The sequence below is a fragment of the Scomber scombrus genome, chromosome 8, assembly GCF_963691925.1.
Source record: "Scomber scombrus chromosome 8, fScoSco1.1, whole genome shotgun sequence".
NCBI lineage: Eukaryota > Metazoa > Chordata > Actinopteri > Scombriformes > Scombridae > Scomber > Scomber scombrus.
In genome coordinates this window covers 28,324,886-28,396,974 of record NC_084977.1, presented here as the reverse complement: position 1 = coordinate 28,396,974, position 72,089 = coordinate 28,324,886, and the positions used below count along the sequence as shown (strand labels likewise).

The 72,089-nt window shown below is 38.5% G+C and overlaps 1 protein-coding gene across 1 annotated transcript; it reads right to left on the bottom strand.

The window, feature by feature from the left end:
• Positions 1-27,464: 27,464 nt before the first annotated feature.
• On the bottom strand, positions 27,465-58,461 carry brinp3a.2 (bone morphogenetic protein/retinoic acid inducible neural-specific 3a, tandem duplicate 2). The gene is made up of 8 exons (XM_062424302.1): positions 58,214-58,461; positions 46,541-46,731; positions 43,570-43,760; positions 38,231-38,336; positions 37,761-37,997; positions 34,076-34,298; positions 28,883-29,225; positions 27,465-28,235 (listed from the first exon to the last, which is right to left on the bottom strand). Exons 1-8 carry the CDS (start codon positions 58,432-58,434, stop codon positions 27,465-27,467), a joined length of 2,283 nt encoding a protein of 760 aa, XP_062280286.1. The 5' UTR covers positions 58,435-58,461.
• Positions 58,462-72,089: the final 13,628 nt, after the last annotated feature.

Sequence of the window (72,089 nt, the reverse complement as noted above, 5' to 3'; positions counted from 1 at the left end):
CGATGACCTGACATTCAGTGAGACACTTCAGTTCTGCCTTGAGTGCAAGTCTAATAATCCATATACAGTATATATTTCAGGTTATCTTATAAAAGCCCTATATGGATTTGAGTAGGAGTTAGTATATTAATCTGCATTGTGTTGAAGCCCTTTTTCATTATGTTAGGCCTCAGCTGTTTTAAATACACGTGTACATAGCAGCCAGTCAGCTAAAAATTATTGGAGACAACCCTGATTTGTTTAAATTGATTTAAAGAGCATTCATTATTTTAATGTGATTCCTGCACAATCTGTTTCTACAGTCACTGTTTTTATTTTTATTTTTTCCATTTTGTAAAGTGAAATAAAACACTCGTAAGACAGGTTGGAAAGAACATCAACTAATGATTTATCTAGCCTGTTAATTGTACTCAGCAGTGCACTTTTTGCTATTGAAAAGGCTTTGTTTGGTGTCTCGTTCAACAAGCTAAGGTGCAGGACAAGACGTGTGTTCACATGTGTAAGTTGGATAAGAAGGTGACAGGAAAAGCTCATGTGGGTTCTTGTTAGGAGTGTGCAGCTCTTGTGTTGACAGGATGCAATCAGGCTCAGTGTGACCGTCCACTCTGCCTAAGAACACCATGTTACCGCTTTGTGTGAGTTGTGATTTGCTGTATTGAAATACGATTTCAAACTTAGCAGGCAGATAATGGAAGGGGTACTGTCATGAAACCAAAAGAAATATTAAACACACATTTCTTCTCCTTTTTTTTTGCGGTCTGATTTTTTAATTTTTTTTTCCTCAAAGGAAAAGTAATCTACAGAGCAAATACGTATGCTGTCGCCACAGAAAATGCAATTTCATTTTAGTTAGACATTAAATGGAAATGCAGTTGAAAATGTGGGCTTTTGGGTTGGGGAAGGTGTAAACTTTCATTCCAGTCATATTTAATAAATGAGAATCTTCCTTGAGATTAGTGCTCTACTAATCACAGTATCAGTGACTTATCAGTCAAAGCTCCTGATATAAAGATCAAAGACATGTAAGGGGGAAAAAAAAATCTTTTTAGGGACAGTGATGTAAATGAGGAAAGAGTAATAATTAAAAAAAACTAAACAAACAAACAAAGAAAACCCTGAGCAGCTTAGGAGCAACGCAGAAGTATTGTTCTTCATTATCTTTTAAAGCCAGGAAAGTGCCGCAGTAGCTGGGTTTGTTCCCCTCGAGGAACTACAGTATTTACCTCTGACAATATTTCTTTGTTTTTTATAATTCTTTTGCAAGTTGGAGAATATGTTGTCTTTGTTGTTTTTTGAATGCTACATCAGAGGGAGGTATTTAATTTACACATGTAATAGTATTCACCTCCAAGAAATGAAACAAAAACAAAGTAAATTGATGGAATAAAATAATTTAAAAGGTAAATTCACAGGCTCATCTTGTAATTTCCCTCCTATTCTCTTTTGACAGTTTTCATGTAAATATTTTAAATATATTTACTTAAGGAGCTACTGATGAGGTAGTGTTCTCCAAATTATACTGATTTCAGCTGTGTTTTATCAGCCCTGTAGATGTTATTACAGAATATGCAGACTATTCTTAACAAGAATAGAAAAAAAGTAACATCATCGTACATAGTCGGATTTAATTGAGTGGATATTATGATAGGAGACATAACGCTCTGTTGAAAATGTGCAGTTGTTTTTATTCACACAGTTTATGCATAATGCACTTCTGTTATGCAAGTGACAGTGTTTACTGTAGATTTGTTTGGATCCTCAGAGCCGAGCTCAGAATGTTTTGAGTCAACTAAAAAGGCACTGGATCGTTGTGTGTGAGAGATGTAGGTTAAAATAAGAAAAAAAAGTATTTAGTTTGATCGGTATCGTGTATTTTTAGGTCATTACTTTTAAACATTAATCTCTTCTATCAAGGAAGGTACTGCAATGCTTTCAGGCTCAGGGAGAGATTATGTGGGTTTTCAACAGTTTATCATCAGTTCCCACCAAGTAGCTCTCAAGAATATAGTGATCAAAAAATGATGGATAGCTTTCATATTAGCCCTCATCTGCTATCCCTCCTGGCAGAACCCATAGAGGTATTCATTTACACTCAGCTATGTAGGCATGAATGTGAATGTACATAGCCATGCAATCTGTCTTGCTTGGTCATAGCGCGCTGGGGAGCAATTAACTTCAATCAGGCTGCAACTGGGTCAGTAATTCCAAAAGCAATCACAATGCTCGAGACATTTTGACATTAAATGTTGACTTGGCAGCGTGGTAGCTCAATTCCTCAAGAACTGATTCATGTTTGTATCCATAATAATCATCGCTTGAAGTGGATGTCTAGAGATTCTTTATTTGCAAACGCTCATTTGACATTGAAATTGTTTTAAATGACAGTTTAAGGCAGAGTGAACGAGTGTTGAAATGCTAATTCAATTAATTAACCTAGTCTAGTATTTTTACAATTTATCAATCAAATGTGCAAGGCATCTATTAAAAATGCACTTCAGGGGTTTAGTATTGCACAACAAAATTTTGGGGAGATTAAATTAAAAAAATATGCGGCAGGGGCTGTGAGATCTTGACTTATATTTCCCAGTGTGTGTCAAGCTCCAAAAAACCTTGCATCTACTTAACTTCAACTTGGTAATGTAAACCTACAGTATTCTGCACACCAATTATACAAAACCCCAGATTAAATGAAACAACAAAGCAGACTTATAGCCAATGCCTATGTCTTTAAATTATTGCAGTATATGCATATGGTCACGGTTTTAGAAAATGAACTATGTTTAAGGGGATAGTTGGCATTTGGTAACTATGAGGGAATTTTAAAACTGTTCTTTACTCTGGCCTAAATAAGTGAACAAGTCGGTAAACTTCATTGTATTTCTCTCTTTGTCCAGTTTACTTTAAACCATGTGAGAATGTTCAACTCTTCAATGTGTTGGTCTAGGTCAAATCTCAATTCATTCTCTGGCTAGCTATGACAAAACTGCAGTTTTCACCTATCTGTATCCCTGCATGCAAAGTGAACCTGGCTACAAGGGCCGTTCAGCTCATATTTGCAGAATATGTTTCGTAGTTTGTTAGGATCACACTCTAAGCAAAAACAAACCACTCCATGATTCCTTCGGGACTGGACCAAGTCCATTTCCTCAAAGGGTCTTGGTGCTGTTCTTTTGGATCACAGATCCTTCCAAACAAATCCCACCAAAGGGGGAAAAAAATTTAAGTCCTAATCAACCACATTACACAAGGTAGGTTTGTATCACACCTGAACTCAAAAACACCCTACTTCATGCATTGGCACTGAGAATTGGAAGTGAGTTGAGTTAATCCTCTGTAGAGGGCCTTAGACCCTCAATGCCTGGAAAATGCCCATGTCTTTCACACTATATGTCCCCAGCTTGTAACTGTGTTTTTTCTCTAGTATTATAAAAAACATAACGGCTTTTTTCTGAAGCTGAGTAGTACTCCAAAAGAAAAATTAAAGATAATATTCAATTTTTCACTGTGAAAGTGGGAAGGGGTGTTTTTGGAATTGAGGGTGTCTTATGATTGGAAAGCAGATATGTGATACAAGGCAATGTACATAAAACTTTATGCACGCATGTGTAAAATTGTTTTAATTCCAAATGACAAACTTTTGCCACTTTCAGCTTTTCAAATGGAAAGTTTTAGATTGAAAAAAAAAAACAGGCAATGTGAGGCACTATATGTCAGGATCTTAGTGTTTTTCCTTGTTTTCCCTTCCCTTTTGTGGGCGTGTGTCTTGTCTTGTTTTCCCTGTCTTGTGTGTGTGTGTGTGTGTTTGTCTGGAGCTGGGCGGAGCTGGTGTTAACCACTTACCTGCACACCTGCACACCGTCAGCCATCTTCAATCAAGCCACCTGTCAACAATCAGCCACTTCCACTCTCCCCTGGATATAAGCCTGGTTCAGTTCACCACTCATCGTCAGATTGTCAGTTTACCTCTGTAGTAGTTTGATGTACATTGGCGCTGTAGTTTGGACTTGCTGCTTATTTTTTCCTGCTAATCCTGACTGCTTTCTATGTTTCCAGTTCCTGCCTTTGCCTGCTTCCCCCCGGACTCAAACGGCCACCTCTGCTCCAGCTCCAGCTTAAACTCTGCCAATCCACAATTATTAAAGTTTTTTTTTTTTTTTTGTCACTTTATCAGTGCCAGACAGTAACGGAGTACATTTACTTGAGTACAGTACTTAAGTACAATTTTGAGGGATCTGTACTTTACTCGAGTATCATTTTTGGGGAGTACTCATGACTTTACTCAAGTACATTTGAGAGGCAATTGTACTCTTTACTCCGCTACATTTCTATCCTTAACCGTGAGTACCCGTTAATACTTCTAAAAAAAAAAGGAAAAATCTCAGAAACCCTCAATTTTTTGTTTCCCTCTCAAATGTGATTGGATTTTGCAGGCACCACTGATTGGGACAGCCTATCAGCAATCACCTTCAGCTTTCCGCCAAAGTCAACTGGTCAGATTTAGATGAGAGACGAAACAATGGATGAAGACGCAGCAGGTCCATCCCGGGAATGTGCCAACCCGTGGCTCCAGCTCGCCAGACTATTTCAATTTTCAAGTTAACGATAGTTTTCGCTTCAAGTGTTTGCTGTGTTTACCAAAACAGAACTTCATCACCGCCTGCAAAAATTCAAATCCTCCAACTTGCGGAAGCATGTCAAGGTACGTACACTGAAATAAACTTCCTTACATTTCTAAGCTAGATTCTAGCTACATAAACGTGCACTGTATGATTGGCTAGCTGCGATAATGCAGCTTTTTACATTCTCGGTTACGTTTGAGTAGTCGAAGCCACATGCACCCGCCAATTTGTCAGCTGTAGCTAGCCATTCAGATGGCTAACTTTGGCCTGACAATAGTTAGCATGAGCCGAGGCAAGCTAATCGTGTAACGTAGATAATCAACTGAAGTCCTTTCAGATTAATGTTTTGACATGCCCCTGACAAATAGAGAGAGCATACAATGTATCTTTTCTAGTCTGAGCTTGAGTACGAAATGTCTTTTTTACCATACAAAAAATGTAAAAACCTAATTAGTTCAGTCGTAGGCTACGCTAGTTGCAAGCAGGGCATTTCAGCTCACTTATTTCACCAGAGCGAATAACTAGAGCTAGCCCTACAGTTTAGTCTAAGGGGCTAGTTGGCTTTTTTTTTTTTTTTTTAAATAACAGTTCAGCTGTCCTAGACAGGATTACAACAGTGCTGGTTGAACTGTAAGGCTTAAATGCCTATTCAAATGGGGGAACGCTCGAGTGTACTTATACCTCTCTTGTTATACCATTAAAAAATTGTTGTAGCCTACAATTGTATTTAAATACATGAGAGATATGCTACCCAAAGTCTTGTATTTCCCTGACCTAATATTGCAGCACTTGTTAGAATGTCAGAAGCACCTAAATACTTTGCTGGTCCACGTAAATTAAAGTTAGTTGCACCGGTAAAACCAATTTTAAAAACTTAGTCTGGAGCCATTGGAAAATTATGAACAACCAGCACTTCATTATTAATAATACTGCTATGTAGACTACATGATGGGTATCTTTTCTAATATTTATTAGTTTATTATAGTGTAAACTGAAATATTATACTGTTTTACAGAGAAGGCATAAGACACATCTGGAGGAATACTGTCAACTGACTTTCAACAGCCTGCAAAAGGCCATCAGAAGGTGGAACAGGCTTCAAGGCGAAGCTGCTGGAGACCAAGCAGGTGTCTCAGAAGACGGTTGATCGGGCTATCCTCCGCTTCATCGTTCAAGGTCTACAGTCCTTCTCCCTGGTTGAGAAACCATCCTTCCAAGACCTTATTGTAGAATTACAACCGAGTAGTGCTGTCATGTCCCGAACAACTGTGCGGCGCAAGATTGATTCAGCTACATTTAAAATGAAAGAACGTCTCAAGAACGAAATGAAAAAGGTACCATACATTGCCACAACTACTGATTGTTGGACGGCCAGGAGAAGGAGCTTTATAGGTGTAACAGCCCGCTGGCTCGATCCTTGCAGTTTTGAATGCCGTTCAGCTGTCCTTGCTTGCCGTCAACTAAGGGTCTCCCACACATTCGATGCCTTGGCAGCTGTTTTGACCCACATTCATGCAGAGTATGAAATAAGTCTAAAAGTTGTTAGAATTACAACAGACAACGGGAAGAATTTCATTAAAGCGTTCTGTGTCTTTGGTCAGCAGGATGAAAATAACCATGAAGAGTTTGTTGCAGAAGGCACAATCGAAGAAGTAGAAGATTGTGATGGAGGTGGAATTCATGGATGTGGAAGCCATTCTGCAGGAAGATGATGGGCTTCAGTATCAGCTGATGAAACATCATCGGTGTGCATGCCACTTACTAAATTTTGTTTCCACAGTCGATGTTGATCGGGCTAATAAGACAGAAGCTTACAAGAAATTGTCCAGATCAGCCTTTTCTAAGTGTCAGGCACTCTGGAATAAAGCATCAAGGTCTCCTCAAAATGCAGAGCTTATAGATGGAACTCATTTCTTTCATGGCCGTGGAACGTGTGGTCAGAATCATTAGAGACCAAGGAGAGGGGTCTGTGAGAATGGTATGTGCTGCACTCAATGTTCCAATGTAAGTAGCTTATGTTAATGTATAATCGTGTTCTTATTTTGTTAGTAATGCTTACCACATTATCTGCTGTAAGTACATAAACAAACAAATAAATAAATGTCCAGCATTTCACAGTGGTTCTGTATACATTTTGTTGAAATATGTGTTTATTTTCTTCTGTTTCTATTAGGTACAGTCCGGCTGACATAGCCTTTTTAGGGGAATATGTCACCACCATGAGTCCAGTTGCGAAGTCCTTGAACATACTACAAGGAGAAGTCAACGTTCAGATGGGCTGGTTGCTCCCGACAATCACCACCCTCACAACCAAGCTTGAAAAGTCCAGACCGTCACTCAGATTTTGCAAGCCACTTGTGGATGCTCTTCTTGTAGGTTTGAGAGCATGATGTCAGAGCCAGAGCTAATTGCAGCAGCCATTCTCGTTCCACGGTTCAAAACCTCCTGGACCAGCAATGATACAGTCCTACAGCTTGGTAAGGAAAATGTTTTTTTGTTTGCTTGTTTTTTCAAAAACCACATGCACCCGCCAATTTGTCAGCTGTAGCTAGCCATTCAGATGGCTAACTTTGGCCTGACAATAGTTAGTATGAGCCGAGGCAAGCTAATCGTGTAACGTAGATAATCAACTGAAGTCCTTTCAGATTAATGTTTTGACATGCCCCTGACAAATAGAGAGAGCATACAATGTATCTTTTCTAGTCTGAGCTTGAGTACGAAATGTCTTTTTTACCATACAAAAAATGTAAAAACCTAATTAGTTCAGTCGTAGGCTACGCTAGTTGCAAGCAGGGCATTTCAGCTCACTTATTTCACCAGAGCGAATAACTAAAGCTAGCCCTACAGTTTAGTCTAAGGGGCTAGTTGGCTTTTTTATTTATTTTTTTAAATAACAGTTCAGCTGTCCTAGACATGATTACAATAGTGTTTGTTGAACTGTAAGGCTTAAATGCCTATTCAAATTGGGGAACGCTCTTGAGTGTACTTGTTATACCATAAAAAAATTGTTGTAGCCTACAATTGTATTTAAATACATGAGAGATATGCTACCCAAAGTCTTGTATTTCCCTGACCTAATATTGCAGCACTTGTTAGAATGTCAGAAGCACCTAAATACTTTGCTGGTCCATGTAAATTAAAGTTACTTGCACCGGTAAAACCAATTTCAAAAGTTAGTCTGGAGCCATTGGAAAATTATGAACAACCAGCACTTCATTATTAATAATACTGCTATGTAGACTACATGATGGGTATCTTTTCTAATATTTGTTAGTTTATTTTAGCGTAAACTGAAATATTATACTGTTTTACAGAGAAGGCATGAGACACAGCTGGAGGAATACTGTCAACAGCCTGCAAGAGGCCATCAGAAGGTGGAACAGGCTTCAAGGCGAAGCTGCTGGAGACCAAGCAGGTGTCTCAGAAGACGGTTGATCGGGCTATCCTCCGCTTCATCGTTCAAGGTCTACAGTCCTTCTCCCTGGTTGAGAAACCATCCTTCCAAGACCTTATTGTAGAATTACAACCGAGTAGTGCTGTCATGTCCCGAACAACTGTGCGGCGCAAGATTGATTCAGCTACATTTAAAATGAAAGAACGTCTCAAGAACGAAATGAAAAAGGTACCATACATTGCAACAACTACTGATTGTTGGACGGCCAGGAGAAGGAGCTTTATAGGTGTAACAGCCCACTGGCTCGATCCTTGCAGTTTTGAACGCCGTTCAGCTGCCCTTGCTTGCCGTCAACTAAGGGGCTCCCACACATTCGATGCCTTGGCAGCTGTTTTGACCGACATTCATGCAGAGTATGCAATAAGTCTAAAAGTTGTTAGAATTACAACAGACAACGGGAAGAATTTCATTAAAGCGTTCCGTGTCTTTGGTCAGCAGGATGAAAATAACAATGAAGAGTTGGTTACAGAAGGCACAATCGAAGAAGTAGAAGATTGTGATGGAGGTGGAATTCATGGATGTGGAAGCCATTCTGCAGGAAGATGATGGGCTTCAGTATCAGCTGATGAAACATCATCGGTGTGCATGCCACTTACTAAATTTTGTTTCCACAGTCGATGTTGATCGGGCTAATAAGACAGAAGCTTACAAGAAATTGTCCAGATCAGCCTTTTCTAAGTGTCAGGCACTCTGGAATAAAGCATCAAGGTCTCCTCAAAATGCAGAGCTTATAGATGGAACTCTTTCATGGCCGTGGAACGTGTGGTCAGAATCATTAGAGACCAAGGAGAAGGGTCTGTGAGAACGGTATGTGCTGCACTCAATGTTCCAATGTAAGTAGCTTATGTTAATGTATAATCGTGTTCTTATTTTGTTAGTAATGCTTACCACATTATCTGCTGTAAGAACATAAACAAACAAATAAATAAATGTCCAGCATTTCACAGTGGTTCTGTATACATTTTGTTGAAATGTTTATTTTCTTCTGTTTCTATTAGGTACAGTCCGGCTGACATAGCCTTTTTAGGGGAATATGTCACCACCATGAGTCCAGTTGCGAAGTCCTTGAACATACTACAAGGAGAAGTCAACGTTCAGATGGGCTGGTTGCTCCCGACAATCACCACCCTCACAACCAAGCTTGAAAAGTCCAGACGTCACTCAGATTTTGCAAGCCACTTGTGGATGCTCTTCTTGTAGGTTTGAGAGCATGATGTCAGAGCCAGAGCTAATTGCAGCAGCCATTCTCGTTCCAAGGTTCAAAACATCCTGGACCAGCAATGATACAGTCCTACAGCTTGGTAAGGAAAATGTTCTTTTGTTTGCTTGTTTTTTCAAAAACCACATGCACCCGCCAATTTGTCAGCTGTAGCTAGCCATTCAGATGGCTAACTTTGGCCTGACAATAGTTAGCATGAGCCGAGACAAGCTAATCGTGTAACGTAGATAATCAACTGAAGTCCTTTCAGATTAATGTTTTGACATGCCCCTGACAAATAGAGAGAGCATACAATGTATCTTTTCTAGTCTGAGCTTGAGTACGAAATGTCTTTTTTACCATACAAAAAATGTAAAAACCTAATTAGTTCAGTCGTAGGCTACGCTAGTTGCAAGCAGGGCTTATTTCACCAGAGCGAATAACTAGAGCTAGCCCTACAGTTTAGTCTAAGGGGCTAGTTGGCTTTTTTTTTTTTTTTTAAATAACAGTTCAGCTGTCCTAGACATGATTACAATAGTGTTTGTTGAACTGTAAGGCTTAAATGCCTATTCAAATGGGGGAACGCTCTTGAGTGTACTTGTTATACCATAAAAAAATTGTTGTAGCCTACAATTGTATTTAAATACATGAGAGATATGCTACCCAAAGTCTTGTATTTCCCTGACCTAATATTGCAGCACTTGTTAGAATGTCAGAAGCACCTAAATACTTTGCTGGTCCACGTAAATTAAAGTTACTTGCACCGGTAAAACCAATTTCAAAAGTTAGTCTGGAGCCATTGGAAAATTATGAACAACCAGCACTTCATTATTAATAATACTGCTATGTAGACTACATGATGGGTATCTTTTCTAATATGTGTTAGTTTATTTTAGTGTAAACTGAAATATTATACTGTTTTACAGAGAAGGCATGAGACACAGCTGGAGGAATACTGTCAACCGACTTTCAACAGCCTGCAAGAGGCCATCAGAAGGTGGAACAGGCTTCAAGGTGAAGCTGCTGGAGACCAAGCAGGTGTCTCAGAAGACGGTTGATTGGGCTATCCTCCGCTTTATCGTTCAAGGTCTCCAGTCCTTCTCCCAGGTTGAGAAACCATCCTTCCAAGACCTTATTGTAGAATTACAACCGAGTAGTGCCGTCATTTCCCGAACAACTGTGCAGCGCAAGATTGATTCAACTACATCTAAGATGAAAGAACGTCTCAAGAACGAAATGAAAAAGGTACCATAAATTGCCACCACTACTGATTGTTGGACGGCCAGGAGAAGGAGCTTTATAGGTGTAACAGCCCACTGGCTCGATCCTTGCAGTTTTGAACGCCATTCAGCTGCCCTTGCTTGCTGTCAACTAAGGGTCTCCCACACATTCGATGCCTTGGCAGCTGTTTTGACCCACATTCATGCAGAGTACGAAATAAGTCTAAAAGTTGTTAGAATTACAACAGACAACGGGAAGAATTTCATTAAAGCGTTCCGTGTCTTTGGTCAGCAGGATGAAAATAACAATGAAGAGTTTGTTGCAGAAGGCACAATCGAAGAAGTAGAAGATTGTGATGGAGGTGGAATTCATGGATGTGGAAGCCATTCTGCAGGAAGATGATGGGCTTCAGTATCAGCTGATGAAACATCATCGGTGTGCATGCCACTTACTAAATTTTGTTTCCACAGTCGATGTTGATCGGGCTAATAAGACAGAAGTTTACAAGAAAATTGCCAGATCAGCCTTTTCTAAGTGTCAGGCACTCTGGAATAAAGCATCAAGGTCTCCTCAAAATGCAGAGCTTATAGATGGAACTCCTCTTTCATGGCCGTGGAACGTGTGGTCAGAATCATTAGAGACCAAGGAGAGGAGTCTGTGAGAACGGTATGTGCTGCACTCAATGTTCCAATGTAAGTAGCTTATGTTAATGTATAATTGTGTTCTTATTTTGTTAGTAATGCTTACCACATTATCTGCTGTAGGTACATAAACAAATACATACATGTCCAGCATTGCACAGTGGTTCTGTATACATTTTGTTGAAATATGTTTGTTTATTTTCATCTGTTTCTATTAGGTACAGTCCGGCTGACATAGCCTTTTTAGGGGAATATGTCACCACCATGAGTCCAGTTGCGAAGTCCTTGAACATACTACAAGGAGAAGTCAACGTTCAGATGGGCTGGCTGCTCCCGACAATCACCACCCTCACAACCAAGCTTGAAAAGTCCAGACCGTCACTCAGATTTTGCAAGCCACTTGTGGATGCTCTTCTTGTAGGTTTGAGAGCATGATGTCAGAGCCAGAGCTAATTGCAGCAGCCATTCTCGTTCCAAGGTTCAAAACATCCTGGACCAGCAATGACACAGTCCTACAGCTTGGTAAGGAAAATGTTTTTTTGTTTTGTTTGTTTGCTTGTTTTTTCAAAAACCTTTACATCCAACAATGATTCTATGCAGTTGTTTACTTACAGAGTAATAATAACAAAAATGTGTTTGTTGGTCTCCTGATACCACATCAACCTCCGATGATGAAGATGACTTCTTCTCCAATGTCAAGGAGACGCATTCCCATGAGATAAGTAAGCAACTTGATGGATACCTAGCCGCTACAACTGAAGGAGTGAATACACTGGCCCCCTATCCAGCTGTGCGTAACCTCTCACTAAAGCTCAACACAGCCCTGCCAGCTTCAGCAGCGTGTGAAAGGCTTTTTAGCATAGCAGGTTTGCTTTTCACCCCAAGAAAGGGATCAATTCATTCACAGAATTTTGAGAACCAACTTCTCCTCAAGTTGAGCAAGGACTTCATGACATTTGATTGAATTGAAGTACAGTACACACACAAACACACACACACAGTTGTCACACATATATATGTGTGTGAGAATGGTGTTCTTCAGCGGAAAGTATTTTCTCCTGCCTTTGCCTGTATGTCAATGTGAGAGGAAGGGGCTTAATACTGTCACTCAAATGAGCTTTTTCCTTATTTGAACGCTAACCTAAACACAGCTGATTAGCTGATTTTCTTTAATCATTATTATTTTCTCTTCTTTGCTCTATGCTGCGTGTATAACACGGTCAGGTTCAGAGGTGTGTCAGAACATTGCTATATTGCCTTCTTTGCTGGTTTAGGTTTATTGATTTGATTGATGAAAAAACAAACTCACACGTACACACAATTAACATTTTTCATAACTCCATGTAGGACGTTTCTATACATAAATGTAAGCACTGTGGCAGTAGTAATGCACTATTTAAAACTTGTACTCTTGATACTCAAGTACTTTTAAAAACAAGTACTTCAGTACTTTTACTTAAGTAGACATCTGACTGTAGTACTTTTACTTGTATTTGAGTAAAATTTAGCAAGGGGTATCTGTACTTAATACTTACTTAAAGTAATGAAGCTGTGTACTCTGTCCGCCTCTGCACTTTATGTTCTAGGAACTTCTGATGGGCATTTTTCACAAGTGACATAGTTAATTAGTTAAAAATATAGAAAATAATTATTAGTGGCATGCCTTATAGTCAAACTCTTAAATTCTGTATGTAGTTGTGAACACCTGCATGGCTTTTTAGTCACGTGTAAAGTCTTTGTTTTTTAAAGCTGTTCTGGTGGGCTGGGTTCATTGCGAGTGAGCATTTATTCGATAAAGGCTTAGAAGGATTTGAGATGAATCTTTTTTCTTTGTCGTTTTCTGCCCCCCTTTTGATTTTGGTATGAAGGCTGAAGATTAGAAAGAGTAGTGCCACCTTAAAAGGAAATGTTGGGACTATCTTGGAGCGCTGTGCCTTATGTTAGACCTCTTAACTGATTTATTTTTAACTCAATCTGACTCTAACTATTCAGATTCAAAGGCAACGTATCTATAATTGCTACAAGTTAACTCATCCTATGTAACAATCCTACCAAAGCCTGTGGTTCTTTATTGAGCATGATCATACCGGTCTCCTTCACAGTTAAGTCACCTTGAATTGAAAGCTTCACATTAAGAAAACCTGAACAAATTCCAAATCTGCAACCAGCTTTAATATCACACATTCAAAATAACCTTCTTTTTAGAAGACCACACTTCATTATATAAAGAGTCAAAGCTGGAGAAGAGCCAGAGATTTACCCTGTTTGAATAATAAAATGTAAAAGTGTCTGTGAAGGATATTCGAAGCACGAGTTCACTTTTCAGTTTGCATCTCTCACTGACCAACGCATTAATGTGAATTCTGTGCCCACAGAGGGATCAGAAAACCAGTATTGCAGCGCAAATATTGCATTCTGAGGCTTCCAGTACATTAGACTTGCATAGAAATTCGTTGGCTTAAATGTCATAAATTCTTGCGAAAATATCTCTTTAGAGAAATGGGTTGTAATTTAGCTAGAATTGTCATGTCCAGATCAGTACAAACCCCAGTGGAAAGACAAATGCTGTACCTGTTTGTGTGGGATTGATAGTTATGACATAAGTTACATGATATCCTGCTGCTCTGGCTTATCTGATGGAGCTGCGAGTTGACACATTACTGAGAGCACTGGTGTCTTTATCAATATTCACACTACGTCCGGAACTGCTTCGAACAGATGGCTTTGCTGCTCTTTTTTTTTCATATAAACCCACACGAAATTGTTACAACTTTTGCATACAAAACACAACAGAGGCTCAAATAATGGGGTGTCAGTCTGCATAATGTCCACATTTCAGATGGATTTGGGCTCATAATGGATTCTTAATTAATGCTTGTAAGTTTTGAAAGGCACCAGTGCCTGCACAAATGATACGGTTCTCTAAACGCCCCACACTTGCTTTTTGTAATCAGTGGACACGAGCATGAACGTGATGATGATGGTGATGATGATGATAACAGCTCTATTTAGATTCCTGTGTGTCTGTGCAGGCACCACTCTGCCATACATCCATCTGTGCCGTTCTAATATTCTCCAACGTGGGCTGTCTTAGGTGTCAGAGGCACTTGACTTGACATTACAGGCCCTCCAGCTCGCATCTCAAAGAGAGGCTGAAAGGGATCTGCCAGGCGATTTGGAGCCATCAGAGACAGCGCTGATCTGTCAGTAGTCTCTTCTTCATGCACTTTAAAAGTTATCCGCTAAGATGACTTTCAGGAAACTTGAGTCAAGGCCTAGGACCAAACCTTAACTGTACAGAGGAAGCTGGTCGTCAGGCTCCAGCATGCTGCAATGAGAAGATGAGCAGATTATTCACTGAGTATTGCAGCATGATGGGATTTGGCCCATTTAGCAATTCACCCAGAGCCAGTTAAGTGGTGGGATGGAGGCTAGCAGGAGGCAGAGCGGCACTTCAATCGATTCTGTGCCTTTTTCTTGTGTCTTACAAGTCTAAAATTATCTAACTCAACTCCTACATACTTTCTGTACCACATAATTGCTAGATTTTTAAGTAAGAGAATTGGTCATAAGAAAATAGAAATATGTGCAAATTACCTTAGAATACAGCCTTTTTTCACTCACTCTCTTCCTATTCTAACCTATCTGCGACCGAAACTTGTACCGCTGCTATGTCTGATAAATGTCTCGGCAATGATTTATTTCCGCCAGATACCCATAACGTCACTGTTCTGTCAAATTCATTCTCTCTGATCAAGAAGCAATTTCAGCAGATACACTAGAAGGTCTTTTTTGATTTAGTTTTTGACATTTTTGCCAATACGTCTGACATGCAATATATGCAAATTGAACCTCTCTAATAAGCATCTTCTTTGGTTCAATTGGTTCAGACCTTTTTTCCTCTCATCTGACAGTCTACGCGTCTAATTTTGGTCATGAAAATAGCCTTATTATTTTCCTGATAAGGGCATGCCTATTGAGATGTCACTATTCTGTTCTCGCAGAGCAATCACCCCATCCATTCAATTTGGATTCAAAATATCACTTGCACTTCTCAGGGGAGATTGTTACCTCTCCGCTGCATGTAGGTACATGCACAGATGCACGCAGACACACATGTGTACACCTCGTCTTTGTCATCCCAAATAAGAGCTGGATGATGGATGGTTTTTGGATGTATTCAGGGCCAAATAAGAACACTGAGATCTCACACCCAGCTCCTACAATTGCTTTCTCTCTTTTCTGCCGTGAGGAGGAGCCCAAATGTGTCATCAATAGGTGCTGTTGATATTTTCCTCACCTGAAAACAAAGCAATGGGTGGTTTGAGTAAGAGGTTAGTGTGACAGACATTAACTACCTGTTAAAAAAAGAGCATCAGATATATCACAGGGCCTTCTGCCCCTGGGAGGTTCTGATTCCACCGTGCATGGTCCCTGCACTCTCTCTGTGGGTGCGTTCTCCCTGAGAGGTTGAAAAATGAACGGCACCAAAGCCGATCTGAGGAACTGTTACCAAGCAGCTGCACTGTGAAATTGATATTAATTGAAATTGATTATTCAATCAGGGACACATGGGTCATTAATTTCTAATCTCTGCCTTCAATCAATAATATATCCCTCTCTCTAAAGCATCTTTTTTTTTAACAGTTTTTAACTCTTGTTTATGAATAAAAATGATTACAATGATAGGATTCCTTAATTAAAGCAGAGGCTTTTCTGCCTCATCATTATTTTACTGAATTTCATGCCTCTACAAGGCAAAAAAAAGTCATTAAGTCTTAAGAAAAAAGAGATTAGGAGAAGGAGGAAATTCCTTGTTTGAACTCATTCCTTTGCATTAACATGTTGGCACTCTCACTCAAATTCTGCTTTACTAATTTGATTCATTTCAATGTTAAGGACAATTGCTGTTTAATCTATGGATCTGGCTTTTTTGTAATACAGCAGTGGTGGGGAGGAGGGCAGCTAAAGTCCATACAATGATATATAGAAGGCTGTCAGGTATTTTAACACTCCCTTTGAGAGCCAGTTCCTTTAGCTCTTGGGCAGCAGAGATCCAGCTTCAACAAATTATAATATAGTACTGTAGGTATACTGCACAGTTTTTTTTTGCTTTTAGTACAAAGGAATCAGTGTACTTCATGCCATACTTTTTTTTTTTTTTTTGTAAATTACCCATTTTGTGCATCAATGTGCAACAATGGAACTGTGACTATGCAATGACACATTTGGCTTTCTCTTTATGAAGTTGTATTACTTTTTGATGTTGTTTCCCAACACTTTTCTTGAGCTGTCGCATCACCACCAACAGCAATTTACAGGCAATTTACTGCAATTTATTCTTTCAAACATCTGTGAATAATTCCTCTTTGTTCATGGCTCCAGAACATGGTTAGACTTGTAGTCTTCAACCAGCCCAAAGCTGCACATCACCCCACTGTTCATATCCGTCAACAGGCTCACAGGTGTTGCCCGCATCAAATTCCAGACCTTGAAACTTGGTTACAAAAAAGCAACTAAAACTGCTCCCACCTACCTGAACTTCCTCTCTCTGGTCTACACTCCCTTCTACTCCCTCCGCTCTGCCAATGAAAGGTGCCCGGTACCAGCAAGTCCATCTCAATCATTAAGAAAAAGCTAAAGGCCCAGGCCTTTGGTGATCACTTCTGCACCTGCCAGACTGTAAAAATAAATGAATGAATAAATAAAATTCTTCTGTGCACTCTATGCACTGCATCTGTGCACTGATATCAGACTTGATCTTAGCGTCATGACTAACTCTCAGATGTACTTTGCTTTGGATAAAAGCATCTGCTAAATGAAATTGTAACATTCTCACATCAAACTGCCAACCCTGCTTTTAGTGGATGACCTGCTCTATCTCCTGATGCACAGCCTCATCCTCAGGCTGCGTCAACAACATTCACAATTTGTTTTAAAGAGTAATGAAACACACACAAAACATTCAGCCTGAAAGCCCTGTCCCTAAATATCCACTTGCTAGTTATTTCATTGTTGCATAGTCTTCCATAGGAAGTGTTTGCTCTGTTATTAGGAAGATGGCTTCACTGTCATCTACGTATGTAACTTAATAAGACCATCTAACACCTGTTATCCTCCCACAACCCCCTTTCATGCTAACACTCTTCTGCCTACTGCTAGTAACTATATGTTTGACTGCAAAGCCGCAGAACATTTCATGTATTAGGTTTCTTCCATACAAAATGGTTATTCTAATGCAGGCACCTACTGTATGTTCTCAACACTAACCACTTTACATGGACACATAAATTAACTCAGGCTTCTTCAGGCAGAGTGGTTTGCCACAATACCGGCTGATTGGGTGTTGATTATGTTTGTTGGTTCAACCTTAATTATCCTGGATGTTTGGTATGCATCTGCTACCACTGATTACCAGTGCATATCACCATGAGGTTGTGATGAGCAGGATCCTGCGCACGTCACCAGCAACATCTCAAGTGCCGCTAATGATCATTTCCCAGCACTCCAGACTGTGCGGGATTTGATTTGGAGAACATGTGTCATTGGGATTGAAGCTTTTTCAACAAACACACACAAAAGTATTGCTTTTGGCATGAACTTGCCAATTTTTGAATCATCGGTCTTAAGGATGTTAAGACCTGCTTGGCTCTGAAGAGATTGAATTACCTCCTTTTCCCTCTTTTCTTTTCATAAGAAATATCTCCGCAAGCATTTGGTATATTGTAACTTTATCTTGATTATGTGGTTTGTAGCGATTGTGGTGCAGTGGGATTAATATAAATATATTGCTGATATCATTACTTCGCATTAAGATGTGCGATAACAGATGAGAAAGGCCCAGATACAATCATATAATCATCTCATTTGATCTTGGAATATGTTATTGATTTCTATGCTTTTTCAATTAATCTGGTGTCAAATGAGGATCAGGGGGGCTAAAGGGGAGAGAAAAGCTGCTCTCCTATGATACCATAATGATGTGATGAATATGTGGCATTAAAGGTGTACTGTGCAGGATTTGTCGGTTACTATTTGTAAACAAAGCATTCAAAGATGGCCCCTCCTCCCCGTCTCCCCGAGTGAATGAAATATTTAGCGGCGCTGGCAACAACAATGCCATGAGTCAGAGAAATAAAACATTTTCTGATTGTTTCACAGCGGTTATTTTCTAAAGCACAAATAAACATGCCCAAACCTCCACACACCTCCACAAAATCCTGCAGGAAGGTGCCGCATTGCTACTTTTTTTCTTTTCCCTTTTATATTGCATCTCCTATATGAATCTGTTTTCCTGAAGTTGTTTTCAACAGTGAAGCATTCAAAACAGCAAGGCTTTTGAACAAAGATGTTCTGCCTCTTGTATGTATAGCAGCTATACTTAAAAGGCACCATGTGGAGTTTATGATCACCAGCAGCTGTTATTTTGTGATTGACATTCTGTTTGTTTTGTTTGTACATAAACATGAATGTGAATAATACATGTTGCCAATTGTCCAAAAAAATGCCTTAGTGCATGCTTTGTGAGGGAGGAAACACATTCAGCATGTTTGTTAGACATTAAGGTTACACAGTGATTTTTTTTTTTCAGTTGCACTGAATGTAAACAGAAACTCCACAGGGCACCTTAAACTTGTGTCAATCAATCAATCAATCAATCAAACTTTTTTTAATATAGCACTTTACATACAGGCTAGTGTAGTTCAAAGTGCTTTACAGTTAGTTGATTGACAAGCTGATAATAAGACAGAACAAGTGACAGCATAAAGAAAAGGAATAAAAACAAAGAACAAATCAAAAGACAAAAATTGAGACTAATGCATGCAAGAGAAAATAAATGTTTAGAAAATTATATTGTACTCAATTGAATTTTGAGGTGCAATTTCTACTTTGTGTTGCTTTATAATTCTAGTCCACATTATTTTAGAGAGTAATTTCACTACTTCGTCTTACTCATATTCACAGATTACAATATCAACATATAACATGATCAATTTAAAAAACATAGAAAGTTAGAAAATTGGCAATATGGATGAGAAGTCCTTAAACTGAAACTCAAACTCAAATTCCTTCTTCTGAGTAATTAAAAGTTCTGAATAAATCTACAAAAAAGACTGTATTGACAAATTAAACAACCTTACGGTATATAAAGTAGTTAATTAATAATATTTAGCATCGTCTTAAGCAGCCACAACATTAAAACACTGCTTACTTGATAATGCATTAGTAATACTCCAACAATGAAATGCACATAAGAATTAAACACTATAAAATGGGCCATTCCCTATAATGAAAGCATTTACTTTTGATACATTTCATAATAATACTCATTTACATTTACTTAAAAAAATATGTTACATTTTATTTGGTATTGTTCATATCAGTAAGAGGAGTTGTCTGGATATGGGTCACTAGGTAATGTTTACCTCAGGTTCCCTAAGCTGATTAATGTGGCCATGGTATTCCTTATTTTGCTTCAAGTAAACGTTGTGAATACTTCTTCTCCCACTACCATGGCAAGTAAATGACCCCCACTATAACAGTGTGGAGCTCAGACATCAGGAATGGTGTAATAACTCTGTAAGATACTTACCTACCGATAGTTTGAGAAATGAATAGCCATTTCCTTTTCATAAAAGTCCTTTTACAGCTGATTTCCCTTTTTTATATACAGTGTATGTTGATGTCCCTAACCATTTACATTATCTTTGTGAAATATCACATAATTAGCCCTATTAAATGACCCCATTTGGACAGAATTGCCATTATCTAAGGGACAAGTCTGATGCTTGACGAGTGTTAAGCAGGTACGTATTACTTTATTCAAGCATGGTAGCACTGCATGGCCTCAGTTATGTAAAGAAGAAAAACTGCTGATTTCACACTCCACTCCACTAACACACAGACAGACTCAGATATTGACTGCGGAGCAGCGTATTTGTAAAAAATGTCACACAAATCCAAATAGTTCATGAATGACCTTGTATAGCACCGTTGCCTCTATCCTCTGATGAGTACATGTCACAGCAAAGGATCGTCTAATAAGTGATGCATTGGAAAGGCTGGCCAGAGGATCCCTAAAGCAATTCTTTTGTAATTGATGTTGCAGCATAAAATGGCTCTCAGTGGGCCAGGCTGATTAGGTTGGTTTTTTGTTGCTGTCTAGCCACTTGCCTCTCTCAAACAGTCACTCACCAGGTGGAATGACAGTTTCACATCCAATTATCCCATTAAACCCGATTGCATTGTGTGTGTCCTGTCATGTGTTCCCCATCTCATCTCTAAATGCATGTTTACAGACCAGCAGCTTTTTCTATATTAATATTAAAGTCTGATTATTGACTATCGCCTGCATCGATAAACTGCCTGAAAACAAACACAGACAAGCTGTTGGAGATTATATTTAGTTGTTTTTTGTTTTGTTTTCACTGCTATGTGGACTCAAGGGGCTCGGTACAAATAGTGGTCCACTTAGTCGTCAGTCAAACAGGGTTGATCAAGTCTAATCAGATGTGTGGTGTGTTGATTCTCCCTCCTTGTAACAGACACAGAAAGAAGAAATAGAAATATATGTGTATGTGACCTTTCTCAAACTAGTTTAGTGCATTCTGAGGCACCGCATAAGCATTATAAGCATTGCATGCATAATACATGTATCTGGTTACATTTACATGCAGCCACCCACCAGGACTAAACCCAGTGGCCCTTGCATGAGGTTCTGTTTGAAACATATGCTGTTGTAATATGACAATTACAATGATGCTCTAAAACGGTTTTCAATGTGCTTTTGTCTTGTGAGAGGCATTTCTACTCAAGCATGGGTACAACATTTGTGTTGTCTGGCGCTGTGTAATCGGTGTTATTACACTGATGTTGTGAGTGTGTGTTTGTGTTTGTGTGTGTGTGTGTGTGTGACATTTGAAGGAATATTTACATAATGAAAGTAGAAGCGATGTCCAAGTGAGTCTCTCATTCTCCATGCTGATGTTTTCATGCCGTTTTCTCCGCTCTCTGTGACCATTACAACACTTTTACAACCCTCTCACTTTATTTTGGTGTTTCTGAGGACACGGAATGGAACAAAAACTGCTTTTTAGGAGTGAAATGGTGTTTTTAATACAATAAAATAAAACAATAAAATAGAAAAGATAGATTTTTTAAAAACATGTAGTGTACTTGAATAGTTGTAAATCTGTTAATTGTTCTATTTTGGCCTCTTCCAAAGTAGGTTTATCTCTAAAAATCTCTAAAATATCAAAACAAACATTTACCTTTATTTTTTATACTTAATACTCATTTACTTTCACTTCAGTAATAAGTTTAAATGCAGTACTTGTCTTACATTGTGATATTGCCCATTGTCTAAACACCTGAAATGAAAGCATTGATTTTTAATAAGAAGCCCACTTGAATAGTCATACGTAAGTTACCTCTTACCACATTTCTACCCTGCAGATGTCTTGCAATATGAACAAGCATATAGAACAAATAATACAACTTATATAATAAGGGCAACTGGGTACCATATAGCAGGATATTGTAGTGGTTGACTAGTAGTGGCAGCTATGTATGTATCTATCAATCTATCTTCTTCTATCTGTCCAAACATACTAAATGTTAATTGATTTAGTAATTAATACTGAAAAGAACACAGTGACAAATTAAAGTAAAGTTCACCCCAAACACCTTTCAATACATCTTTCACTCTTTTATTCCCTGCACATCTACAGTCGATGCGGCATTGCTTCCTAATGAATGGCATTCATCTGGCACGCTGAGTAATGTCATTTTACAATGCATCATAGCAGCTAATAAACTCAGGATTGATTTGTGCTTATATAAAAACACATCAGGCGGAAACCATCACATCGGTAATAAATTGATGCTGATCTGGTCGCGGGGACGGAGCAGCCAAATGCCAGGAGAATTTTATTTATTTATATTTTTGTCTTATCGGAGGCTCCTCAGCGGTGCAATCGATCTCAGTGCAGAGCCTTTTGTTCTCTGAAGTAATAAAGCAGCGTATTGATTTATTGACGGACGGCGGTTACCTTTTGCCTCCTCCTCCTGTTCTCTGTTTCGTTGCACTGCCGGGTCCCGGGGGGGGGGAAAGTTTGGTCTGTATGGAAGCTGAAGCCCGACACTTTGCCACAGTACAATGCAGATCCATACTGACATTGAGAATTATACTCCCTGTGAAAATACAATGCAAGAGGTATTGATCTGGACAAGTAGATTTCTCTGGAACGTGTGCTAGTCAGGACTGAGGGCTTTATCGTTGTGCACAAATATGTTTGTTGATTTTCTGACTTTGTCAAATGGCAAAACAATACTAATCCCTACTCAGGGATAAATTACGCCCTTGAGTTGTTATAGTAAGTGTGAGCATCGATAATTGTGTAAATGTGAGGGGGGGGATTAATGCAGGAAGCACAGTGACAGATGTAAGAGCAGAGGCAACCTGACTCAGCTAAATATTAGCTGCACCGACATCAGTATGAGAGAGAGCTGCTGTCCAGCTCTTTGTTTTTATATATGGAGCGCTCACACTAGATGCACTTTGAACAGATACTGCTCTAAGATGATATTTTATATAAGATCCTTCAAATTACATATTGATATCTCCAAATTAGTTCATTTTCACACTTTCAATCTTCACATACACATGGTCTAATAGACCCCTGGTATTTCAATTAAATCGCATCGACCAAATCACTGATTGGATGTTCCTAATTGGTGAAATAAAATTTCCTAAGGGAACACTTTCTCCTAGTTGTGTGTGTGGTTAGGTTTAATCAAAAGCATTTGGATTATAGGGAAAGATTGTGGTTTCAGTTCCATGTAAATAAGCTAAATATGTTGTGTGTCATGCTTGGAGTCCCTGCTGACTTTTTTTTCTTATAATTTAAACAAGAATGCAATCCCTAACCTTCACCAAATACTCAGTGTCTAACGTAACGTTGTATTACACTGTAGTTGCCAGAATATTGGAGGGAAAAAAAGGTTGCCAGCATTAAGCATTAGTATAAATATTTCTCAGCTTGGCAGAGTCATTAATGTGTCTTAACAATAAAAGACATAAAGCACATTTCTCTGGCGATGCATTTGCTGAATGTAATTCAACAATGACATGGTTGCCTAAGGATGAGACTTCAACAAAGTTCTTGTACACCACAACTTTGTGACAGATGCACTTATGATTGTACCAAAATCAAAAACTTGAAGGTTATTTTAAGTGTTTGTTACTGAAAAGTGAAACTTAAATCACAAATACTGTCATGGATTCACACTTTAATTTAAACTGCTACTTCAAGATAATACCTATTACCACCTAGACCTCTGAGCTCTGGTGTCTTCGTTGTTGGTGAAGCTGCTTTTAGTTACACATTTCTTTTTTTCTATTTTTCTTTTAGGTAGTGGTATGAAACTTTCTATAAGATAAACTTCTGATTACCAACTTTAAATAAAACTGGTCCAAGGTCATCATCATCAGTACGAGAAATTATCTTCAATAAATTACAGACAGAAGATTTAATCAAGCAGATTTATATCAGATAGGACGGACTTTTCTTTTTATATGATACCTTTCGATTGACGGACAACTAAGGGTCAGAGCTTATTTAATCAAAGCTCACCTCTTGACGCCCACTCACATTGTCATAAGGGAGGGTGCATGCAGTCACAGGCATAAAAGAGAATGCAGCTATTTACAAGCTCACGATAATGAATTATGACTAACTGCCTCTGCAGGACAGGTTTTTAAAACTGAGTCTGGTAATTGCACAATGAGCAGAGTGCTGTTAAACAACATAATTATGGGTATACTACCTTGTTTTTTTATGTGGGGGGGGGGGGGGTGTTTTTTTTGCTGGAGGAGGAACATGTACTGTAGAGAGGGCAGAATTATTTTTAAGTCCTCCATTTCCATTTTTCTTTGAAAAGCACCATCCATAACCCTAATTACTCAGACTGTGCGGGTGTTTAATTAACTTTTTGGTGAAGATGAGTAAAATGTACTAGTGTTTTACCCCTACAATTTCATGTTTTGTGATCCCTTTCCCTCCTGTGAGGAGTTGTAGAAGGAATGAAACACCATAGGTTTTCATGCCTGGCTTTTGAGAGATTTTAGACATTTAGTGACCTCAAAGTTGAAACAAAGTCACCACAGATTCAAACCCAGCTGAAAGTGCTGTCTTTCACTCTTTCAGAGCTGCTCTTTTCATGCTGCTGTGAAGCACTCATTTCCTCCACGTAATTGACACGGCTGTATTGAGGAAAAGATGTGCTGACATTTGGTAATGTATTCCACCACTCACACATCTCATCAAACACTACTCATCCATGTACAGCCCTCATCCAACGTAGCTTTTGACATGAGTTGGATTCGATAGGGGAAGCAGACAAATTGAGGTGATGACTGTTAACCTTCATAGGTGCTTGACTTCCATTTGGTCTGCATCGTCACTGAGATACACGCATTAATAGATTAGAGGTGGCATCCTTTTCCTGACATTGATAATGTTGGCAGAATCTTTGACCCACAGTACAGAGGCACAACAATGTTTGATTACGGTGACTGACCTACAAGTCCATATGTGTTTGTATCCCTCTCACATCAATAACTCATAATTAATCTCAAGACATTAGTATAATATATGTATGCAGCGTGAGCTTGACTTTGATTGAAACAACCTACAGCCTGGCTGGTACACTTAAGTTTGAAACCCATATCCCACCCAGTGTTACATTTACAGTATACTTTTATCACTTCCCAAACACAATTTAAAGTTCTCACAAAACTTGATTACATTCAGTAATATGTTTAATAGTTCACTGCCAAAGGTTTTCAATACCTGAGGTTCATAATGTCAGATTGACATTATTTTGTTTCCTCTCAGACCTTCACGACTGTCCCAGCTGATTAAGCTTGGGTGAGGATTTTGTTCATGCCTAAATATTAAATAAAGCCTTCAGACTTTTGGTATTAGATGAACTTCAAACCCAGCCTCCTGGTGTTAAAGTTAGAGACAGCCATTCGGGAGAAAGATTGTTGATATTTGAACTAAACGCCCAAACACATACACACCTCCCTTTGTGCTCCCTCTGCATTACCATGGCAATAACCAAAAGAGAAATGTGGAGGAATTCAGAGTGATGTGTCAGGTGTAGAGGCACTTCTGTTCCTCTCACACATTATTATGAGTGGGGAAAAAACAAAAACAAACCTCATCTAATGTGAGCACAACGGCCCATCCACACTCTGCATCTCTTCAGCCTCCCCATTTCTCACTCAACTCAGTGTCAGCTTCAGCTCCTGGGAAGCTGAGAGGACATTGGCCGAACCAGCTGCCTTGTGATTGACAGCAGAAATTTACAGAACCAAAATAGTTTGCATGTTGGTTCAACAGGAAGAAATCAACAGTGTTTGTATTTATTGATTCATTGATGATGGTTAATACCAGTTAACAAAACACACATGCACACATACAGTGGGATATCTGTGTGGTTTTAACAGCTGCCTGCTCAGATTATGCTTAAAGGTGGGAGAAATAGATTTGGAGCGTAAATAATGCAGGGGGGTCTCCTTGAGACTATCTCGGATTCAGTTTGGATTAATACATTTAATAAATGGATGTTAATCCCTTCCGTGAGAAAACATTTATATATGAATTGGCCATGGCCTCTCTCTCTCCAGTTTACCAGCCCCCCGCCTCCACTATTCAATGGGTGCTGGAGATGGAAGACTTTCATGTCCTCACACACAGCTGCTCCACCTGTCCTGTGCACAAGCACAAATGCCCCCTGCTGATTGGCTGTAGTAGTATTATGTGGCTTGTTCTGAGCCACTGTGTTTACACGCCCATTTACAGAGCCGGTGCTGTTTATGAACATCCAATTTTTATTTTTAACTCACACACAGATTGAACATCTAGCAGACCAAATAGCTGATTTTACCTTTAAATAATAAGCTCTTGTTTGCTCTGTGCAGAGTGACTAACCCTACTGTTAGAACTAAACACAGTCTTTCTGGCAGCCATTTTGAACTATATTTTGTTGAGTGGCAATGCACTTGAGTTGGACACAAATTGCTGTGTGCTGCCTGAGTCTAATTGGTATTTGGTCCCATCACCTTCTCTAAACTGGCCATGCAGCAGAAGCAGCATATCAGCAGCATGTCAGCAGTAAAACAGTAACAGCTGCTGCTCTCTGTCTGTGTCTACATTGGATCTGTTCGGCAACAGTACTGCTGTGCAATCAAGACATGTTTGACCAAGCTCACAACATAATAGTCAAGCATATCTACAGATGTACAGTAAGTGATAAGAAAAAGTGCTGAAAAAGGTTTCAGGTCACAGTCACCTATATAAAGAGTGAGTGGGATGATAGCCACTACACAGCTGGAGTAGCTGGCTGCATTGGTTAAAGTGTATTTATCTGTTCCATCACACAGAAAACTGGAAAAAAATGCTTCAACCATGTACACATACCTTTTAAAATAGCCCAACCAAGATTAGTGACAGTTTATAGGTTGATATTTGAAAATGCCGTACAGAGCCCCTTTTAACTTCTGAGCTGCTAGTGTAGAGTAAAAGTAAAGGAAATATGTGTGATCAGATGTGCATTGTTTTTCCCCATTATTTGCATTTACGGTTGTTTCCTGTTAGAATAAAATTTGCTGGGTGAATTTTTTGTTAAATGAAGTGAGAAAAAAACAGAGGCACATTGACCTAATTGCAAAAAAAAAAAAAAATATCAGAAGATGTTAGTTAAAAGTATTATGAAAAATATTCCAACAGCTAGAATCTGTTATAACATTATGTTTTAATATCAATTTATCTACAAAATTTTGACTGACACCACTGTATTCTGGTCTTCATGGAAAGTGCACTGTCACTGAAGCAAAGGAACATATAAAAATTACAAACAAACAGACATTTTTACCATAAAATGTCCAATCATCTGGTGTTGGTACTTACAGTATAAATGAGCAGTCATATAGCAACAGGATGGTTCAACTTTATGTAGTGGTATCTGAATTCCTACTTTTGTTTAAGAGTATGTTCTTGGGAAACAGCTGAGTATTTTCTCACTGATCCATCTCCTTTATGATATAGCACTGAAGGTAGTCGCCACAAAACAGAAACCAAAACAACCAGATGAGTACATTCTTCAGCTGCCCACAGCTGGTCCCCTCCTGATTAACCATACAGTTTGGTAATCCGTAGAGACAGAGCACAACTGTAAGCATTTGCACCACAAATGGCACAATTCACATGTTCAGGAGTTCTCCTTGTGGACGTTTACAATCCAGATCCCCCCTCAAGTAGCTGTTAACTGCACAACTTGGTGGTCTCGTACTCCAATGAATTGGGCAGACGTGAGCTGAAGGCCTGTAAGGAGGCATGAATGCGAACCACCTCGCTGGCAGTCAGTTTAAGCCGATGTCGGAGAAGACAGGCAAACAGGTCCAACCTCTGTTGACCTGGAGGGGACAGCCTGTTCACCCGGTCACGTATTTCCAAGAGCTGAAGCATGGCAGTGTCCTGGGAACCTTGGGTGTATGGGTAGTCCAACTGCAGAATCAAGTCACGAATCGCCTCTGGGTCAAAGTGCATGCTGTAGCCAAAGACCTGGATGCTGTTAATCTTCATGTAGCCCAGGTTACGACCAGGATCTGTCATTTCTAAAGGCTCGTAATAAACGCTGTCATTTACTCCATTCTGAGTCTTTATCCTGCTACGAAGGTAGATATGGATGGTTTCAAAGAACGTCTTCCACTTGTTGCCTAGCGTCAGAGTCCAGTTATAACACTCGAAGGGCAGGTCCAGCTTGGTGGCCTGCCAGTCTGGAAAATTGTTCTCATTGACAGGGATGTACCAGCTTTCAGAATGACTCCCGCCAAAGGGGTTGATGTAGAGAGTAAGGGCAGGCTCCAGTGTGCTGTTCTTTGTAAGGCAGATCTGAAGGGATATCCCCAGCAGCATGTGGACCATGTTAGACTTGTACTTGTTGCTTTTCAATGTGAGCAGCATCCTCTTTCTCCATGATGGATCAAACCAGCTGTTGAGTCGCATGTCATTGCTGATGAAGATCGCATGGACCTAACAGAAAAAAAGACATGAACACAGTAAGGATAACTGTAGTGAATACATTTCAATCATATCAATTTACACTAAAAAGAAGATCTCAATTGAATAAATAAATAATAAATGAATTTGGTGAAATCTACAATTTTTGCAAGGGGGATGACATGCAAAGGTATCTGGCTTAAGTCAAAGAAGGTGTGCCACAAACACTATAATGCTGATGTGATACTGTGTGAGTCCAAAATAACTTTTGTGTGCCAGGAGAATGGCTTTCATTTAAATGATTGGGATACCACCCTGAAGCCAATATTCATAGAGAGAAAATTAATGAGATGTTTCGGGGGGGAAAAAAACAAACAAACAAACAAAAATGTTGCTCTTAGATATAAAGATGTCATTCCAATTTTTAAATTTTTTATTTAACTTGACACATGTAGCTATGAAAAGCATGAATGTAAAGCAAAGACAATGAACCAAGAGCTGCATCAGACATACAACATATCTACAAACTGGTACAACAAATATGAGAAACCCAAGGGCAACCCTTTGTAACACAGAGTACCTCCCATGAGTGAATATATCCCTGTGAGGTTACTGCTGTGAAAGACAGCTCAGCCCTCGGCCAGCCTGACATGATTAAACAAAGGCTAAAAGAAAAGTACCTCTAGCCTGCGGTCAGCTCTCTGTAGTAGGTAGCCCAGCTCCAAATCCTGGAGGTCTGTCTCAAATCCCAGGTAGTTCTCTGTAGAGTCTGCCACCATGGGCCTGCAGGCCCCCTGCACCAGGGCGAAGCCTGGGTTGCAGCTCCCGCAGCGGGTGTGGTTGTCTAGTGCACACGCTGCACAGGCAGAGCCTTCCCCAACAGAGCAGGGTGGAGGCAGCTGACAGGGGCTATGTTCATATCGACAGCTGCAGCTGTGGAGTTCCTCAGAGAATGCACCAAGCTGGTTATTCTCTGAGCAATACAGGAGAGACTGAAAATGACTCAGCCAGTAGGACTGAGGTCTGCACCAGGGAAGGAGGAAAAAGAGAGAAAGACAGGAGAGGGAAGCAGAGAGAGAATGTTTATTGAACAGGGCATTTAGGGTGAGCCGGTTTTAATTCTTTATAAGGTCCAAGATACCTATCTGGTTCTGCAGACAGCTTGCTTGTTAAAAATAAAAAGTATCATCCACATAATGTAAAGCATACAGACAGAGCCGAGAGGATTCCACAAAGCATGGTTTCCCTGTATGTGACCACCTGTTATGATGTGACAGAAATTCCTTACTTTAAGATGGATTATGTGACAATTGAACCATTTGCATGACAACTGAGCACACATATGGACTGTGCTGAGAATTATTTTGACAAAATAATATTTCTGAGGTAAATTGTGAAGGTTCAAGCTAAATACAATAAAACACAATGTTAATGTACATTTTTAAATATCTGTCCAAACAAACATACCAGTGATCTAAATGTGTGCTTAAAAACAAGGTACAGTTGTTTCACCATCTCAAAACAAATGATCTCTATGATTTATAGGCATCACAAGGTTTAGAGTTTTATACTAGTGAAGCCATATTTTATAGTCTTTAGGGTGGTGTGGAAGTGTTCAAAGGAATATCCTTATGTTACTGAGATAGCCTGGAATGAGTTTTTCCAATTTTTAGTTTTTGTCCTTAAATTTGTGCCCAATTTGTGTAGGTTACACATACAAAGAATATGAGACCAAATGTTGGTGTTTAAACTGGAAGAAAACATGAGAGACAGTAGATACGGAAAATTGGCTTTGATCAGTTTGTGACATAAATATTACAGTAGAAGTGCGCTACAGCTGTAGGGTAACTGAATCTCAGTCATACAATTCCCCCATGTGGGCTGGAGTTTGATTCCCGTCTGTAACACTTTCTTGACTGTGATCCCTTTATGCTTCTTATCCTCTTTGCTTGCTGAAGAGAAGAAATGCATAGTACCGCTGGCTTTCCTTTCAGAAAAAAAAAAGCTTTTTCTTTGATGAGGACGTATTGTGGTAAACTTTATGCTAATCTGAAAATGTTTGCTGGATTACATTTGGAGCATCCTTCCTGTGAATCCCAATCTTATTGTGTGCTTGGCAGTGGAAAGCAAGTCTGAGTTTTTTTAAAAATCACTGATTTGAATATCAAAACCCCCTAATGGAAAAAGCGGTCATGGGAAATGAACCGAAAAGGGCTCTTTCTTTCCATCATGTGCTACCTGTGGTCAAGGCATTTCACCTCCCACAGCTTCAGCAGAGCAAAGCAGTCACCAAGACAAGACTGCACTTGTACTGTTAGTTCCCTGGTGTGATTATGTACAGCCTTCCTGCTTCCTGCAACTATTCTTCCAAACCACTGCTGTAAATCACAGTGCCTTCTAACCTCTGGGCCACTTTAAAAAAAGCAAGTTACACTGTTTTGAAACTGAAATCCATGAAAATACCAACAGTCTCACAGCAGTTAGTGAAATGTATACCTAAGTGTACACTTTTTCGTGACAGCACTAATTTGAAAATAAGGTTTGGAAATTGGAAATATCTGTGCTGCCTGCACTATGGGACTGGAAAACTGGTAAAAATAACTGGTAAAAAAAATAATGATGTTTTATGGTTCGACAGCGGGCAGGAAATCTAGTCTATCTCACAATTAGAGATCAAATTCATCCCAAAAGTCTTGGATTGGATTGACATTGGGGCTATGTCTAAGCTAGTCAAGTTCTTTCACACAAAATGGGAAATCAACTTCTTAACAGACCTGTCCACAAACCATTATATCATTATATATTAAACTAAACAGGACAGTGTCCCTGATATGCAATCATCACACCTTCTGGTCATTGTTTCCTCTGTATCAAATGATTTGAGTAAAATAGAGTGAGGCTGTAAAGGTGGAATTGGTGTGATCTACTGAATGCCTTGACAAGTTTGTTACGAAGCTATTCAACATTCTGCAGTCAACTCTTAATTGTTCTCTCTTAGTCGTCAAACAGAGATGAGAGGACTCTTCCAGTAAAGCATTCACCTTGGCATGTGTGAAAAATACTAAACCTCTACTGTGAGAAAAGCCTACACATAAGAAAGATATTTTCTAAGCTGACTGAAACAGAAGTACTGAAAACATTACTTGAATGACAATGTGCATCATTATGCCTAATGGCAGAAGTATGAGCACAGTGTAATCTGCAGTCTTATCATTATCCGCCTAATAAAAAACACGCTGACTGGTGCTTGTACTGGCTTATTCACTCATAATTGTCAGCACAGGCAAAAAAGTAGCCCCCAGGAAGTAAAATCAATCACACATTTCTCATCTATCTCAAGTGTCACAAACAGGATGTTAAATGGAGACCGAGGGTTGTTGTTTTTTTCCCCGAAAGCTTCCGCTTCACTTCAAGGCAAACTGACAAACATCCTGATCTCTTTCCACTGAGTAAGGAGATTTCATTTAAGAGAGACAAAAGAAAGCTTCACAGTTGGTGCCGTGCTAATAACATAGATAAAAGCATCCTGGATGAGGGTGATGGTGCTCCCACTCCTTTTCCTGGCGAGTGGGTGGGAATATCAACTGCATAGATCAGTGATTAATGTGTGTTTTGGCAATGTGGTGGAGAAAACAAGACAGATTACGGGGGGGTTGCTCTGAGACAGAGAAAAGAAAGAAAATCAAGAGTTTGGACATTGAACAGAGTACACTGTATAGATTAATCCACTTGATGATTTATGTGAAGTGCTCTCTGGCATCGCTGCCATGACTGTGGTGGCTCAGTCAAAAATGAACGCAGTGTGACTGACAGTGATGGTTGCATTCATCATCCATAGACCCCTCTGACGGATGAAGGCAGCTCATGTAAATTTGCATTGTAAAGGCACTAGCCTGAAATTTGGAAATTGTCCGGAAATACAAAAACACTTAACCATTACATACTGTTCAGGGTCAAAATTGACCCATTTTTACATTTTAGAGCTGTAAAAACACGATATACACATTTATTTTAGCTGGACTTTTCCTAATGTGATCCACAGTATACAAATATGGAAATAAATGCGTAATTTTTAAAGATTGGGTGCAGCTGTTACACATTTGTATATATGCAAATGTTCAAGTTTGACCTGTGTTTATGCAAAAAAAAATTAAAAAATCAGCATTCAAACATGTTGTATTCTTCATGTTTTATAAAATATTCTCCTGGTCTAGTGATTGAACATTTATTAATGACTGATGGGGAATTTCTGAATGGGAAGTGTTATAGAGACTAATTATGAGTCAGAATATGAACAGTATGTAAGGGTTAAAATGATTTATGTGTAAGTATTCCTTTTCTGATGTGAAAAAATGACTCACTCAATGGCAAAGGCAAGATGCGTTTAGTTGTTGTACAAGCACAAACACATTTTATGGAGGAGGTTGGGATGGAGAGTCGAACATACAAGCTTTTCACCTTAGATACAATCTTTCCCTAATCTTAGAAATAACCAAATCTAAATCATGATTTGTTGATGAGATGAAAATCTGAAAATGCACATGAGAGGTTTCAGTCAACAGTCATAGGACAACGTTATCAAATGACATCCTCTGTTATGTGGATATTAGGAACTATACATTTTTAGTCTTTAAAAGGTAATTCTGAAATTAATTATGGCATAAACTTCAGTGGAATACTTTTCACTTTTGATCAACCCTAACAGTATGGATGTTGAATACTTTGTAGTAATTTTGATCTAGCCAGCATTAGGTTACACTTAATTAGACTTCATTTGCTAGCATTCAATCATCAGTCAACTCTTTTTTAATCCCTGAGTTCCAGTTTTGTAATCAGAGTGAAATGTTATTCTTTGCGGCCATGAAACTTAAACAGAGTCTGATTTCAGAGAATTTCATTAAGATGAAGTCCAGTAAAATTGAATGAAAATGTCATGATGTCATGCAGATTTCATGAAGGGTAATAAACATTTTATGGAGTAGAGACTTGTGGATTTAAAAACATTTTTTTTTTCTTTTTCTGAAGTTTAGTTTTGGAGACGCTGATAACAGCAAAACAAACCAAGTCGGCTGCGTTTTAGTGATTTTCATGAAAAAAGTCCGGCTGGATTTAGTTTAAAGTCTTTTAGCTGTCAAACTCCCAAATAACATTGCTTTAATTGCGTTTGGATGGTCATATTTCAACTGGTTTTACTGGCTGATCATACTTTTTGGCAAAAGCCACAAAAAAGCTATATAAAAGTCAGTAAAATTTAAAATCCTTTACATACAGTTCACTAGAGGTTAATGTGAGGGTTTACAAGTGAAATAACACAGCAGCAATGGCAGCTTGTTTACTTCAACCTATTCCCCTTGGTCAGGCTATTGAAAGAGCTGCAGACTGTTACTCAATGTAGAATAGCTTTTGGCAAAAACAAATGCTTAAACCTTGCAACTCCTTTGAGGGTATATACTCACCAAGCACTTTGTTAGGAACACCTGTTCAATCTAATGCAATCCAATGCAACAGCTTTGCCAAACTTTTACGAAGCTTGTATGTTTTCACTTTTTGGTGACATTGTCAGAAAGGTGATAATTCTACTTTATGTTTATTATGGGGGTCGTAGTGGGTGGTGGTAGTGCACTGGCCTGCATTAGATTGCACAGGTGTTTCTAATAAAATGCTTGGTGAATCAACATCAAAAATACAAACTGAAAGGGAGGAATGTACAAAAAGAAAGCTACATTAAAAAGAGACATTAAATGAAAAAACTCTGCAGAACCTGCATGGTCAAAGTTAGCCTTGACTGAAATATAATTTAAAAAATCATCAGTTGATTCAATAATTGAGATACAGGTAAAGATAATGTATGTTTCAGTGCTTTATGTGCTCACCTTTCTCTTGGTAGGCGGACTTGGGGCTGCCGATGACATCTTTTGCTCAGACTGAAGAGCTTGAAGATGACTCTCTGGGCTCGTCTGGAAAGGACCCGCATGCTGTTCTCCAACTGCTCATATCGCCACTGGAAAAGGCTGTCCAGGGACCACAAGTGTTGGATGGTTGAAACGTTCAGGAAATAGTTATGCGGTAACCTCGCATAGAATGCCTTGAATTCATCTGTAACAACAGAAAAGAAAGGCAAAATCTGTATCATTTTAACATTATATAAGTACATTTCCGAAGAGGATCCATCCACCATCCTCTGTGCAGCATGCATCACCACAGTTTTACCAGGGTTGGACAACTGGGCTTGAGTATACAGTGTGAGATGTGTCACTTTATTTTAACACATGATGAACAACTCACAAATAGCATGCCATAGAAAACAGTTATATCCAGATAGCCTAATCTTGATTTTTCTGCCCAGGCCTGTAACAAAATCTACGAAATCTATGGCAGCGGTAGCTTTTCCAACAGTCCTGCTCATGTGATATATTTACCCGTCAATGATGAGTGAACGAAATACATTGTAGATAAATGATGGTCACATGATATGTCCCAAATGTATAACTGGATATGGATCTCCTCAACAGTCTCTTAAATAACTGACCATCACACAGTTTATTGTCAGACAGTAGAGAATACAAAGGATATGCCAAAGGCTGCACATCTCAACCTCATTTGAAGCGTTTGACATGGCAAAGACCTTGGCAGCCTGTTCTGCAATATTCAGTCCAGAAATACAGACATTGGCATATCAGGACCCTGCATTGCCACAGCATCTGTCAAGTGATGCTTTGAAAAAATCCTTTTTGTTCATTTCAGTTCATTTCAAACAAATTCAGTAAAGTAAAAAGGACATACATTCAAGGTGACACATTAAAGAGGAACAGAGATTCCAAGTATTAAGGCCATCTTTATTTGCTTTCAACGTAATCATCATAGCCTTAATGTCACATGGAATAAGTTCCTTGTGTTTAACCTAGATAAAACTTGAGCACATTTGCACTTTATTGAGAGAAGGATGTATTATTTCACACTCTGAAATGTAGCAATGAGCACAAAAAGCTTTTTTGAAATGAATAATGCCAGTCCTTGATTATGATTGACTGAGCCGCATTCAACGCCTCATCAAAAACACACACCAACAGTATTACTGCGCCAAACAAATTCTTTCAAAATGTCAGATTTTATAGTTAGTTTTGATTAACAGTGTGGGCTAAGTCTGAATAAGTGCTTGAAAGTGATGGGCAGGATGGAGGAGGAAGATAAAAAAGAAAGACAGAGAAGGAGAACAAATTAAAGAGCGGGAAAAGATGATAAATGAAACCAGGACTTTTAAACAGATGATGTGGTCATTTCACAATGTTCAGACCTGGTGTGCCAAGAAAGATCTGGACATTGATTTTAAATCAATCACCAAAATGGAACTACAACAGGCTCGCCATCAGTTTTATAACACTGTAAAAAAAACAGTAAAGATGAGCAGCTATGTTCGCCCACATGCAGGACTCATTGGATTCACTAATGATCCTCCGACCAGCTAATCCTGTTGTCTGTTGACACCAGGATCCTGAGAAAAAAATAGATGTAAAAACTTTGCATATACAATCGTTATCGGAGGCAGACTTTCAGAAAATCAAGCACTCTCAGCACTGAATCCAAATACACTTGAGGGTCTTGTCAACAGAGTCTGGTTTGATGTGTGGCTGCATATGAGCCGCAGAGCTAAAGAGGGCAACTGCCAACTGAAGCCCGAATCATTTATCATCAACCAAGACGAAAACAGTCAGAAATGTGCAATGCTGTCATTCAACGAATGAACAAAAAACCACAAAGTTGCTGGCACAAGAAACAAAGAGAGCCTGCAGGGATTTATGTTTAAGCAGCCAGGAAACCCACTGAGTCCTGCAACTTCATTGGAGAAATATCTCTTGTTACTGCTGCCCAATCCTTCAGCCTTTTATTTCCATCCAAAGAAGACAAACTACACTAGTGATCTATGTTGAGGTAATGATGTAACTTGTTTTTGTTATAGTGTGGCTTGGTTACACTGGAACAAAAATTACATGGCTGGCAAGTGACAACACTTATGGGGAAAAATGAGCACAATGGTTTTCAATGGTGTTTACAATGTAACTGAAAGATAATGGGAACATGTTTTTTTGTCTTCTTCCTATAATTTGGTAACTAGCGAGCGCATGGAGGTAAACTTCCTTCGCTCCATGTTGCCACGGATTTGCAAAGGAGCCGGCACTGAGATAATCTACACCAACCACTGCCTGCAAAGGACCACTGTTCACTAACTCCGATGCCAGCATAGAGGCGAGAGAAATCCTGTCAGTGACAGAAAATAAATGTGAATCTCCCAGCAATCATACTGGCGACCAAACTACAACGAGAGAAGCTGCTGGAGAAATATCCTTACTTCTGGTACTGTGCACCTGTCCAGAGTTAAACAGCAAAGAAGAGGGCTGACATAATTGAACACTACTTCAACAATTGCGCAATTAATGGAAATATCTAGATGAATGTTAATAATCACTCCATCTTTAACCATGCCTTTCCATGTGTGTCTGTGTGTTGCTTGGTAACCATCCTGCTAAATGTCGCTGAGGAACATTGCTTGATGGAAGAATGGTTATTTGTTATCAATAAATGATGCATTTCTGTTGCTATGTGTTTATTTTATGAAACCTTGCAGGTACATATAGTAACTGTTTTATAAAAGCAATAAGCCCTGTGAGGCAGTGGTTTACAGTGATTTTTAGAACAGCTAAGGAACATTGTTAGGTATGACGCAGGAAAGGCCTTTTTGATACTATTATGCCCTTTTTTGTCACTATTTGGTTCAAGTTTAATAACAGCTCTGATGCTGAGCAGTACGAGCTGTTTAATCTCAGTCTGTGTCAATAGTTAGACCATTTCCTAGCATCTTTTACTGCTGATAAGGCAGCGAGCTGGAAATCTGCGATATTCCTCGCTGAAGGACACTTTTATGACACTTGAAGATGTCTGCATTCTGGGCACGCATCTGCCCTCACTTCACACCCAGCTATTAAAACATAAACTTTGAAAGTAATTGCACTTAGGGATATTTCAGCCAAAATCTGAGGAGTGGAAAAAAAGACATCCATTTTGATTTCACCTGAGTAGTAATCACTAAGGCAGGGTGACCGAGCACAGCAATAATAACCAAACATTATGCTAAGCACTTCTATTCAAACTCTGTTTCCCCAGTGATATGAAAAGTCGGACCTGCAATAAATGAGTTTTATAGCTGATTAATCTGCTCTGGACATATTGTAAACTACCTGAGCCGAAAGCAGTTGATTTTTTAAATCCGGTCCTGTCGCACTGTTAATTTGCTAGATGCAGATAGCGTGCCAGGACCAAGGATTCACAACCACCTATTATAGTTCACCTATAAATCAGAATAGGGAGGATCATACATATAGGATCTTCACTCAGATTTAACAATGCAAGTAAAACACCTGAATTTGTTTTCACTCCCTCTCATATGAATGATTTACATGCTAAAAGTTAGATTTTTCCTGTGTTTGTGATATGGCATGAATGTGAAGTCTGCATTACAAAAGCAAGCAAGAATTGGTTATTGGTTCTAGAGGGATTTCTTACCTGATTCCTCAAACTCTTTGTAAAGCAATCCCCATGTCTCTGTTATTCTCTCCAGGCTGTCCTCCATGGCTTGGATGTCCATATAGGGGCAGTTGCATTCTGGGAACTTGGGGCCACAGTTGCACCAGCAGTCATTGTCCTTGCAAACAAATCCGCCCTCTCCATTACAGGCTATGTAGCTGAGTGCAGCCTGCACAAAACTTTCTCTCAAGTAGTCTGGAAGGATCACCTGCAAGCCTGTAAAACCAAGGTGGGTTTAGTGCTGTCTTCAAACTTTGAAGTTACAGTGACAGTGAAAGTTTGGTGGAGTACAGAACTGGCTGAGCTTATAACTTAAAATCTATAAAACTGCCAGGATGGCCTTCTGGGTTTCTGATGTTAATTCCACATACATATACTTTTCAGAAGAATGTTTTATCTATAAAAATGTGTACTGGTAATCACCATAACAATAGATAAATCAGACAAACCTTGCAGCTGGACTTTATTTTCAGGGCTCTGAACCAGCACAGAGCTAACAGAGTCAAGGTTGTCATAGTTACTGCATCCAAGAGGACCTGTACGGGTTTCTGTCACCTGGGCAACAACAAATAAAGACTTCATTTGTAAATTCTGCACAGCATCCATTTTAGCATGGTGGAGTCTTTACACACACACACACACACACACACACACACACACACACACACACACACACACACACACACACACACACACACACACACACACACACACACACACACACACACACTTTTGATACGATTAATGGTTTATTTATTTGTTACAAGAAATGGTTGAAAACTTGACTTAAGTATCCTGACTGAACTACATAAAACTGTTTTGAGGGGAGCAAAAGAAAAGGTGCCTCTGTGTAATATTAATACCATTCTCTGTTCTGTTTAAATAAAGTATGTTTATTTATAATCAATTGTACTTGTGAATGTGAAGGAAAATAGGGTAAGCTCGTTTAGATTCTTCTAAATTGCTGTAAGAGTGCCTTGCTTCTCTCTTTTCTCTTCATGCTAGGCAATGTTTCTTTTTTTTGTCTAGTCACTGATTGAAGATGTTTCGATTGACCTTTGCCAAAAAGCAGCTCCAGCAAAGCATCCTTTTTCACTTCATTTGCAAGAAGAGATCTTATTTCAGCACTCTCCTTTTTCTTGCTGTGACATGGTGGGGAGCACCTAACTGATTCTCATTTTTCTCTCTTTGTGGTTGCGGGACACCATATTTTGTTCAGCGATTTGTCCTGGTCAGGCTTGTCAGAGGACAGTTGGTGTAAAGTGACAGATGGATGAGGCGAGACAATGAGGGTCAGTCGATCAGTAACACAATCATATAGGGCTGAAGGGCTTGGGAACTCATATGAGGCCAGAGCTGCAGGGAGGTGAAAAACTCTGTATGGGGCTCCTTAATCAAAAGCCTAATCCAGAAGAAAAGGAGTTGGGAGAGCAAGAATGGGAGAGCTCTTTCAGTGGGAAATGAAAAAATGAAGATAATTTGAGTGCAATTCTTCACCTATAGTATTTATATCACATTATAAGTCACTTGTTTCCTTCATGAGGGAGTTTAATGTTGATATAAATGTGAAGAAATGAGATACAACCCTGTGTCTCAGACCCCATGAATATTGAATCCATATAAGGAATTATTTGATATGCCATATGATATGCCATATGGCAAAACATTGACTGAGGAGCAGAATATTCAATTTCCACTTCACATAGCAGCTGCTAGTCACTGTAGATACATTCTGGTATATTAAAAATACTTAATAGGACATTATTGGCCACCTGTATCTTGGCAAATGGCTGTATGAGAGTATAAAGTAAAGGCTAGGGTTTTGCAGAAGATTTGCACATTTTCTTTCTTTCTTTTTTTCATTTTTTTTTATCAGGGCTTATATTCCATCATATGATATGAACCTTCAATCCAGGTGCTACAGTGCTAAAATTCACTGGCTTATTTAAACAGCAGGGTGGAGAAAAGAGAAGCATGGAGGAAGAAAGTTGGGATCATTGCAGAGCAGATCAGTAATTCTAAAGGCAGACATGTTCTGAATACAAACCTTTAATACAGTTTTTTTTTTCTTTTTCTTTTTTGAAGTTTTATTAAATCTTGAAATATTCAGCCATTGGAATTTAGTTGTGCTCTAACTCTAACCCCATCTAAAGGAAGAAACTGAAGGGAAACCTTTTTTTTTTCTTAGAGCTAAATAAAATGTTTTTTAGCCACTAGAGGGCAGTAAACACACTACAGCTGGCCAATAATCACTAACTTTGCCATTTGATGCTGCAGGTGATGTACAGTGTGTATATTACAGCTTAATTAATGAAATAGCTGCATTGTGCAGCTGAAAGCGAGTGATGAGAGCAGTGATGTGTGTGCTGCAAAACCTAAATAATATGACAACATAGGCTAAAAGTTGATGTCGAACCAAACTGTCATTTAATTTAATTTTGATATAAAACATATACTGGCTAATTCAGCTTTAAGCCTTTGCCATTAGTCTGTGTGTATTTGTTTATGAGTATGTAAGTTATAAGATATAGTAGGTCTTTGTGTTTGTACTGCACTATTTCTTTCTGACCATATACACAAAATAAAGATAAATGTTGGTTTTTCAGCATTATCATAGATGATCAAGTTATCTGTCTATCCACTCTGTGATATTCTAGACAGCAATCGATCAAGTCATGAGACTGGGAAAAAAACATATTTCTCTGCTATAATGAGAACACAATGCAATCGAGAAGCTGTCCACAGGATGATAATATGAACCACAGAACTAGAGAATCCTGCTGTTTCCCTATTCAAGTGTGTTGCCTTGTACATCACTGGCAAATACAGCACATGTCAGTTGTGGGAGGAGAGGGAGGGGCTCCATCAATTCAGTCTAAGAAAATTCTCAATTTGTAACAAACATTATTCCTGCTGCTCTTGAAGAACTGGACTCATTACTCATTGTACAAACAAGCTGGTCCTATCGCTGACTCTTCTCTGTGCCGTGACTTATTTAACAGAGCCCAGATTTCCACAGCCAATCCCCTGCAAGCCACAACAGTAACACGCTTTTTCTCCAAAAATGAGCTTCAATTTCCCCTTTGCATGGACACAGCAGGGGGGCCTTCGCCTTGCCAACCCGCTTTCATTCATTCCTCAACTTGTTTGATTTCAAATTCATGCAGAGGAGTGCTTACTTGTAACTGTTCTGCTACTGTGTGGGTCAACACCCTGTGGAAATGATGCACAAGCATGGAGGAATCTGTCGTTCTTTTGACTCACTTTCTACCGGCGATGGAGGTGGATCTCTTCTTTTTTCACTTCCCACCTGTCAGTTACGCCAGATGACTGCCTTTGGAGCATGAAAGCACACTCTCTCTTCCTCCTATCCTTAGCTACAGAGAAAAACCCTAATTCCCAAGAAATGAAACAGACAAAAGCATCTGCCTCTGCACCTCAGATGTGCCCACCTTCGCTGCAGAAGAGATACCCAACCCTCCCTGAACACAATGTAGTGAGAGGACAGAGCTTTGATATAAGTACAGCCTGTCTGATTCATGTTCTGCTACAGCAGAGAGAGCTACACTTCACAAGCTGACTACCACTGTGTTCCAAGGAATGAAAAAAGGCAGAAAAGAGGGTCATCCTCCCCTCTGTCACCCTATTAACCCCATGCTACCTGAAGGTGACAACCGGAGGCAGAAACCTGTCATGAACAGTGTTTCACAAGATTCATTTATCTTCCCCTCACCATATGTGCTCATCACGGCGCTTCCTCCCGACTCAGTGTGCTAACGGCAGCTGAAGATCATATCTCCTCACAAGCCAGTTGATAAAAAGCAACATTTATATCTTTATTTTCATTTTAGCTATCATTGTACTTTAACGAGGAAATTGTAAACAGGGAAAATGGCACCTAAACCCACATTAATGACTTTTAGAGGGTTTTCTTTGTTGAAAATGATACCTAGAAGGAGCCCAACATGTTTTACTCTGAAAATTGAAATCAAAATGTACGTTAAGCCCTTAACCCTAACCCTAACTGTGAAATCTGTGATAGTTTCTTATGAAGAGACGGCAGTGTATATAAAGGGTTAATGTCTGCATATCATTTCACACTTTCATACACATTCAACTCTGTATATTTCTTAACAATAGTGTTTGTAATTATATGTTTACCTGACTGGTACATTGATTCTTTAGCTCTCTATTGTTTAAGATAGTGGAATGGTTAATTGTTCAATTATCTCTTGTTACATGCTAAACATATGTTTTAAAAAACAATGTTGAGTATATTTATATTAAAATCTCTGCCTTTTCTCTTCATGTCAAACCTTTTCACATGTCAGTTTCATGACGGATCTTGAACTAACCGCACCCATCATATGAAAACAGAACATGTTTGTATATTGGTGGGCAAAAGCTTTTCTGTTAATTTCCATAAGACTGTGGCCAATGTCTAATTTATTTATTTCTCCCTCCTCCTCTTGACATGACAACACCAATATAACTACAGCTCAGTATCTCTACAGCCCTTTATTGCACTGTATTGCAGAGTCATACCTACCTTTTAACTGCCTAATCAAATCTAATTTGATTTAAAACCTTCTTGTAATGGTACACAACCCACATATTATGATTCAGTGGGAAATACATCACAATACAGAGGCTAAATACCCTTTTACCTTGGTTTCACTTTGACTTTAAATAAGATATATATTTTTATATGTTTTAATTCTATATTTTGTACTTTTAAACTTTTAATTTTTGTTTTTATTTCTTGATAACTTGGCATTTGGATGTATTTTCAACTACAGAGACAAAGCATCATTGAATCTTGAATAACTTAATATCATTATTACACACATATATGTATCTGCAGTGTAGAGAAGTATCGTGGTTAGTGTAATGTAATATGTGTGCTAACAAATGTTGACAATACTAATGGTGTCAAGTATTTAAATGTCTATATAGGACACTCTTAGTAAAAGACAGAATATCACATCATATCACTTTTGCTGTAGCTATGGTAATTATGCATTGCTTTTATTCAAAGAGGAGCTTCAGAGGGAGCTGCTCTGGGCACATTTCTATGTTAGTCACTCCTTGTGGCGGTTAGAGGTAAATCTGTAATCTTACAACCCCAAAATCATGTACAAAGATTTTGTGCATGCTCATGTTTACAATCAGAGCCAGTCTAATGCCTTATATCAAAGGATAAGAAGGAAGCAGGAGCACACAGTCTTATGTTTGTCATTCTAGGCTTCTTGGAACAGTGTCCTCACTGCCTGCTGTTCTTGAGAAAAACAATGTTGTGCTTTTGCTGAAGATTTATTTATACTGGTCATACAAACCAGTTTATTCTGACAAATATTTAGCTCTATTGCATGTACTACCCAACTTATTCATCTACCCAACTTATTCATCTTCCTTTGTAAATTAAAAGTCTGTGAACGTTATGAACAGATCATTATTTTGAAAGGGATTTTCCATTGTGTCTCCACTGATTGCTGTGGATACAGATGATCTGCAGTAATATACTTTCCTCTCATAAAGACATTATATGAGTTTTGCTTGGAATTACTTAAACAAAACCATTTGCCAAATACGTATGGAAAGAAAAAAGAACAGATTGTTTTATATAAATGTAAGTGGTAAGAAAGAGTAATCTACCAAGAATACCAGCCTTGTTGCTTTGTGCTATTGAACTAGTTATATTAATTTGATGTAAGATCGAAGAAGGTGAATTCTTTGATAATCAGTGCATTAGTTTGTGTGCCCCAACAATAAAGATATAAAATGTTACCTTGATGGCAGTGGAGGCGATCTGGATGTGGTGCAGCTTGCGCAGAGTGCTCTCCCTGTCGATGAAGTAGGAGGCAGCCAGCTGATGCAGAGCTTCCAGAGTCACAGTGGAGGAGTTACCCGAGTAATCGCTCACCTCTGCTTTCTTACTCAGTTTTCTCTTGTCAACAAATATCGTTAAGGCTTCTTCTCCTGCACAGACACAGAACATTTAATTGTTAGAAAAAACGCTGATATGTTTTGAAGAGTGTGTACATTGTACTGTATTGCTATTAAGGAATTCCAAGCATATTCTCACCCTTTCCTGGATGGCTCTGACATAAAATCAAACAGTTAATATCCTAAGTGTTTAAGTGATTTTTGGTGTTGTCTCGATCTTTAGAGCTAAGCACTTATCACTATGGTGTTTATGCACCGTACTTTCCACAAATCACTTGTCAATCAAACAGCGTGCCAAGTAGTGTCACATCTACCCCCTCGAATTTTCTGTTAATGAACTTGGAGTGAATATTTGGCACTTCTTCGTGGCAGTCAGGGTAGCTTACATGGCTCATGACACCTCTTCTTTGTTCTCGATTTATTCCAATTAATCTGCAATTTAACACTGTGCTATTATTTTAAAACGCACCAGCTGTTCTTTTCCAGGAGAGACCCATGCATTGACTAAATGCATAGGAGAAGCCAGCACATGAGCCTCTGGGGCATAAAGACACTTAACCACACTTAGGATAAGCCATGATAAGTACAGTTGCAGGATGATATTCACCATGTCACCCTTTATCAGTAGCTAGTGATCATAGCAATCAGAACTTCATAAGTCTTGAGGCCATGGCGCAGCACGGTCTCATTGCTTTGAGAGTCCCCAAGACACTGCACATCATATTTCTCATCATAATGCAGTGTTAATGCTTCAGGGCCATTTTTCTGCCCACTGCCTTTCTTCCTCTGCTGCTGAAGGGCACCCTCTTAATATCACAATATATTTATTAATTTCATTAAGTCCATATGTTTCCGAACACAGAGGCAATCTATTCAGAACCACAGAGGCATATCTCTGGCAACAGTCCAAGGCAAACTCCTCATTCTCCTCTCTTCATACCACTAAGTACTGGCACAGAGCCAGAGTGCAGGGCAGCATCAGCTCAGGCAGCTGGTAGGGTTGCATTATATGCAGCCACTCTCACTCTGTGGCAACCTTTTCTAAGCTGGGAGTCAGGTCTAAAGTAATTGACAAGTGTTGCTCTGTAAAAGCAAATCTGCTTTGCAAGACTTGCCTGTGCGTCTCTAGCATCTTAAATTAGTTTTTTCTTTCTTTTTTCTTCACTCCAAGGACCATTAAAGCTTGTCCATTCATCACACAACAGAAAACCAAAAAATGGGGTGACTGTCACTGGGAGTGGCGGGCTTACAGTACACAGGCTTTTACATGTATTCATACATCTTTGAAGGGCGATTTCTGTGCTGCCAGTGGCATATTATTCCACTGTGATGTGTTATTCAGTTACTTACTGTGACTGAGTTATTGTGCCATGTCCATCTGTTTTCCATATGCAAAGCCTCAGAGAGCACATTCTAAAAGCTTTTATCGACATAAAATGTGTGCTTTTCTAAAGTCAATTTCATTTGGGAGAGAATAACTTACCAAATGCACATATATCCTTACAATACTATACTTTAATACTTGCATCAGCTACTGTAGCTTTACCCTAGAATATAAAAACAATACTACTTCTTCATTTTCATGTCTTCTACAGGGAATACCAAGTGGTGAGAATGCTCACTTTTTACTTGGGCAAACTTTAGTTTTAATCAAACCCTTTCTCCTAGTAATTACGCTAATTTGTTTTGCCGAATATGTTTAGAGGGAAGAGTAATTGCTCCCTGGAATATTCCATAGAAATGTTGTTTCTTTTTTCTTGATGGAAGGAAGGGTTATAGTTTGATACAACATGCAAGTTGTGGAGGAAGAGGAGGCTGTAGTGGATGGTGGGCGAACAAGTTGCAGAACTTTGACACTCTTCTCAGTCTCACATGTGTTTAGGGTTAGGTAACAAAAGCACTTTGGTAAGTTTGGGAAAAGGTTGTGGTGTCAGTAAACAGTCAATAAATTAACACATGCTCTTGTGCTTTAATTCACTTTTAATTATTAAGTTGATATGAACGAACACATACTTTAGGGGGAAAAAAATAAAAACATGTTGTTGATGAATGTTTTGCTGATACAGGTTTCAAACAAATTTCTGTCAACATGTATTTTTATGCTGCCAATTAGTAATGATATGAATTGAATTTGTAGGAGTTGGGGTTGGATGATATTGTATTTGGCCCTTTTTTGCAGGGTTCTCATTTCCAAACCCAGATTGTTAGAAACATTTAAAAAATCAGCCAATTTATTGAAATTTATTTTAGTTTTTTTAAAGATTTTTTTTTCGGCATAGACACCTTTTATTCAGAATTTGAGACAGGAAACATGGGAGAGAGAGAGGGGGGTGTAACATGCAGCAAAGGACCTCGGACCGGCCGGGATACTAACCGGGGTCGGCTGCGTACGTGGCATGCGCTCTAACCACTCGACCACCCAAAGACAGTTTCTAACCTGTACATATAATTAACCCTCATTATCTAGCTAACTACAGCTGATAAAATCTGCTGACAACATCTGTAATTTCACCTGGCAATATATATGGTTCCTCGCTAAAAATGAGAATGCTGCTTGTGTCTACTTCTGTATGAACATATTGTAAATTTAGAATCTACTTCTGCTCCTACACTAAATTGCAGGCATGCTGACCTAGAATGCAAAGCCTGAAACACAAAAGTAAGAGACTTAGGGATTGGTGAACTAACACATTGCTAGTTAGGGGTGTCATTTAGCCAATTTATTCCAAAGGGTTTAACAGCATACAAGTTAATGTATACCACAATAAAGATATTTAAACAATGTCATAAATCAACATTGTTTCTCTGTTTACCTCCCAGTGTAGCTGACAACAGGAAGTGAGTCCCATACTTCCTGATCAGATTGTCAGTGATCATCTGGGTGGTGGGTCTGCGGCCCAGGAGTCGAATGTTCCTGATGAACTCAGAAGTCAGAGGTAACGGAGACTCCAAAAAATCTCTCCTTTCCACAGCCAAGTTGTTCACTTTCCATCTCCCAAACTCCCTGGACAGAATCAGGGAAAAGAGAAAAAGCATAGTCAGAACAACATCAGAAGTGATGATTAGTAAATATGCCCTGTATTAAGAGTGCAGCTTGGTGACTTAGAGACTTGTAAGGAGAGATGAAATAATGATTCAGTTAATTAATAAGTTGATTAACGGAAAAGTAATTCAAACGTTGATAATTAAGCAATGATTTAATCATTTCTCAAAAGTTCAACACACGTGCTGGTTCCAGCCACTTAAATGTGATATTTGCTGCTTTGACTCATTTGTATATCATTGCAAACCAAATGAATCTTTGCCCTGTTGAGTAAACTACAAAATAAATTTGAAAATGTCACTTTGGATTCTGGGAAATTCTGATTACCATATTTCACAATTGATTGACATTGTATTAACTACAGCTTTATTTAACTGACAAAAAAAAGTTTAATTGTGAAAATAACTGTTAATTGCAGTCCTTGAAGGCAAATCTGTAGAAATACCTATTCTCAGCCTCATCTATCACAATATCATGAAGCTACATCATTTGCCTGAAGCTCTGTATGTGGAATAAATGATTCGGAGAGACAGACAGAGAGGGAGAGAGAATGAGAGAGAGAGTAGCGAATATAATTCATTCTGTCACTATGTGCTTTTGCAATGTAAGGAATCCTTCGACCATGCCGATACGGCCTGAACTGAAGTGAAAGTGAATTGATGGAGAGAGAAAGAGAGGATGAAGGAAAAAAGAAAAAGCTAGCGAGAGGACAGGAAAGAAGAAAAAAAACCTGGTATCATTTGGAACGATGTTTGTCACCTGGGACGGAAATCTGCTCTGAGTACACAGCTGACAGATGTTTTCCTTAATAGCAACATAATGACACATACATACTTTGAAATGAATAAAGTACAAGCTGGTACAAGAAATAGCCCCACAGCTCAAATAGAGAATGTATTCTGTAATGAAAGAGGAAACAAAGTAGGAGCAAAAACATCTTGAAAATGGTGAAAGCATCCTGAACAAAAGACGTTTTCAGCCTTTGTTGCTTTTTCATGTTCTGTCCCTCTCTGACAACTAATACGTCTGACCTCGTTGATGAGTGCAGCTTATATGCTGCATTTATCCTTAATGCTTCATTGATGAGAGTATGTCTGGAGCTGTTCATATTTGATTACATGTGACAGCCTTTAAGATAATCAATGACGGATGTGAAGGTAGCACCAAGGGAGCAGAAAATAAGACTCTTACAAAGCATTGCATACTATAATTGGCAGAACTTTCTTCCTGCCTATCTCCCTCTTTCAGCTTCTTTACACTACTGTGACTTTCTTCTTTCATGTAAAAACCTGGCACATATACATTATGAAAGAAAAAAATAGATATGTCAAAGGCAGCATGGTAAGCTGAACGGCAGCAACAAACTGAATGATACGGATGCTCAATCAATAAAGACCAACCTGGCACCCTGCATGCATGTTTCCCAATATTTTTGTGAACATTAGCCCAAGGCACAGCTTTTTGAACTGCTATCACACTCCACAGTGCCTCCACTCATATACAATGTTATTCTACTACCAAAAAGGTATTTAATGGAAGATTTCCATGTGAAGTGTGCTTCACAGATACTTTGTACTCTTTCATTTGCAGTTTTACACTTGGCTTAACAGAGAGAGGACATCGCAAATTCAAATGAGACGTGTGTTTGTTTGACAATTGGCAAAACAATACTGATCTCAGGCTGGAAATACTCTTTTTGAGAACAGAGGTTTGCATGGCATCATTCATCTGAATAGCTCTGCAAAGTCAAGTACGTCATCTAAGAGTGAGTTATTGTTTCAGAATCACAATATAATGGATTTAGATGAAATGGAAAATGTTCCTCCTTATCTGTAATTGTGATATGGAACAAGACTGATCATATGCGTCTAAATTGATCCTGTATTTATCTCCTCTAGTCAATATAAAGTTGCACTTACAACAGCTGGAGTGTTTTGCAGCCCAAACGAGTTACATTGATAGCAGAAGGTAACTCATTTTATCATTTAAGTTTTGATCCAAGACACTAATCGCTGAAAAGCTTTGAAGAGGCCTCGTGAGTGTGAAGTTAATAACCAACGAAGCAAAAGCAGAGATAAAACTAAATCAGCAAATTCTGTAGCTTCTTGGAGGCTGAGCTGTGAGCTCTGACATAAAGTTGAGATCACTCCTATAGACCTAATAGTGCAGCTAAAAAACGCATTATGAAAATGACTGAAAAGCTGGTGCACCTTGTAATATCTCAGCACCTCTTTGCTAACACGTGACCTAAATTGTGTGTCTATGAATCTAAGCTTCCAAACACACACAAGCACAATTGTCAGCACATGTTCCCTGTGAGCTGCATTGCCAGGCAGTTTAGCTCAGTACTTCCCAAAGAAAAATTCAAGTAATTTCGATGAAAGTGTTGCCACTTCCCCCGAGCAAGTAAAGGCTCTGACCACTGCTAACCTGCTGTCATAAGAAATTGGATAAAATAACTAAGGGCTAAACTCCATATGACTACGTCAGCACCAGATCAAAAATGCAAGGTCAGAACAGCTTGCTTTACAGAAAATATACTGTTAAGAAAAGGCACTGTGCTCAGGAATACAAAATCTGTACTTTTGGGATTAAAAGGTCTCACAAAATCAATTTTCTCAACCAGCTTTGTACTGGAAGTGATTCTTCGCAAATACAGAACTACCTGACACTACCAGCATTATACAGTAGCAGTTCATGAAATAGTCACGAAATTCAATCTATAGATGTGTGTACGTGGACATACATATTCAAATTATGCCTGCACCATGTGTTGTTTGGTTTTTTTCTGTCAGTTGGGACTCTGCAGCACAGAAGCTGATTCATTTTTTTTTAAACTATAGCTGCTACAGTACTCAACATTTAATCACAAGATGTTATGCTTGTTTTTATTTCTTTAATCAATCTCAACAGTCCACCTCAGTCCAGTGGGTGGACGAGAGGACCTGCTGCCAGGAAGTATTTTTCTTACTGTCAGTTCCCTTGTTAAGATTTTACTTTAAATATATTCTGAAAATTTCTCATACACAAAAACACAAAACAGTCCTTGGTAACTCAACAATATGATAAGTTTATATCATGGCAATCCATTTGAAACATTTCACCTTCAATTCTGAGAAATCAAATTGTTATCTTTGAATAGCGGAGGGCTACATTAAGCATAATCCTCATCTAATGTTGCTATGGAGATCTTCTTTGTTACCTATTACAAAACGTGTATTTACTATTATATCTACAATTTACTTCAACTACTGAATCTATTCCAAACTGATTAAGATAGTGTGTGAGTGTGTGTGTGTGTGTGTGTGTGTGTGTGTGTGTGTGTGTGTGTGTGTGTGTGTGTGTGTGTGTGTGTGTGTGTGTGTGTGTGTGTGTGTGTGTGTGTGTGTGTGTGTGTGTGTGTGTGTGATGGACTGCCCCCTTCACACACAACAGAGATAGTAGTGTTTGGATTCTGATGGTTGTGATTACGGCCGACTGGCAGCAATTTGAAATGAAATGAAGCCCTCCCACAGCAGACAACCCAAAACAGAAGCTAATTGGACCAAATCTGCCCCTAACACAGTACCCTTTCCTAACCCTAAACCTAACCTTTCTTGCACTAAATTTCATCAAATCTTGTGAAAAGGCAGGCAGGCTAATTAGAGCTGTGATACCTGTCTGTGACTTCATAACTGTCATTGAATTCATTACCAAGCACATTTGTAATGGAGGTTAAGTGCTCACAAAGATTAAATACAATTTCCTCCCTGGTGTAATATCAGGATTTCACTTTTTTTTTAACATCAAACACAGTTCTGTTCTTCAAACAGCATGTTAATTTTGCCAGTAGATATTTAATTAGTTCTAGTTACAAACACTAAAATAGGTTTTTTCTCTGTAGGTGGATTTTCTAATGTGTTAAGCTGATTTTCCCTCTACATCAGGGTTTCACATTAAAGCCGACCCACACATCAATAAATTGCCTTTATCAACATTTGAGTTATTGTAACTCCCTCGCACTGTTGCTTAAACAATAGAAGAGCTTTGCTTTAAGAAACCTTTAGGGAAAAAACATCCCACAGATGTATGTGTCCTTTACGCCTTTAAAAATGCTACTTTGTACCTTTCATATATTTCTATACAATATATGCACATAACACTATATAAAACACCTTAAACAACGTAGATGCACATTCTAGTGGGCCAATTTAGTGGCTTAAAATGAATTGAGACCCATGTTTCTGTTTCTCCAAGACAGAATCGAACCGAATGGGAGAAAAGTCGTATTAGTTTTGGTAAATGGGAATTCTCACATTTATGCTTACAATGAGAAGAAAGGAATGAGAAAAAATGTTCCTCAAATAGCCTTCAGCCTATACATCCCTTTCTTATGAACATCAAAACCACAGAGGAGCCATATGAATAAATATGATCAATTGTCTTGACTGACACATTATTTTTTGTCAGATTTCTTTGGGTGGCAGGAAATAAACATTCAGTAAATATAAATGAACTGCATTGTCCAATCACTCAAATGTTGCACTTTTCTATCTGCAAACTAAAAGCTTGACTGCTGTAATCAGAACGGGTTGAACAACCTTGGCTGCTGGTGATGGATGGGCAGAGTGTGGCCTTTTGAAAGGGTATATATCACATTAAACCAGGAGTAATGAGGAAAGCTCGAACACCCAGATGTTTGAATGATACAAAGTGTAAATCCAACAGAATACAAAACTGCCGCGCACAAAAGTTATAACGAGCGGGTGGGAAAGATTTGCAATGCACATCAATTTCGTTTTTTATTATTTCATCACAAAACAAGACACTGATTCACATGATATAAAGGGGAAACTGTAGGCAGAGTGTGGGAAGCAAACATAATGATGCTAAATGGATATGTGGTACCAGTTGACCTTTTTGCTGACACTGTAGTATTCAGACAAAGCCTTTGACTAATATCTTGCTCAGATATACTGTATCCAGTGTAGCTATTAATCTTCACCTCATTTCATGCCATACAAATAAATGACCTCTACAAATGGGACACTGTGTCTCTTGAGTTCCACTTTGCAGCGTGAAAGCACTAGTTCAAAGCCACAGCACGTTCTGTGGAAAAAGAGGAATACACAGGGAGAGAGGGAAGGAGTGAGCGCGAGAGAGTGAGGGGGCAGAGAACAGGTATAGAAGGAGTATTCGCAAATCCCCACTGTCGTTCATTTCTTCAGTTATCATTGACTGTGATAAGCTAGCCCCGTCTTATCTTAAACCCGGGATAGGCCAAATGGTTCGTCCTGCAGGGAGAGGAGGAAATGAAATGGGTTTCACCATGGAGCTGATTTTAGGGGTTGCAATCCTCCCTACAACCAACTAAGTCATTATTATTATCAAATTCCACAGCTCCTTTCCGGTGAGGTACATCAGTTTCATCAGTTTAACTCTTTGGATGCTATCATAGTCAAGTTTTCTGAGTTGTTACATAAACTCTAAATTCAAAGAGCTGGCTCATTATATCTGCATCTGTACATCTGTAATCGGGGAAATGCACCCAAGTACAGTACTTAAGTAGAGGTTTGATGTACTTGCATATTTCTATTTTATGTTACTTTATACTTCTACTTAATTTCAGAGGGAAATTACTTTTTTACTCTTATTACCAATAGTTTCCAATCTGTTTTGGCTTGAGGTAACAACATTTCTAGTGTGTAGTTGGGATCACTTCCCCCAGGATATTTAAATAATTGTTTGAGGCCCAAAGCGGTCAAATTATCCAATATTTCACCAAAAAAGGACAGATTAGAGAAAAGTCCAAAATATGAATACACATTTCAATACAAAACTTTTCCCAACTTTCGGATAGAGAGATAGATAGATAGATAAAGCACATAGCAGTATCATACATCATATATCAGAATATGAGAATATCCTGTCTCAAGGGCCATTTTTGCTGCAGAACTAAAACAGCTAACTGGCGTGCTGCCTAATGTTTAAGCAAGCCTTTAATAATATTTAATGAGTGTAGTGAATTTTTTCGCAATTAAATGATATTTATAATCAAATCCACTTTAAAAAAAAGAATCACATGCTTTATTGAAGTGCAATTCTGTTCAGAACACAGCCAAATACATTATATGAATATGGCAGCTTCCCCCTTGGCAATGTTTACTGTGGACAGGTGGCTAAGGCGGAAGGCCCACATTGTGTTAGCATTGTAAGCAATGGGTATGCTCTCCACTGAATAACCAAAACACACACATACAAACACACCCTCACACAGTACACACAAATCCACAAAGACACAGACCCTCTTTCCTTTCATTTACAGGGCTCGTTGAAAATTCTTTCAAATTCAATCAGTAAGAAAGGCAGGAAATTGAGTAGAGGGATAACATGGTGAATTCATTACTCCATCATTGCTGAGGTAGCTCAGTCTGTAACTAGAAGCACAGATTCTGGTAATTCATCTTCTCCTGTCATTGAGCATTTATTAGGATTTAGCAGAGACTACACACGAGCAAGACCAGAGCAGAAAATAATAGTGTCATTTTCAATCTTTCTGCGCACAGTGAAGGGCCTCTCACCCAAAGAGAAACTGTCAAAAATTATCATGTACAGCAAACACAAGCTTACGATTTATCTGTCCATGTAACTGTTATTGGATCTGAGCAATGGCCACTGACACGTATTGATGTGACTTCCTTCTCAGCAACACAACTTGTGGTATTGAGCACAAAAACTGCTAACTTGATAAGATTTTAAAAAAGGTGCTTTTGTTTTACTGTTCTTTTCTTTTGTTCATTGCTTTGGCTGACTGGCGGAATGACTGTGTGAATCTATAAAGGCAAAAAAAAAGCTGTTTAAGTTGTTTTAACTCCTAAGCTGTATCATGAAATTCTCAGTAATTTAAAGGTTCCTTTTTTAATTTTTGACACAACATTAAAGGATGAATTAAAACAAAGAAGAAAAGAAAAAGAATAAGATAGAAATGAGACTAAGAAGACAAATCATAATGAAGCTTCCCTCCTCTCTTTTTTTTTAAAACACTTTTATGATCTTTATTGAATCAAACTTCAGGGAGACAGGGAAATTGCAGAGTTTAGTTGCCTCCAGGGTTTATCAATTGAATAAAAGTGAGAACAAAAGTTAAAACTGAGCAATTAATGGGGCTGAATAATCTCTTATGTCTTCCAAGATAAGGAAGTGCTAAAAGGCCGATATTTTTTTAATGATATTTTACACAACGTCGGCGGAAAAGTGGCTTAAAGGTGAAGAACTATTATTTAGTACAGTTCTCTCACCATCCCATTGAACAGAAAGAGCGACTTGGAGTTGCTAAAACCTCTGAGGGAATATCAGGAGAGACGAGACACAGAACATCAGTAAGAATGTAGTAGTGGGATGTTGAGAAGCAGCGCTGAGGGAGTCTGCTCTAAAACACTCACCTCAACCCTCTTCAGAGCACCTGCAGACTCCCCTGTGGTTTTGGAAATCTGCTGTTGTTCATTGTACTTGAAGTGGCTTTTATATCAAACAGTAAGCTGCTTTCTTTTGATCAAGTTAAACACAATGGGTGGGAGCATCCTACTTGCTCCGGTTTGCAGAGTAAACTAATCGTAGATAATGATAATAATCCCTTGTGCTTTAATTTATTATTTGTTAATGCACAGTGATGCTTGCTGACATATTCAAATTGTCTGAGCTATAATCCACAACAGTATTTGTTATTGGCTGTCCTTCATTTTAAGTATACAGCAATTACTTACTGTTGGTTTTACAATCTGTGTTGACAGCAGCTTCAACAACTGTGCTGTGGAGGTTTTGACGAGGAATAACTGTCTGAATCTAGTTAAATGTTGTTTTATCCTTTTGAATGTCTGCAGTATTTCATTCTCGGTGACATGAGGTTCATGACTTCTTTCAAATCTGACCATAAAATGATATTCCACAGAGAAACAGCTATGGTCAGCTTGAATTTATGAGTTACAATGGATTCCAACAGTGACGCGTTTTCACACTGAGGAAGAAAAATATGATTATCCCCAAAGAAACTTCTCAGACCACCGCTAAGTTTGTTGTATTGTCATTTTGTATTTATTTTACTGTACAACTATGTCTGTTTTATTGTATCATTTTGCAGCTCAAACATATTCACTTTCTGCAGTTTGTCTGCAGCTTTTGAGAAATACTTTACAATCATATCTGTTCTTTACTTAAATAATAGACCAAAGTAACAGTTGTGTCATTATGAATATTTTTGCAACACATTTCCAAATCTTAGCAATTTTAATGTCTTATAGTCTTCTTAACATGCAAATTAGTTTCAATATCTTCTTTTCTTTGTTTCTTTTCATTGGGGTAATCTACATTCCTATACATTATTTAAGGGAACATCAAATAGCTATGTATAGTTAGATGTTTTCATGATAGATATACAGCACAATCTCCAATAAAGGTCAGTGTTTCATAAGAAGAAATTCAATAAAATGAGGTATGTTTGCTTGAGAATGAGTTGCTAAGATTATTTAAAAAAACATGTTTTTCTTTCTGAAGTTATGACAGATTAAATGTAGGTGGCTGAGCTGGAAATGCATTTACATAAACTGATAATCACTCAGGTTGGTACAGTAAATGCATCAGCAGACTGAGCATTAACAAAAGTTGTTTAATTAGAGGAGATGAAAGAAGATTCATGCCAGACAGACTACATTATTCCAAACAATATTTTAAACAGACTTATTGCTCCACAGAACACTGCGTACCCAACAACAACTTGAGGAATCATAACTAAATTTGAGAGGATGAAAATGTGTTTTTACTAAAACAACATTCAGTTTCTTTCTTCTGAATTTTCTTTAATCCTCTTTTTTTTCTAGTGAAATGCACACATGCCACAAATACTGATTGTTTTGTCTCTTTTTGAGCTGTATTGAACCTCAATGCTTTTCAGGTGCCAAATTGTTGATTCTTTTGTCTGCAGTATCAAGTACAGAACACTATCAGTGAGAGTTGTTTTTGAAGATTTGGTCAGATTCTCAGTGTTGTTTCAGATGTTTTTTCATAAAAATCAGAAAATATATTTGAATAAACATGTTACAAACTTTGTATTTTGTTAAGGCAAAGTTTGTGTAGCTGCTAGAGGCGTTTGGCATAGTATGTTTGAAGAGAAAACCATCTACCCTCAACCTTAAGTAAGAAAAAAGCGAGGCATCAGTCTTTAGTTGTAACTGCTCGCAGCTCAGACACATTTACAACTTCTAGAGAAGAATTGCTTGTAGACATTGCTTTGCTTTTTACAAGACTTAAAGTTTTTCACATTCCCATCTTGTTGGCACAGATGGGCTTGGGCTTGATATAGACATTTAAGGTTGTCTGTTAATCAGCAGTAACATAGCTGGGAAGCTTGGCACCCCTTAGGAGAATACTGCAGTGGGCCAACTTTCTTTAACAACCCTACTGAATTTTTTGCGCCATTTCCAGGTGTGAGCTCCCAAAATCATCACCAACAACCCCACCAACACTGGCACTGAGAGCTATTATTTGCCAAAACAGAAAAACAGAAGCTAACCTACAGCTGTATCCCTCCTGTCTTCATCAGATTCGTTCCTGAAATCGAATGGGACTGAATCCAAGTGAATTCAATTTAGGAAGATTTACAGGCTATTTACTTTTTAGGTTAGTTTTTCCTTTTAATATCATCACTATTAATCATTGCCGCATTGTGGTAATCTAGAGAGCCTCAAACACAACCTTGCAGATGACAGAAGCCTCCCAGGGGATTCTGTGATAATGCAGAGTAATAAGTACTAAGAGCTCACTAATCACTTGGCCACATGATAAGACTATTAATCTTGCCGCCCATGCAGCTCAGCTCCAATGGACCACTGCCTTTTGCCAGAGAAGGAAATATTAAAAAGCTCTAATGCGGCAACTGATCACCGAAGCCATAAAGCATCCTTGCAGCGATCTGTAGATGTCAGGAACCCTGTCTGTCTATTTCCAGGAGCCTGGACAACATTCTCCTAAATGACGATGGCTATGATTCATGACAAAATCATAACTAATTTGATCGCATTCCAATATCGCAGACTCTGTCACTGCCATGACAGATTGTCATTTTCCCCCAGTGCTCATCAACATGTTCACGTTGACCATCTGATCAGGTGGCTCCCTGAGGGTTTGGAAGGTGGAAGAATGTGATATGCAACCGGCTGATATCAACATGCCACCGTGTAATACATCATGAGTCCTTCTAGGCATGTGCCAGATATCTTGTGAACACTGGCTGTGAGAAACCTTTCCCGCATGACAACACAAAGCAAATAATGCACTTCTAGTACCAACCAGACAGCCAGAAATAAGGTTTTCATAAACCATATTGTCCACTGTGTGCAATAATATTGGAAATGTTGTTATGTTTCAGTTTCACCCATTCTTCATTTTGATGTCACAATAATAAAGCAAATGTGCTAGTAATAAAAATCCTGTGTGGCTGCAGCTGAACTGTTACAGTAACCTTATCACATGTTAGAAAGATAAAATGTCCTTGGAATGACTTTGTCCTCCACCATAATTTGTTCCTTAACCACCACCATATTACAACAGATGTACAGTTTGCAGAATAATTCAACCGAAAAAGATGAAAGTTCACTCCCTTCATTTAATTCAACCTAACCTGATTTAACTGCAGTATATTTCATTGCAAGCAATATGATTTTCCCTACAGTGTTTTAAGGGTCAAATAAGGACTTGTACAATTTTTAGGTGAGCTTGAGGTTGCTGAAATTTCACATTCACATTACTGACTATGCCTAATCTACATTTTCTCTTATTACACATCCCAAAATATGCAACAGCTTACCCCTAATAGGTTGCGGTGCCTGCAGCCAATATGCGGTATTAATAAAAACATAGAGTTCTTTCTTCCAACATCCTGTATGAAAAACCTCTATATCTTTCCTCCCAAAACAACTCTAAGAGTGAAACTAATGTTGGAGAATTTTAGCAGATAATATTTGCACAATGGACAGCCATTTTGTTGCTGTGGTTTTTAACACTGCTGTGTCAGGACTGTGCTAAATGTATTTACAATAATAGCCAAACATATATGTAAACATCTCATGTAAATATGATGCTAATTCATTCTGGAATGGTTGAGGTTGTTGTAATAAGACATAGCTTGTTAATTAATGAGCTTTAGAGGTGATGTTTGATTTTAACAGGACCAGACAATACATTTCCCATTTCTATTCTTTATGCTAAGTTAGGCTAACCAGCTGCAGACTGTAGCTCCATAATCAACATACAAACATATTGATCTTCTTTTCACTGTTATCAAGAAATCCCAAAATGATTCCAAAACTATTATTTTAACAGGCACAGTTTATTTTTCTGTTGTTTTGCTGTGTATTCATGATTTAACTGCTGGTACAACCCATCAGTTTTTGGTTCTGAAGCCGTGACTCACCTGTATATCTTGTATCTGGTGGAGAAGCCTTGGCGGTTCTTCTCCACAAAGTCAATGTACTCAGGGGAGTGGTGGAAGGGCCCCTTATCAGACAGGAGCCAGTCCAGGGGGCCCCCAGGCTTGTCATTTGGGAGGCTGGCTGTTGCTGCTGCCGATGTTACAGCCGACCGCAAACACACCCAGCAGTGAAGGCTGAGGCTGATGACGCCCCATAGAGCCATCAGAGATGGAGGGAGCGAGAGAGGGATGAGGGTGGTGGTGGTGGTGGTGGTAGGGGGTTGGGTGGGGTTCAACAGCCAAAGCCACTCTTCGTTAGCTGGCTCCTCCACTGGGATGACCGGGGGACCTGCATCACCTCAACGCCCCCCGAGCACCTGAAAAATAACACAAACACACAGGACACATTTAATATAGACTGATCTGTTGATTTACATACATTTGTATTTATTCAAATGTGGTGATATCTGTACATATAGAGCCCCAGAGGAAATGCTGTTATTCAGTCCAGTAAAAAAGCACTTTACATCCAGACAAACTAACGCAGCAGCTACAAGTGTTACATTTAATCTTTGAGACCAACAATTATCTTCCAGAGGGAATTATATCATATATCAAAATGCTGCTGAGAATTAAGAGCCAGTGGTGAATCACCAGAGAGCTGCACAGATCAGTTATCAGATCATGTTCCCCCCAGGATGACGATGCAGGACTGCTAGCAGCTGAGATGACCGGCTGGTCTCACCCCGCCAGCAGCTCTTCACATCTCCCAAAATGCCAAAGCAGATTTGCAAACCGCCGTTATTTGGATAAACAGAACACATACTGGGAATCTACATGGTTACTTTCTAGCCTGAAAAAAATATTGAAACTTAATAAGTTGCAACAGGTGCAATGCACTTCATGCTCTGGAGAGAAAGGCTGGTCTGTTGTGCTGGCTCTCTGTCTATATAGAATAGAACAGAATAGAATTAAACTTTATTGTCCACGATGATGGAAAATTGTCTTTGGCTCACCAATAACAGACACACAGTATACCCTATATTACATAAACACCATTGAATCCATAAATTACATCAAATATGTATGGTATAGAAATACAAGTGCATACAATTCCTGTGTGCATATTGATCATTTGCAAGGGTTTAAAATATGAATTACACTTCGGATAAAAGACATATTCCTGCACACAAATGAACCAAAACAGGGAACTAATTGTATCTGGTGCACGTATATAAAAGCATTTTGAACACTCAAGGTGCATTTTGATCCACACAGCTCCAAAAACCTATATTAGAGGTATTGTTATGATACAGAAGAGAATGAAATGAGTCATGCAACAAACGTATGTCCATGAGTTTGATGCGCGGGTGCATGATGGAAGGCTTCCACACCAGGGATGCTGCAATATGAACTAACACAAACTACTGACAGTGTGATGAGTCCAATAAGAACTGTCAACATTTGTCCACCTTCAACTCAATTTAATCAAAAACAAGAAATATCCTTTGTGGTCAAACTCTAAAATTAAACATCACAAGAAACAGTGATTTTCTTTTGCTGGACATTTTTCTCCTAGAGTTATACATGTTATAATGTAGTGATGATTTGTAAGAAAATAATTGACAGATTGATTAATGATGAAAAAACATAAAAATGTTGACACTGAAATCGTTTTTTTTGGTGGCCTGTGAGAATTTAGGACTCAAATAAAAAGAAATTCACAACACTCTAATTGGTTAAATGGACTGTCATTTGCTGGCAAATTTTCTTTCAAAAGAGAAGGAGATAACCATTTAGTCTCTTTTTTAGAATACAGTATTTCATTTGGACTCATCGCTCCCTGAGAGTTGGGATTTTCACAAATGACACAAGAATTTCATTTTGGGTAAAAAGAGAAAAAGTTTCTGTAATTTAAATAAATATTAAGAGGTAAAACGTTTTCCACATAGTACACGTGCTTTAAACTGGTAGTTATAATTCTAATATTGAATTCCTCCCTTTAACTTCCGCAATAATTGCTATGCTGCTGTTTTCACAATTATACTTATCATACTATAACACTTGTTTCACACCATGGCAGATCTATTATAAGTTGTACTCAAATGCAAATCAATGAAGACAAGCCCTCAAACACACACACGCACACACACACACACACACACACACACACACACACACACACACACACACACACACACACACACACACACACACACAAAGACACACTTCTGTTCCTGAAATAAAGTCTTAGTTTCTGTGTTTTATCAGACTACCTGCTGTTCAGACTGTTGTCCAGGGCTCACATTAGTCTGCATTAACATCTCAAGCTTTGTCAATCATTTCCCCCACAGTGACACACTGTTGTGCTGTGCTGTGTGTGTGTGTGTGTGTGTGTGTGTGTGTGTGTGTGTGTGTGTGTGTGTGTGTGTGTGTGTGTGTGTGTGTGTGCTGAGGTGTAGGGGGGTTTGAGTCCCATTACAGTATTCTGATGACAATCTGTCAAGTTAACTCAGCCATATGACCGTGTGTGTGGGCGTGTGCTCGCATGCGTGTGAGTTTCAAAAATCATTGCTCTCGGACAACACAGCAGACAGCATGGGAAAAACAGAAAAACACACAACAGCTGGGGGGGTGGATAGAAAGACCAAAAACAGATTTTAATGGTGATATTCAAAACTATTACACAATCCTCCACAGGAAGAGACAGAGATAAGGGTTAATTATTGGAAGTTAAGCATGCAGGAGGAGTTCAATTTTGCGGTTTTAATAAGATGAGCTGGCAATTTGGAAATTGATTTCAGTCTGACATTGCTGTCATCTCTCCTCTGACTCTGCCTATTTGACCCCAGTGTGTGTGGGAGAATGTGTCCATGCATATATTTATGGGTTAGTGTGCTATTAATTAAAAAAATGGATTATCTTGCCAATAAGGGCATTTTATATGTTCTTTCTTTGGTTTTCTGTTTTTTGTTTCTGTTTAGTTTATTTATTTATTTTTTTCTTAGCCTTCAACTATCTTTAACTAAATATATCTGTGTAGCATCTATTTCTTGAGGTGACACTTGCATATTTACCAGAGCTGTTTTTAAGTACGTTGGAGCAAACACAAGTTAAATATCAAGTCACTTCACAAGTCAGCTAATTGCAAGTAACAATCCAAGTCTTTCAAGTATTTTTAGAATATTTTCCTTTCAAAGCTCTGTAGTGTTTTTTGTCTTTTCATGGTGAAAACACAACATTTGAGTGTCAAGTTTGACTAGAGATTCAATATTTTGGCTGTCAAGTCTCATATTAAATCAAATCATTAGTGTGGCAAGTATCAAGGAGGTCATATTTTAGAGAAGTAAAGTCCAAATCAGGTCAAAAATCCAAATTTTTTAAATTTAAATCATAATTTATTCCTGAGAGGCTGAAAGCAGCAGATGATACTTTGGAGGTTGGTATAAAATGATTACATTTGGATCAGTAGGAACCCCCTCAAATCCCTTGTTCTCATAGCAAAACACAAATGGGCACACATCAAAAACAGTGTGTCTAGCTCATATGTGTTGCATTATTAATAAAAATGCAAAGAAACAAAGGAGAAAAAGCTTGATTTAGATGAGAAACTGAACGGAGAGCAGATAAGGAGAAGCTGGAAAAGACCATTTCTTAAGAATGAGGTGAACTTTGGCTAATCAGTCCCTCCTCACTTCAACCTGATTAAATGAGTTTCTACTTCTCACTCATAGCACTAATTGCTTTTTGGTCCTGATCCCAGTTGTAAAGATCACACCTTTAAAATAATCTAGTAGCAGTGGACAGAGATTTTACTAATTATAATATTTCAACATTATATTATTTTATATGTACGCTCAACACCATATTGTGACCGACTCAGTCCAACTTGGTTTAGACAGTCGTTACACCAAATCACACACATATATGTGGATTTATAACTCCAATATGTGTCTGTACCTTAGGTCTGCATCATGTCCAAGTCTCCAGTCTCAAGTCTTTGTTGTTTACACATTACATTTGATCTTATGTGTGGCATGAAGCAGGAGGAAGGCATAAATGTGACACAGTTCTGCATAGCACTGCTACTAACAGCCAAATAGGGGCAGGAATAAAGTAACCCAACACTGAAACGGAGCAAATTCTCCCAGATTCTCTTTTAACTTCCTTTGTTGTTGATGCTGTTAAACTGTGAACGAGTCCTTTAGCAATTTCCGTTCTCCTTCCAGCAGTGCTGAATACTTTATTCGTACTGACACAAGAGAGATGTCTGTCTTCCCAGCTTCTCTCTTCTTGCTTCTCCTGCTAACTTCTCTGTTCCAGCTTGAGCGTTACACTTTTCCGTGTATTCCCTTTAACTGTGAACAGCTTCACGGCAAACGGATCGGCGCTTTGTTGCATGATTTGACAAAATGTGACACTAAAATGACGGCGTAAGATCATATAGTGGGAGGTTTAACAATGAATTCCTGTATGATCGTGTAAGACAACCATGACAATGTGTGTATGCTGTAATAAAACTGGCTCCAAAATAGCTACAATTGCAACTTCTTTTTTTTTTTTGCTGAATCAAAAACCTTTAGCCTCTACTTAAACTAAATATTATAGGTGAAACATAGGGCATGTTGTGTATAGAGTAACCTTGCTCAGAGGGGAGTGTGTAGCGTGTTAATATCAGAATAGAGCGCAGAGGTCATACTAAAAGGCCCTTTAATCCAATTGTCCAACAGGCAACTGTCCAAAAAGCTGATGCAGGGAAGCAGGGAAGGAGAACATTGGGCTCTCTCTACTCTGTGTTGCTCTCTTTTCCTTCCTCTATCTTGTCTTTGTTTGGTGTCTCTCACTTCCAACCCACTCTCTTCCTACTCTGAATTCTCAAATACATCTAAATCCCACTTTTGACTCATATCCTCCTTTTTTTTTATGACACACTTGCTATGACAGTCCTGTCTGTAAACATTCATTGTTTTCAGACAGGTCCGTGCCAGCCTTATAATCACATTATCGCCCATACAAAGCCATCCACTAAGCCTTTGTTATCAGTGGCCTGGATGATATCAGATACATGCCATTCCCACTTTACAGGGGCATTATGTCACATTTCCTACAAACACTGCTTTTCATCGAACAACGTTAGCAAATGTTTCTCCTTGAGGCAGGAAGTCCTCAAATAATCTAGAAACAACAAATCAAATGTTGGGTGATATAACTGGAAGATATTTTCAATTCCAGTAGTACGCAAGCACCGGGACTCCATTGGATCCACTCAAATATGATTTTGCACAACGTGGGCCAGCAATAACCTGGGGCTGTTTGGAACCTCTGTATAAAATGAAAGCGCTGTGTGTTCCTGTGAGGTCCTCTCAATGGGATTGTGAGCAGAGTGCAAATGATGGGGGGATAGATTTTACCACACAAGAATGTAATGAGGACTTGGATTCCCTCAATAGGAAAATGCCAAGAATAATATTGATGAAAGACTCATGACATGACATCATATAGCAGATACAGCCTTTTACCAATTATTCATGCAGATTTTGGATGTGAGTGACTCATTAGTTTTTGTGGGTTATGAATATTACTAGGCATACTCTCAGAGCACCAAGGTAATCGCAATTTAGTTCAATTAAAAACTATATGGGCTTTCAGAAGCACTCTGTCCTGCTTTTAAAAAACATCCGTTATGGAGTCCTCAAGGATTATAAATGGCTCTTTGGTAGAATTGACAGTCAGCATGTGCCCCTATGTAAAATCACTTCAGCCTTGTCATATGATGCTCCATTTATCTTCCATATCTATATAAAAGAAAAACAACTGTCCAACAAATTTTCACAAGATCACCAATAAAGTTTCTTTGAGTAGAAAGAAAGCACAGGGATTGCAATTCATCTTCTAAATGACATTTATGACAAGGTTGTGTTTATTTCTGTAGGGAAGAAATATCAGTTTGTAAGTCTTTTTTTTTGTTCTGCCCGTCTGATAAAGAAAGGAGGGTGTTAAACAAATGGCCGTTTGAGTGAAGTACTGCCAAATGTGGATCAAATTCTACAGCATTTTTACACCCACTGCCCATCATAATGGTGAGCTATATTCAGTAAGCACCACTGAATATCAAATACGTCAGCTGCAGAAATGCTTCAAGTATTCTGTGATGACCCCCATTATAATTTAACTCAGGTTTAATATCTTGTTATTACTTGACCGAAAGGCTCTGCAGATAAAAGGCTGATGAAGCGTGCCATTCACTATAACTAAAACCTGAAATTCAAGTTCTGTCAGAGTGATTTGAAACATGTTTTATACCAAATACGAACAATTAGTAATGCTATCCTGGTAGGATTAGATAAAAAGGAGATTTGGGACTCATTAGAGTTACATCTTGATTCAACACTTCATGTTGAAGCTGGTACTCTGCTGGTAAAATACCTGGATTTATTCAGAGTGTAACATCTTTCTCTTTTTATACTTGCAAAGAGCACTTGAACCATTTAACCAACACTATCACTAGAAAAGATCCTATATATTGGATGATTTTGCAAAAAAAAACAGCAGATAATGTTCAAGAACAATGATTAAAAACCTACATTTTAAGATGATATGATCAACTAGGAAAACATGTTGTTGTAGTTTTAAAAAACATATTAAAAAGTTCAGTTTTTATCTCCTGACACCAGAATCCGACAAATACTAGTGTACCTGTACTTAGCACTTTAGTACCTTACACACCCGTCCACCACCCAAAACTCCACACCCTTACTTTCAACTTTTCTACATAAAGGCCACACTAGTTCCTGCATTGGCACTGGTCTGTGCATTGTAGCATTCATCTAATCTATGTGTCAAAATGTTTAGTTTATTTTTATTGTTTGCATATCAGTCAGTCATGTGTATGTTTTAATACTTAAATTCTTGAAAGCGCATCCAAAATAGGTCCAATTAGGCATTTGAAAAGATTTGAAAGGAGAATGTGTGGATTCAGATTCCTCGTGTAGATGAATCATGCAATCATGAAATGTATCTCTGTTCTTTGTTCTTTAGATTATTGCGTTACTCCTTTGAGAAAAGAACAGAAACTAGTTTTCACAGTGACAACATAACTTCAGATTGAAAAACAGGAAACTCTTGTTATTGCACCACCAGTCAAGCAAAAAGAAAGACACACTCATAACTTACTTGTATCTATATCTAAAAAAAATATTCTTCCCTGAGGCAAGATGTTAAAAAAGTCAATGAAACGATAAGACAGTGAAGACATTTTTCATTACAAACACTACTGGTGGTTACATTAAGGAATGACGTGCACAGTGTCAGCTTGGCATGTCCTCCAGATATTTGGAACCTGTGTTAAATCACAATATTGTTTGTTTTTCCCACTTTGTCTCTGAATAATCAAGAAAGAATGGGAAATAAAATGGTTAATGTTGGATTCTAGGCACATGCTGAGACATGCAGACTTATAAAAATGTAATGTTTGCAAATCTGTCATTTATTATTGCAATGTTATGATTTCATAGAAACCATGATTGCAGATAGTCTTGAGCTTGTTCGAAATTATGTGATTGACTCACAGACTCCTTGAGTTAAATGAAGTAAATTGCCAGTGGTGCCACTTCAAGTTAATATCTCAATAGATTTTACTAAAGAGAGCATCTGAAACAAGCTCATTTATTGGCCTTTCCTATCAGTCTGCTAGACTTGTGATGAATGAATTTATCTGTCTTAGCAAAATTTCGGAGCTCGTCTTTCAGGCTGTACTGCGGCACGTCCTGTCACTTTTTGCGACTGCCAGAATTACATGTTTCCTCTAGAGATATGGGCCTTGCTGCTGACTCCAATGTTGGAGCTTGACTCTCACCTTTTAGAGGATACAGTAAACCTGATGAGATATGGGAACTCCCAAGCCTAATCTTTCTGGAGAATTTCAGCAGCCGTTTTCATTGGAGACTAGGACAAAACGGAGCATTCAGCCTCTAAACATCTGCTTGCTTACTGTGGTATGCCAGAGGTGTAACGGTCACCTACCAGAGATGTGTGCGTGCGTGGATGTATGTATGCATGCATGTGTGTGTGTCCTTTCCAACAATATTTGTCCATAACCATGATTGGAACACTCTCAACAGCAGATCCTCTTTGTTGGCACTGCAAGTATGCAAATTGAAATGAGTCTCTTTGTGTGTAATCTCACACTTTGAACACATTTGAAGGAAAGCGATCTCAGAGAAAGTGATGTAGGGGAGGTGCACAATTTGTGGTGATGGTAGGGGGGGTTGATTAAAACATTTCATTAGAATTTCTTCAACAGGATCCACTTTGTAACTTGTCTGCGAGCCAACCCCCAAACCATCCTCAAAGTAGGGAAACAGGAACTGATAAACTTTACATCTTCCCCTCCGTGCTGACTAATGAGATTTTTGGCCCTAATTAACCCAGTTATCTTCCCTCCTACAACTGTCAACAATACCTCTCATACCAGTGCCGGGGGTAAAACACAGCCTTTGTGAAATTATAATATGACTGCCAGTTGCACTCATCCGGCTGTCTTAAACAAATACAAAGAATGAGTTCCCATGGTGTCTTGGGAAGGAAACATCAAAGAGAGAAAATGTCAGTATATTAGCGCTACATGGACACAAGCGCACTATCATGAATACATACATAAAAAAGATATGCAAACATGCATATATAAGCACCAGATATGAAGACTCAAAGAATACAAGAAACAGCAGTGTTGGCTTGCCGTGGAGAAGGTCAAATCTAAGTGTGTAGGTATGTGAGGGTGTGTTCTGTGGATTCCTAAATTTACTTGTGAGCCTCCAGAAGATGTTGTTGAGCTAACTTAATGACAGAAGGTTCCCAAACAAAAACCTTAAACCACCCAAGAAAGATGTCTTAAAATATTGCACTATGGTTGTAGTGACTATGCCCTAAACTTTATCCACTACTGGCTGCTAATGGCTCTGATTGTTCAGACGTTTACTCAATTAACAAAGGCTATACAGTCTTTTCCAGTTGATGAAATTATGTATTTCTTTTATTACCAAATGTCACAGTGTGCACTTTCAGCACAAAAAATAGCCCTTTTGCTCCTGAGCACAATCAAATAACGTTTTGCCTCTCACCATCAGCGCACCTGTGATGACTGGCATGATCTTCAATAAACCTGTGCCCAGCCAGCCTTTGCCACGCCAAATACATGGCTCCTACAATGGTCTTAAGTCCAAATTCATATTAAATAAGTGAACACTAGATGAAACCTTTCATGCACTTCAAGCTTTTATCGTTGTACAGTTTGACTTAAACTATAGTGTTTTGCATTTAGCTGCTTATTTTTATCTCCAGTAATCCTCTTTGTATGCAAATCAGTTTTAGTGAAGTCACGCAACATACATACAAATACATATTTATATGTTGTTTACTGCTGCTATAATAATGTTGACTACTATACATGTTGATCAGTATTGACATGTTCGGAACAGGGATCAGGGAGACTACATAAACTGAATCTTTCTTTAGGAGGGATTGAAGGTTATGTGCTAAAAGAGTTGTCTGCTTTTAGAATAGTTGCTACTGTTACAAATCCAATTACAAGATTTCAATAGTCTTCATAGATGAGCTAAAGGCAGCTATAGTGGATCAACACAGAAGATAAATATAGGGATATGTAAAAGCCACAAATGCATTGCATTGTTACCATTGGTTACAGTATGTACTTCTGATTAAGAAGCATATCTTTGTAAAAATCCAATTCCATTTTTCTTGCACAATTAAAAAAAAATCATACAGTGGCGTACTGAGAAACTCAATATTAGATAACTTCAAGGCCAGAATGGAAACAGCTCACGCCGACAAATGTTCTCTCTCACAAAAGCAAGATGAGAATTTGGCTGGACGAAGCAATGAACTGATAACAAACACAACAACCCCTCCTCTTTTAATACAGTGACAATTCATTATGGAAGATGGATAGCAGTGAGCCCAGTCGCCTCACACACTGACATAAAAAAAAATCACATCATTATGCAAGGATGAAAATCATCCTTCCATCAAAAAAAAAAACAAAACAAAACAAAAAACGCTGTGTCTGTTCACGCTCCTTAAAATCAAATCAAAACAGACCTTGATTTTTGAGTGTTGACTGTCATTGTAATTATGTAAATACAGGCAGACGGTGTGTGTGTGGTTGTCAGACAGTATATCATACACGTGGGTGTGTTGTCCTTGGTGGCTGTGGCAGTAAAAGAAGATTAATTATTAAGGTAGATCCAATCAATTACTCAGCTGGTGATCTCTATCAATATCTATACGTGTGTACATGTGTAGCGAGTTAAAACTAAGCGTGCAATTCTTTATCTGCAAAGGAATTACAGTAAATCATTTTAAGGTCCTGTACATAAAAAACTCAAGCTGAAAGCAAACAGGAGAAAAGTCACCTTAATGATTGCTACCCAGACAGTAAACTTCTCACTTGCACAGTTTTATATGGCTGCATATCACTGGGTGTCTGAGAACATACAGAGTGAGGTGAAGCTTCTATAAATCACAGTAAAACACAAATAGACCTCCTCTGCTGGTGGCCTTGTACAAACAGGGACAAAGGTTGCTCTAAATTAAAAGGATGGTTTTCTTTCTCACTCTTGGCTGGCTTTTTTATTTATTTTGCAGGAGTGTTCTATTGCTACACTAACGTCCTGAATACCCACAAATGGAGAAGAGTTAAGATTTTTTGGGGTTGTTTTTTTACTCGTCTTGCTCCATGTCTTTTCACTTTAGGAGAGGTAGGCTGAGGGATGTAGAAAGTGCACAGTGTTTTCAAACTGCAGATTGTATGCCGTCCTGTTTGAAGCTGCCTTCAGGTGGTGTTGTGTTTACAGTGTTTATGAAAGGAGCCATCTGAATTGCTGTCCAGTGCAGTATTCATAACTTCAAAGTGGATACTTTCTGAAAGATCGGAGCACAGGAGTTGTGAAGTATATTTGGTTTTTTTCTTCAAAAACGATGGCACCTATGGAAGTTACTTTTCACTTTTATTTAAAGGGGCATTTCACAAATTTTACACCTGAAGATCAGTTCACTGGTCATAGGTGGACCTAGCTAGCTTTTAAAAGTAATTGTATAATGTCTTCTGCTACTCAAGAGGGAGCTTTAACATGTCTGAAAAAATGACTCTAATGACATAACTTGACTAATGTCAGTTTGGAGACTACAAATTTATGACAGAAATCCTGCATGTTAAACTGGAAAGGGTGGGAATCTTTGGGAATCTCACAATTTGATTCCAATTTGTTGGTGTCCAATTCGATTTTGAATAGATTCTCGACTCTAAACAGCTTCTCGACTAAATGAAGAGAAAAGGGAGCAACATTTTCAACAACTTTGCGCAACTACACTGTTTGCCAAACAATTCACTTGTGTCCTTATTCCACTGCAATACTGTATGAAACTTAGCTTAGTGGCCTTTTTACTGTATTTTAAAAAGTTAATTATTTGCATTAATTGATTAATTAATTAATTTGAGAGCATCTTACAGTCTCCTACCTGTTATTAGAATAACAAACTGAAGGGGAGAAGGAGCGCTTCATTGTGTTGTCATTGATGTCATTGATGCTGCTCTCCACAGCCTCTCTGCTACAGTGTTAGCTCGCTGTCCAAGACGCTAAGCGGGCGCAAGGTTTTTGAGTTGATACAGACAGCATGGAGTTATTTTCTTTACCACAGAGTTGGTTTAAGTTGTTCAATATTGCGGTGTGATTGTCAGCTGGTCTTATTTGTTACTGCAGGTGTTCGTTGTTCTGCTTAACTAATGTTAGCCTCTGAGTGATGACGTAGAAAGTTCACAATATATTTCACGTTCGTCTCGCAAAGTTAATTATTTTGTTATTCTATCAAAACATACTTGGAGCCGCTGCATTTTGGGAAAATTACTTTTGTTGCTTATGCTTTTCTTTTGATGATTAATGAATGAATTTGAAAATGACAAGACAATGCCCTATTATTATTATTTTGGTCAGTCATATAGCAACAGTGTTCAATCACCTTAAACAATATGAGTCAGTACTCTGTTTTCCATATTAAGACCTTAAAATTACATTTGAAGGCGGCATTAACTGTAATTTGTCATAACAATAATTATCTTAACATTAGAGTAACACTATTCGTCATACTCAGTGGTTTTGGCTATGGTTACAGTTAGCTAACTGCTTGTCTGCTTTAATAACAAAATCAGGCCTTCATTTGTAAAACACATGAAATTGAGTACATTACTTTTTGTGACTGACTACACATTTGATGTAAATGCAGTCTTGTGCCTGTACTTTAGTGTGTCGGTGCTTTTACAGAATATATTCAGACTCAACATTCAATTACCAGTCGCCTCAGAGGGAGATTTTGGTTTAATGCCCCAGTCGGTCTTAATCTGAGAGATTTTATTTTAACACCCTAGTCAGTCTCAAATCCCTCAATGAGACCATTTTTTCCTGTTTTAAGATGTTCTACTCTTTTACTTTATTTCCATCGCTCACATTTTCCTTCTCTCCCTCCAACCACTCCTCTCCATCATTCTAGACTGAAGTCAAACTCGTCAGTTTGCTCATTATCATAAAATAATGGGCTTTGGATATTGAGTAGATCCTGGCTAAACTTGACCCCGAAATACCACGAAACCCTGCAGAGTCAATCTTTTTCTTATTCCCATCTTTTTTTTTTTATTTCTTACTTTACTTCTTCCACTTATCTCCTTATTTCAGACTCCATTTTTTACTTCTTCTTCCAACTCTCACTTTCCAGAAAAAAAAGAAAAAAGTTATGATCAAATATACTGCAGTCGTATTACACACAGCATGCGGCCTCCATTCATTAAAGGGGAATTCCACTGATTTTACACATCAAAGTCTGTTTACAAGACATGCAGTACTAGTGCATATGTGGGAGGGAGGAAAAAAAGTATAAAGCCTTTTGTGAATTGGCATGGAGCTGCACAAATTCTGAAAAAAATTGCCTCAAGTGATGTCACTTCAGGCAGCATCTGTTGGAAGTAGACTTTCCCAGTCCTCATCTCTTCTCGGGGCTAATGGCTCAAGGCTACATTAGCCACTAATAGCATTAACATTAACAGTAACTAGCACTAAAATGCTTGAATATCAGCCTGAACTTTCAGTGATCAAGTTGCAGTGTAGGTAACATAGTCTCCAGGTTTTGACAACGAAGAAGAACGGGCCTCATGGAAGAAGCACTCATACAAACAGATTTGTTCGAAAAAAGCATGTACGAGGGATTTAAGAACATTTGCAGCATTCATCAGTTTTCTCATTCTTAGAAATGTCTCTGAGTTATTAAGAGTGGTTCACACCTGTCGCACAGTGCCTTTCTTCACTGGGGAGAAACACTTGTTTGATTTACAAATATAAAGCCCTAATCTGAATTCATTTTGAGTTTAAATATGATACCAAAAGTAACAAAACATTTATAATGAGTAAAACAAACAATGCAAAATGTATATCTGTTTATATTTTCATCATCACAGCTGCCATTTTTAAACATTTTATTTCATTTATTAATTTTAAAAAAGTTTTTTAATTTTTTTTAATTTTTACATTTAATGATTTTTATGGCCATATCTTAGTGCAGCGGCTTCTACATTTCAGTAGTTCAGTAGCTAAACTTCTCTCATTCCAGCAGCTGTCTCTGTGTCTCTCTGCAGCTCTTTGTCCAGTATCATCTTGAGTTGCAGCTGACAGTGTTACATCACCTGCAGACTATAATTTTCTCCTCTAATATCTGTGACTATCACATGACCACATCTCATCGCATCGAGTGCTTTGCTTTAGATAGATAGATTACTTGCTTCCAACTTCTCTTAAAAGCATTTTCTCTTTATTTCATT

Coding starts and splice junctions, on each gene's coding strand:
- brinp3a.2 (XM_062424302.1), bottom strand. CDS start 58,434: ATGGCTCTATGGGGCGTCATCAGCCTCAGCCTTCACTGCTGGGTGTGT. Junction 46,732..58,213: donor ACCAGATACAAGATATACAG/GTGAGTCACGGC, acceptor GATTCTGTCCAG/GGAGTTTGGGAGATGGAAAG. Junction 34,299..37,760: donor CAAAGAGTTTGAGGAATCAG/GTAAGAAATCCC, acceptor CTGTTGTTACAG/ATGAATTCAAGGCATTCTAT.